The sequence below is a fragment of the Chiroxiphia lanceolata genome, chromosome 19 (genome assembly GCF_009829145.1).
Source record: "Chiroxiphia lanceolata isolate bChiLan1 chromosome 19, bChiLan1.pri, whole genome shotgun sequence".
NCBI lineage: Eukaryota > Metazoa > Chordata > Aves > Passeriformes > Pipridae > Chiroxiphia > Chiroxiphia lanceolata.
This window is the reverse complement of record NC_045655.1, coordinates 7,912,596-7,975,575: the sequence shown is the minus strand read 5'-3', so window position 1 is coordinate 7,975,575 and position 62,980 is coordinate 7,912,596. Positions and strand designations below refer to the sequence as shown.

The following is a 62,980-nucleotide window of genomic DNA, read 5'->3' as shown; positions in this document are numbered from 1 at the left end:
TTCCAAAAGAGAGCCTCCAAAACACAGCAGTGCAGTGTCTGTGAGGGAGCATGAATTGAACATCTGGTAAAGGTTAGGGTCAAACCTATAAATGGGGGAAGCACAGCACATTTCATTAAAATACTCAATCTGTGACGTCAATTGAACTGATCAAGCCCTTCTGCGTTGCAGTTTAGGGAACCATTAACTTTATCCAGTGGAGAGTGTTTATATGGAAAATATGAGGCCAGGAAGTCTCTCCTGATTGTGATGTCGAGGCTATCAAAGGAGCTCGCTCTTGCTCTCCCCTTTTTTTTGTCAATCTCTACGTGTTGCTTTTCCACCCTGTTATGGTAACACCTCTTCCCTGGCCCCTGTGGGGTGACACTTGCCACCTCCTTGCCAGCCAAGCTGCTGTTCCTGCCTTCTGCTTCTCCTGGATTGGATGCCACGGGAGCCTGTGGAGCCGCTCTCTGCTGTCCCGTCCTGCTCAGAGTTGTGTGAGGAGGCTTCCTACCACACGTGCACGGGTTGGCCACAGCCCAAAGTACACTTGGAAGTATTAAGATGAAGTTTAGGAGTATAATAAAAAAAAAAAAAAAATTAGCTTCCATGGGAACAAAATTTCTGCTCTTGCAGTTTGTTTAAAATGCAAGACAGTGTGTCTGCATGGACATAAAATATCAGGGATTGGTGGATGACACCCTACTGTGCTCACAGGGCACTTGGACTTGTGGGTCTTCTGCATGAAACATTTAAGGCTTGATATTTATCTCCAGTAATTCTGGTTCATTCAAAGCCTGTTCAGCTCCTGCCAGGCAGGTAGAGGTCTTGATTTCTGCACTCCAGGGTAACAAAAAAAAAAAGAAACTGTCATGGGAATTACTTGGTTACAGTGTCTGGTTCTTGGAAATCTGACCAGTGGTAAAACTGGAATCATTCATTATGTGCCCAGGGAAACTTCCCCCCTCAGCAGCTCCTCCCTGTTGCTCTGCAGCCCCACTGTGCTATGGACATGGCTGTCTCTGCTATGGAATTGCTATCCTGGGACCCTGCTATGGAACTGGCTGTCCTGGGACCCTGCTATGGAATTGCTATCCTGGGACCCTGCAGCCAGGCTGGGGTTTTATCCTCACCAGAAATTAGTGTTCGATCACACATGAAGTTCATGGCTGTGGTAGGAGCTGAGCTTCTATGTTCTGGATCCATCCATTTGAGTTTTGATCTTTTTTTAGCCAGGCCCTTATGTCCTCCTTAGTTTTTCTCATGTCTGTCTATTGGGGGAAGTTTTTATCCCTTGTCTTAAATCCTGGGTATTTATTTCTGTTGCTGAAGTATTTTCCTGAAATACTCTTACCTTATAGAGATAGTCAAATCTCACCCAACTCACACACCTTGGCAATGTTAGTTGTGGGCCAAGTCAGCCTTGGATTTCTTGCAGAAAAGCCTTCAAATCAAACTCTTCCAATATTGGAGAAGGGGTCTCCCTGGAAGTGGCCTTTTTTTTTTTTTTGTTCTTTGTAAGCTTGAAAGAGCTTTTGTTTAACTTCTGAGCAAGCCCTTTGCTTTCTGTGACCTGATCTCAGGCACACAAACCAGCTGGGAAAACAAAAGAGCTGTAAAAGCAGCAGAACAGCAAAAGCATGGAGAAAACCATGAGAAACATGGGGTTTTTGGCCATGCAGCTGGGTGGTCCACATGGAACATGGGTGTTGTGCTTGTGGAACATAACACACCTCTGAGCACAAAGATCTTCTCTGCAGGATCAGGCACTGAAGGACAAGTGCTTGGGGGTGGATAGTGGTGTCCACCTGAGCTGTGAGGAGGGGTGGCTTCTTAGGAGGTTCTCTTAGGATCTGAGAAACACACTTTGGTGTGAATCCAGCCCAAAAGGATGGCTTTGTTCTGTCAGTCCCCAAGGGCAGCCACAGAAGACTCAGGGATGTAACACCCCCAGGGGTCACTGAGCACAAGCCCTTCTGGTGGCCTGAGCTTGCCATGGCCTCAGCACAGCTGATCTGGCTCTCTGCCCTTACAGCCTGGGTCAAGTCACCCAGAGAAACCCTCCACCTGGAGCAGCACACCCCTCCCTTGCTGTCCTGTGGTCACCTTTTCTCCAAGAGTTCCCACTGCAGACACATCCCAGCACATGGTGGCTCCGCTGTCCTTCCCTGCTTCTCCAGCACCAGGGGTAAGGCAGCTTTGGGCCCTTGGAACAACCATCTCAAATGTTTATGTGACAGAAAGAAAGGAGGATCTCTTGGAAGTGGTGAGGTGTATGGAAAGCTGTGAGGTAAAATTGCTGCATCTGTGAAAAAGACAAATCTTCCACAATTTTTCCACACGAATCCAACCTTTAAATCCTTGCACTTACAGACACACACTCTCACACAAGTGAGCCATTCACTTCCTCACTGAAGAACTCTCTGTGTCTCCCTTGAAACAGCACCAAGGGGCAGATGGGCAGCTCCTCTCCCCTTCCTGCAGCTCTGAAGCTTGAGCATCCATTTGATGAGGCAAGGAACAAGCCTTAGTTTTGAAAACATGTATGTGAAGCTCTTGAGGTTGTAATCCAGGATGGGTCAGCCAATGTGCTGTTTAAAAAGAATTGCAGTATTCAGAAAGAAATAATTTTTCTCCTTTGAATCACGGCAGTCAACTGAAGTGCTCCCAGACCAGAACCAACTGTTTGTAATTGGATATTTAATTTGTTTTGTGTAGTTTAGCACCGAGTCTCCATGTCGTCTGAGCAAAAAAACAAAATAAATTAAAAAATCCTTCAAAGTCAAAAGGATTTATGAAGCTTGAGGGTATTATTTTGTACTCTAATTAGCTCATTTGTCAGAATAAGAATGAAAACAACACTTGGCTGTGCTTGGTTTATTGAGGTGCTGCCCAAACCAGGACAATGCTCATGGTGGGGTTCACACTTCTCGCTGTCAGGAGGTTCAGCCATCACTGCAGTGAAGGGACACCAGAGAGGAGGTTGGCATGTGCCAGTCTCATATGGCACAAAGTTTTCCTTTGGTTTTGTCTCTGCTCTGACTGGGTCTGTGTGGGCTGCAGCTGCTGCATGTCATTGACTCATGGGCAAAGGTGGCACATCGCTGACAGTTGGACTGGAACACCTCTGTTCCCAGGGATTATTGATTGTCTGAGCATAGCTGTGACCAAGAACTGCTGAACATCAGACAAAAGACAGGTTTGTTATATTAAGCTGAAAATAGATGTCTCTATACAGTGTGGCACTCAGCCCAAGAGCAGAAATTGTTGTGTCACCTTCCCTTTACACAGGGTGACCTCCCTCTGACACAAATGGTGGATTTAATGCTTAAGCTCTCAAAATTTCCTCTTTGGCCACCTTTGCTGCATGAAAGGTTGTGTGCTGCTAATCAAAAGAAGTTGCTGAGCAACTTCTGAAAGTGTGGGAACCATTCTCAGAATATCATGTATTTGTGTCAATTTTCCTTGTGATTTGCCTCCACTGAATGACCCAATATACAGAGAAGTGCTACCAGGTTGTTAATAACTTACCTGAAAGCATTAAGTAATTTTATTCCCATGTGCATGGAGTTGACCATCTGCTTGGAGATCTGGCAAACCAGAACTTCTGCAGTCACTTGGAGACAGAAAACTCATGATTTTTCAGCAAATCATGTAAAACTGTAAGCAGTGCCTGATTTCAGAACAGAACCATATTTTGGCAGGAGTTCACACAGATGGGTCTGTGGAACATCAGGGCTCATTTCACATTGTACTTGGGAACACTTTCATGGTCACCTTCACACCACCTGGCCTTCCCCCCCAGCTCAGGGCTTTTTCGGTCAGTTGGGGGATACATTTGATTTGAGTTCCACTGAGATTTCACTCAGACAGGTGGAAATACATCAAATGCATTGACAAGAACAGAGAGAAACCAGAATGCTGTGACAAATGGTAATAAGATGTCCAATGAATGACATCAAAACCTGACTGAAGATAAGCCCACAGTGATACACACAGAGCCAGAAGACAGATAGGAACTGCAGAGGAAGCCAAGAGGGAACAATGCAGTGATGATAAGACAGCAGCCGGGAGAGAACAATGGAGAAACGATTTGGGCTAAATTTGCAGCAGAAAACCATGTCTGGTGCCAAGAAAGAAACCTGGGGAACGTGGCGGGACTGACTGCAGTACAACTGATGGGGAGAGGGAGAGCCCAGGTGTCAGAAGGAGAAGATCAGAGGCCATGGTTCCTTCCTTGTCAGAGAGGAAAATCTCCCAGGAAAAGTCCCTTACTACAGACTGGAGTCCCACCTTTGTCTGGGGGAATACAAAATTCAAAGGTGGGTGTGGAAGAATCAGAGACAGAACAAAAACTCCTGATGCTGAACAGGGTGGAAGTGGGTGAGGCAGGGGAACAGGATTCAGCCGGGACTGACGCATCAGCTCTTTATCACTGTTTGTATCCCCATATCTTCTATCTCAAAAGGAAGGCAAAGGTTTTGTCCTCAGGGCTGGTTTATCTGTGCCCGAGGGCAGCTGGCACCAGTGGGGCTCCCGTGATGAGGGACCATGTCCCTGTGACAGAGGTGGCTCCAGGCTGACCTTGTGAGAGGTGTAGACAGGCATGGGAGCTCTGGGTGCTGGGATGGTGACAGGCTGCTGTCACATTCAGCCTTCCCCTGTGGGCGCATGAACTAACTCACAGAAATGTGTGTGGCTGTGAAGGAGGGAAAAGAGAGGTGACAACGTGGATTAGGTTTGAGCACAGTGGGGATGGAAGTTCAAGGAGTCCATCTCAGCAAAACACTGGGATGTGCCCAGCTGTAAACATCAAACAAGTCCTGCAGCCTTGACTGAGGATTAGGAATAAGCCTTTTCTGTTTTTCTGAATGAAACCAAAGCTTTAAAAACTTCATGAACTTGAAACCAGGGACAGCAAAGCCAGTCTTGCTCTATTTTTCATATTTGTTCCCAGAGGCTTCTTGGCAAAATTGTACTCTGTGTGCTTTTTCAAAAGAAATCTGGGACAGAATTACTTGAATAGGGAGCTATAAGTGATAAAAATCTGTTTATACCACAACATCTCCAGCCAAATGATTGACGTATACATTTCTGTCCTTTCATTGATGTAACTTTTCAATTTCCTGTTGATGTCTAAGCTTGATTTATTTTTCCATTTATTTGGGTTTTACAAAGAGCAACTACAGAGCTTGGCACTTGGGGCTCCTTTTTTTGTCAGTTCAGTCCTCTCAGTCCTCGATCACTTCATTGTTTCTGCAAACAATGAAAAAGAGAGATGGAAAGAACAGCTGTGAACAGCTGGTTTGCTCCCCAGGTGTCTGAATGGTATTCAAGTATCCTCTTTTGAGGGAGGCCTGTATTCCCTGAAAAAAACCCCAAAAAATCTAAATTCAGAGTTCGCTTTATTTGCTTCCTTCGCACACGATGTCACACAGATTTGCAGATCTGAAAGAAGCCTGAAAAAGCAAAACAAACAAGAAAAGCTGCTCCAAGAAACCTCAGAGGTTTTCCCTCAAGTTGCACCCCACCCCAGCTGAATCGAGCAGAGAGCTCTGCAGAACCTTCTTAGGCAGATTGTGTATTTTTAGAGATTCCTTTTTCTTCTCATCATACAATTGCCCTCTGCCTCCTTCACCCAACATCATACTCATCAAAGCAGTGGTCAGGAACCAGACCTGGAGACCTCTGGTTTTGGAGACACTTCAGCAGTGGCTGCTCATGACCACAGTGACTCCTGTGATTTATTCTGCCTGCAAACCTGCACACTTGGGCAAAGAGTCTCCACCTATTCCCAGCTCACAGAACTCCCCTGGTTCCTTGAAAAGTAGCTCTGTGTGGCCAGTTGGCCCAAGGTAGCAGAGTCTTGAATGCAAATCAAGAAAAAGCAGATTGAATTCAGAAGCAAAACTGATTTATTGGAGTAACATGATCACATCAGCACTTGAACATGCCCCAGGAATAGGGAGGTATTCCTTACATCCTGCCCCATGGAGCTTTATTCAAGGCAAATAGAAAGAGGCAAACACACATATGTCAGCCTGAGGGAGGACACACAGATTTAGTGACAAACAGAACCAGGAACTGCTTAGCAGCTCTGAAAAGGATTCTGTGTGACTGTCACACCTTGTGATCCCCCGGTGTGGGTCAAGCTCTCTAACCTCTCCTCCCTCTGTCATGCAGCATCCTGGACTTGTACACACTCTCTTACAAAAATCGATTTTTTTTTTTTTTGGCCTGTAAAATCCCTATCCAAAGCAAAAATGTCACAGCACAGAATCAGATCCTTCTGGGTTTTTCTCCTTGCAGCATCAAGCAGAGCCAGTTCTGATGCCAGCAGAGCCCTCCAGCAGGGAGCTGGGGTAGGAGTAAACACCAGCACCCCATTTCTGCTTGATACATCTCAGCTGGGCCAGAGGTTTGAGGGACACCTCTCACCTGCACCTCGAGACAAAGGAAAAGCAATCAGGAGAAAAGCTGATCAGCATCTGCCACCTCATGGTAACTGCTTTAATTTTCCTGAGGACCAGACCCTCTCCAGCTGAGTCTTTTCTAGTAAGTTGATTTGCAGATAAGGGAAATTGGATTTAAGTCAGTGTGTTTGGCTGCTGGGTATAAAGGGCTGTAAGTGTAGAGTGTTTTCGTGGCTGTGGTAGCAATGGTGTCTGAGCTTTTGGGGAGAGGAGCTGAGACATGCAGGCAACGTTCGTGAGCTTAATCTGGTAAGGCTTCGGTCTTTGTTTTGAGCTCCTGACTTTTTTTCAACTCAGGATATGTTTAACCTCAGTTGCCAGCTGTCTCCCTCACCTCTGTAGAACTGTTCATAGCCTCAAAGTCTGTTGTTTCAGTGACTGGTGTGGGTGGGTTTAGGGTCCCAGGAGAGCACTGCAGTACAAATAACTGAGCAAACCGGTTCTGTATCCTAATGGCTATTTTCTATTTCACCTTTTCATCTTCCTGCTTGAATTTCTATTCCTTTCTCAAAAGCAGCATTTTCATAGCTGTTTTCTGATGCTGTAGAGATAAATAACAACTTCACCTGTAAAGTAGAAAAGGGTTTAGCCACTGTTCCAATGCTTCCCGAGAGCGAGCATCGTGTGAGCCCTGAGCAGTGACAGCGGGAGCTCCTCTCCCCCTTCATATGCTGAAGAAGGATTGATGCCATTGACCAAAAGAGCTTTAAAAGTAGAGGTGTCCATCCTGATAAGCGGTGCTGCGTGTGGCAGAGAGGAGTCTGCTGTCGGCGGGGTCCGCCCGCGGTCCCCCGGTGCCACCTGCCGGGCCCCGCGCGCTCCGGGATGCTCCATATGGAAAGCAACAGCACCTACGTGTGGCCAGCCGGGATCAGGCACGGGGAACGCTGGGGTGATCTTAGAAAACCCGAGCTGAAAGAGGCCACCAGGGGGGAAAAAAAACCGCAACAAACCCAAAAACAACACCCCCCCTCCCCCCCCCCCCAAAACACCAGATGTAAAATCACGCTGTTATCTCGCACAATTTGCTTGGGTTCTGGGAATTCAGGTCTCCGGTGCCATGGAGATGCTTCAGCTCCTGTTATTTTTAGTGGCACTGGTCAATTCCAGCCTCTTTTCACCAGAGTTCTCCAATATATTACTTCTTGCATTAGGGGAATATGTAGGTAATAGGAGATGTGGGTGAGTGTATCCTTGTAGCACAGCAGGAATATGGGAGGGGGTCAGGTCCAGAGTCTGTGCTAGAGGAAAGCGTGACCCCCAAAACCTCAGGCTAAGGACAGGACACACCCATGTGTGGCCCCTCACAAACACCATACACTGTTTAAACAGGCATTTGGGCATCCCAGAGACACCCCCAAGGAGCTCAGTGGTTCTACCATTGGTGTTTGCACCCGAGTGTGTAACATATCTGCTTTTGCTGGATTTGCTCTGGGCACTCCAGATTTGGTCTGTAGGTATTGGAGTAACTGTGATTTGGCTCCTGATAACATCGAGTTTCTCCCTGCTGCCCCAAAATCTCTGCAGCTTCTCAGTCTTAAGTTATGACTTGTTTGAGGAAGGTGATGGCCTTGGGTAGCTCCCTCCAGCTGTCCTGAGCTGCAGACACAAGGCATTATCCAGCAGGTAGGCCTGTCCTTTCTGATTTCCTGCCTCAGTCCAGTTGTTATTCTGCTTGGAATACACTGGTGTTCTGTCATCCATATTCCCCTCTTTCACACTGCCCCAGGATTGAAAAGGTTTATTTCTGAGGGGCTATTTTCAGCAGTGACACCATGGCTAAGCCAATCCAGCCCAGCAGTGATGGCTCTCACTGGGTTGCAGCTCCGAGGTGCAGGTGGCTGGAATTGGGTCAGCCCTGCCAGGCAATTCCTGCAGCACACAAGGCTCTGGTGCCTATTGGGCTCCAGCTGGGAAGCACCAGGACTGGGAACTGCTCTTTGTTTCCTGAGTCCAGCAGAGCCTGGTCGCACCTGGATGTTCTGCTGTGTGCATCCATCTCGATGCCTCGTGTGCTGGATCACCCTCCTGAGCTGCTGCTTTGGATCTACCAGCCAAAATGCTCCTGTGACCAGCCCTAACCTGCTGTGGTCAAAAAGAGATGGCACAGCAAGGACCTGGTATTGAACTCCTGCACTGGATGAGAAGGTGCTATGGTTTCTCACAGACTGATTTATTTTTTTCTGGCCATTGCCTGCAATTCCTTTGTAGTTCCTCTCAAAACAGCTCTTGTAGCTCTCTCCCACCAGAACCTCTTCCCAAGACTTTCTTTTTAGATTCTTTTTTTTTTTTTTCCTCTGATTGTAGAGAGGTCCTTTGCTGTTTTAGAAACATCTGAACTTTTGTACTCTGAAACTCACTGTGCAATGGCTTCAAGCAAAAATTACAGAAAATATATAGTTCTCAATTACATACATCTTTTACCCTCATCTCTCCTCCCAGCTGAGCTGGTGTTTGCTGAAGAAGAGGTGCTTTCTGTCCAGAAATATCTATAAATTGAGGTGGAAAAAATAAGAGAAAAAAAACCTGAGGGAAAGACTGAGTATGGAGTCGCATTGGTGGCAGCTGGTGGCCTTGGGTCTTGAGCCAGGAGCTCTGACCCTCAAGTAGGCTTTTTGTCAAGCATTAAATAATGGAATAGTGGAATAAATAAATAGTGGACTCCAGCTAATTCACTTTGAGAGGCTACAGCAGAGGTTTTGTGGAGCCCACCATCCCTGCACTCTGGCACAGGTGGTGACAGAGCTGGTCTGGCCTTTGAAGCAATTGTAGCACAGATGATTTGTGAAGATATGAGGAAAGCGTGTTCTCCAGGTGCTGTCTGACCAGTCTCTGCTAGACCCAGCCTGCACAAGGCAGTGCTTTTCCCTGACCACCAGCCTGGCTCCTGCCTGCCTGGGGAAGCACAAACACAACCTGCTAAGTTTGGTTTTTTTTCCCAACCCAGCAAAGCTCCTGCCGCTCTCAGTTGCTCAGGGGAAATGTGTTCCTGCTCAGTGCAGAGCTGGGGCACTGTCAGTGCTCCATCAGTGTGGGTGCAAACAGGAATTTGAATGACTTTTCTATAGAAAAGGGTGCAGGCATAAACAGCAGGAGGAGGGTGAGATGCCAAAGGCTGGTGAGGGATGGTCAGCTGCAGGGCTGAGGCCGCAGGATGGGCAGGAGGGAGCAGTGTTGGGCAGGGGAGGACCCTGGGACACTGATCCTGGGAGCAGTGCCAGTTTGTTGGAGTGAGGCTCCACTATAAAAAGCCCCAGTGTGTGTGTGTGCAGATAAGGTTCCCAAGGTGGTTTGATGCTCCTTCTCCTGGGACAGGGCTCTTGGCAGATGGTATTAGATCCTGGCAACCCTTGGGCACAGGAATATCAAATGGTGAACACCTATAGTTTGCCCTGGATTTGGGCTGGGGTGAGGGAATAAATCCTGGTATTAAAGCCAAATCCTCTCCTAGACTTCAGTTTTCAGCACACTGACTTGGACAGAGGCTGCTGGGAGCAGCTCCAGCTTAAGGACAGAAATCCTGGGAATACAACAAAGGCATAAATGTGAGATCTCCTTGCTGCAAGCCAGGCCCTAGGTACAACCTGCAGGAGGTGTCTTGAAAGTATCATCTATTTTCACTCTAAGAGAGTGTTTCAAGAAGCTGCAGAGATGGAGAAACCAGAAAGCTTTTGTCTCTTCAAGAGATCGTGTCTGCAGTAATGTAGTACCAGATTTTACATTTTGCAAAGGCCCCTAAAAGCTGGCCTGATGCCTATCTAAATCAAACACTTTGTGACATATATCTCCCTGCTGCAGTGTTAGACAGAAATCTGAAACCAAGCTGTTAGCGTGGAGGACCTTAGAGGAGACAATTCAGGTTTGGCAAACTTGCTGGTACTGAATACGTGCAAGGCAGAAAAGTCCCATAAACTTTGTTTTGTGAGCGCAGTGCTGAGTTTTCGGAACCCAGGCTGCCATTTGAGGACCAGTTTAAAAGACTTAATGGAAAATCCCACCTCTCAGCACGAGAACCATATATTTCCTACTCTAGTACTGATCTTTTGTAGCACAACATGAATGAAATTTAAGATCATGAACCCTTTTGCCCTTCAAAGGCCTGGATGTTCCTGAACACTTTGGAGGGATTTTCAAATTACTTTGGGTTTTCCAGTGAGCACTGAAACCAAGCCATGGCTGCCATGGCTTTGGAAGGGAAGTGCATCATTAAGAGCCTGTCTTGAAAAAAAATCTCAGCCTCATCTAACCCACGTCTGAGAGCCAAGTGCCTGCCCTCCTTCAGACACAGCTCGTGACGTGTGACAGACACACAACAGCAGGGTCACATGAACGTGCATCCTGGGTGCTCTTGGGTTCCCTCTGCCCACCAAGCATGCCCTGGCAGTGCCAGCCTTGGGATTACTCCTCGATACCAACTTCTTCTCAGCTAAAGAGCCGTGAGGGCAGATGGTGGGGGACGCAGCTGGTGTTGACCTTAAAACGAGCGGCATGTGCTGAGGTCGGCGGCAGCAGGGTGGCCCCATGACATATTTCTTACAGCTTAGACGCGCCAGATTGGATTCCCGCTGACACATAAAGCCCTTTTCCACAGCTCTGGCAGTGCTAAGACCTGGGACAGCCTAATCCCTTCCTAAAGCCCTGCTGTGCTGTAACCAAAACCTTGGAGTTTTGGGTGGAGCAGCGAGCGTGCTGACGTAGGGTCTGTGGTGCTCCTTGACACCACCTCCAGTCTGCCTTCCTGGTGTCATACCCTGGGACATCTCTGTTCTGGAGGAAGAGGGGTGGTGTCTCTAAGCACTCACTGTGTGGGTGATGTGTGGCAGCTGTGTGTGTCCCTCCTTACTCAGCAGCTTCAGACATACAAACCTGGAAGGTGCAATAGGTCCTTGGAGGTTTTGTGGTTGGGAGCCTGGCCCTGCTGCCACATTGCAAACTTCCCCTTCTTTTCAGAAAGCAGAGGGTCTGTGTAGGAATAATAAATTAGCAGTGCCCAGGCTAAAGAAACTCTGCAGTCGTGTTGTACCTTCTCACACGTGGGAGACTCCAAGGGGATGGAGCAGCCTGTGGGAAGCAGGATCCTGCAGTGGAGATTGTGCAAGGACTGGCTGGGCCATGTGTGACACAGCAGTGTGACGTGTCCCTGTAATCCTGATAGGGACTTGGGTAATAAACATCTTTAATTCACTTTAAAACCCTACTGTAGCACTAGCCCAGAAAGGTCTTAGTTGAAAGCAGAAGCAGGCTCATGGGATTTTGAGAAAAGTTACTTTGCAATGACTTCCTAATTATTTCTGAATTAATTTATTAATTGCACAGGTCAGTTTTTTACAGCTCAAAAGCCCAAACCCACCTGAGGAAGGAAGGGTCTGCAAAATGCCCGTAGGAGAAACACATTTTGGTACCTGCCTGTCAAGGATAGAGATGGTCCCTGAGCAAGGGGGCTGTTTTCCTGTCAATATAGCAATCAAATTTAGCTTCTGCCACTGTAGGCAACGTGGCATTAAAAGAAGGAGCTTAAGTTATTAAACTGAGCTGCTTTAATCGTCCGGTTCAGGGAAATCCATTGCTACAGGAGACCTGAGGATTAGTGTATTTTTACCACAAAGCCAATACATCTATTCTGATCGGTCACCGGCCGCTCACTCGTGCATATGAAACTTCATTCTCCGGGTTTGCACTCGAGAGTATGGGACCAAATGGAGTTTTATCTGGAGATTGACCCCGTTACCTTGAATCTCATCATTCTGGTGTCTAGTTATGTTATTTTACTCCTGGTCTTCCTGATCTCCTGCGTGCTCTATGACTGCAGGGGGAAGGATCCCAGCAAGGAATACGCTCCTGAGGTCCCCGCAGACACCCAGCCCCCGATCCGGCTGGTGGTGATGCAGCAGGGCTCCCCCGGCACCCGCTGGGCGAAGGGGCTCATCTCCGCCTACGAAAACCCCGCCGACCTGCAGGGGAAAAGGACTACTGCTGTGTAAGGGGACCGAAAACCCCGCCGACCCGCAGGAGGAAAGGACTACTGCTGTGTAAGGGGACCTGCCCCGGAGCGCCGGTCCTGCCGCTCCGCCCGCCTCGCCTGCTATGTTTACTGCCCGCTTGCAAAAGGATAACGCGCTCACAAGGTAAGTTGAGACGCCGCTTTATTTGATACGGTGCCATTGCTGAGGGAGTCATTTTATGTCGAGCTGTGCTCTGCATCGATATGAGCCTGCAGTTCTGCCTGCCAGCCATAAAGAGACTAATTCCCATCGGCGCTGCCGCTGCCTCGCAGCCCACTGGCAGTGGGAAGCAGTGACGCTGTTCATCCACTCAGGCACTGATGAGGGGCCTTGGTTCAATCTCGAGTTGTGCCTGGCACGGTTATTTTTGCAGGAACACGGTGCTGTTCAAGGCATCCCACCCGGACGGGCTGAGCTGTGCTGCAGCCTCGGCACATCTTCCTCGGCCAGCAGAGCGCAGATGACCTTGGTAGGCTGTTCCCATCTTCCCAGGGAGAAAAGAAACACTCAGGATTTTAAAAGGATACAGATAGTGCCTTTCTGATAGGAGCCAGCTGCTGCTCCCATCAGGATTTAATACTTTCCATGTTGTCTGTGAGCTCCCCTGAGGGTACTACCTATACCTACCTACCAAATACCTGCCTGTTTTCTGTAGGTAGAACGTGAGCTCTGCTCTTATGGGGCGCTCTTACCCCTTGACCACACAAATCCCCTCATGGGATACAATATGCTTCCTGGAAAAGCTGGGTATGATGTCTCCTGCCCAAGAGAAAGTGTGAAATGGGATAAATTTACCAGTAATGTGATATGTGAGTCATGGCTGCCATGTGTCCCACTGGAACAGGAATTTCTGAGCCTCCATCCTGGCTTCCAGTGAGCATCTCCACATGTCTGACCCTGCCTCTCCCCCCCTGAACCTTCCTTCAGCTGTATCACGTTCCAGCTGAGCCACATGAAGGCTGTCATTGCATCTCCAGTAAGTCTAATGTTATCTGCATCAGCTCCTGTTATTCTTCTCACAATTTGGGAGTTACAAGCTCAAGTCCTTTTTAGTTCATAAGGCTCTTCTTCATCTTGCTGGGTTTCTCCCTCTCAGTGCTTAATGGGATGTTTAACAGCAGATTACTGTGTCCCTCTAGATAGTGCTCAAGTTCCTGTGTGTGGTGCTCTTTATCTGGTGGATTTAACTGGTTACTAAAGGAAAATTAGCCCTAGACCCCAGACAGTTGTAGGTGTCTGTCCCTTGGGCTGTTTTACATCATCTTAATGTGAAGCACCCACAGACTCCTACAGAAAGCTTTAGCAAACACAGTGAGATTTATTACCTGTCTGTGTCAGGTGGATGACTCACTGGGTTGCAGTGGTCCTAATGCCTTCAGGACAGGCATTTTAAATACTTCCAGAAATAAACTGCAGTGAATTTGAGCCACAACTGAACAAAGCTGTTGGCTGGATTGCATGTTTTGTACTCCAGCTGGGTAGGAACTGTCAGCCTGTGCTGCATCCCCAGACGTGCTGGTTTATGAATCAGCTGCAGAACATCCTGGCAGTGGCAAAGAGACCTAGAGAGTATCTTTTCATTTAACTGTATTTTAAGAAAAGGAGCCAGAATCATTAGTGGTTTTTCTTTTGGTTTCTTAATTCTTGTGTGTGAACCCAGGTTTTGTTTTCAAGCTGTCCTTTGCACCCTGGTGAGTTATGGGTATGCCTGGTTTTGGAAGGAAGGGTCCTGAGAGCTGGGAGCTGGAGTTAAACCCTTGATGTGACGAAAGTGGTAATAAATCTGAAGTTGGTGGCATGGTCCTCTTCCACGTATCAAACTGAAATAATTATGTTGAGTGTTGTTTTGGTTATTTAGCAGTGAAAAAGTGCAATTATTCAACTGCAAGTCGTAGCTGCTTTGGCAAAACCTGGCAGTGACTAAGCTGCTCATATGTCATGGCCACTGTCACCCAGGCAGGCCAGAGTTGTCTTTCCTTGGGCTCTCCCATCTGCCTTCTATTCAGCCTGTAAGCTCTTAGAAGCTTTTTGTGTGTTCATGTATCATCTCACATGCTAGGAGCCTTCTCTGTGATAAGAGATCCCCGGCATTAGGGAACAGAAATAATAATCTTTGCTAAGAAGACCTTGGGGGGACTAATAAGAGCTCAAAAATATCCCAAAGAGCTGTTTTCTTTGATGGTGAGGTGTCATAATGCCAACAGAAAAGCTCTGTGGTTCTTTGATGAAGGTCATGCAGATAATGTAGTGATTCCATGCCACGTGTGCCATATCATTGCCACGTGTTTGGTTCTGTAATACTGACTGGCATGGCTGGGTTAATAAATACTTTTAGATAGCTGAAATCCTCCTGATAGTTTCCTCTAATGGCAAACCTCTTGTGTACATCCACCACAGACCCCTGGCTCCTTGAAACTCAGTGGGAAGTTGCTGATTTTGGAAGCTGGGCTGTGGAGCTGCCAGTGGTGCCCAGGGAGGTTGTGGGCAGGGAAGCAGTTTCCTGGAGCACAGTGTTCACTCATAAGGAAATTTATCAGTTGTGATAGAGTTGGTGGACTCTGCCCTGAAATGTGGAAGCAAAAGCAGCAAATGACACTTTTCTCCTGATAGCAGGAAGGCAAACAGAGGATAAATCCCCTTCTGGAAAATGAGAAACTAAAGTGCATCAGGACTTTGCCTTCCCAATGGGGATAAAATGGCTTTCTTAGTTTTGTCTGTACTAGAACAATACTGGAGTATTAAAGCAGTGAGAGAGCCCTGGAGTATGTACCAAGAATTCCAAGTAATCGAGTCACTGCCAGTGAAATTACTGCTTTGGGGAGGTCTCAGCTACCACGTTTTTTTAATGACTGTGGCAGGATTAATGCATGCAAATGGGCTTTTATCAGGCCAAGTTTACCAGAAATCACCCTTGAAGCTGCATTCCCTCGAGTGCTTTCAGTCCTCTGCCACGTCCTTTGCACCACTGTGAGAAAATGGGGGTAAATGTTCTCAGAGCAGTTTTGCTATTTTCCCTAAATCGCGCTGTGTAAAATGTGTGTTCCTTGCTGGAGTTCACATGGTTTGAAAAGCATCCTGTGCAGCTCTTTGCACATACTCTGTGCCTGGCTCTTCCAACACCGTTCAGTCGATCCTGGGTTTGTGCCTTGCTTAATCCTGCCCGTGCCTATCTGTGTGTGCTTTGCCCAGAGGATTAGGCAGTGCTTAGGGCCGGGATATCCAGCACAGAAATACTGTTCTGGAGCAGGTGCTATTTGCAAAGGAGCAAGGTGTTGGTAAAATTGTGTTAGCGTTTATTCAGGAGCAATATGAGTTGGAGAACATTGGATGGACAGGTAAGGATTTAGAAAATATGCTCCATTTCCAGTTTTGCCCTTGTCTTATGGGGCTCCTGTTCCTGCTGCTCTTTGCTCCATGTGTCTGCTCTGCATTTATTTTCTCTTGCTTTTCTGCCCTCTGCACTGAGATTTCTCTCTTCTTAGTCATTTATGCAGTTCATAAGGGGGTTACTATACAGCTTGGCATGCAGGGGATGCACCTGAGTTCCACTCTATGAACTAACCCTGGTAGGTTCAAAGAGAATGAAATAAAATATAGTCCCACAAAAAATGCCCAGAGCAGGTGGAACAGAGGAGTTGATGAACAAGCCACATTAAATCTGGGCAAAGCCTGGACACAGAGCCTTACAACACCTGCTTTGAGTGACCTGTGGTCACCATGGCACTGATCTCTAGCTCTGTGATATGGAGGGAACTGAGGGGTGCTGGGAGGATTTATTGCTGTTCTGCAGGAAACAGGAATTCAGTGTGCACTGGCTCACTTTCAGTTGGCTTTAGTGCCCTTCTAAAGTCACATATTACTGCTTCTGTAAAGCCTTCATTAAAGGGTTTCACAGAAACAACACGGGAAAAAAAGGATTTCTAGATTTCTCCAACATTAGTTCAAGTCAAACATGTCATTAAATTCCCTGAAAATACATCTTTCATGTGAGCCTGTTCCACTGTAAACATACTATCTGAGCCCTCAGATTTCTTTTTAAAATCCTTAATAAGCCACTACATATCAGTAGAGGATTAGTCCAGACAGACTAACCCATATTCACAAGAGAGAATTACTTCCCATGCTGTGATTGTTTTGAATTTGGAAAGGGATAAGTCTTGTCTCATTTTGCACATTGTTTCATGGTGCACTCATCCTCTGATAGTGCTGAGTACAGAAGCACAGTAACATGCCCAAGTCAAACCCCTTGGCTGTAAGAAGAACTTTAGAATAGTTTTTACTGCCTAGAACTGCATCACCTTAAGTTATCAGTGATTCAGCTTGTGTGATGTTGGTGCTTTGGTGGGGATGCCAAGAGGCAGGAATTGATGTTGGGAGTTTGATTGGAAATACTGTTCTTCCAGCCATGAGCCAATACTGCTTCGTGCTTAGGGGAGCCCTACAGCCCACTTGCCATCTTTTAGATGGATTAAAACCCAAGTATCTTGAGCTACTTGTGTCCTTTTTATAAGGCAAAGCATCAGGCTGGGTCTCCTGGCCCTGCTCCAGCCCAAATGATTCCGTGACTCCCCCAAGCACTTGACTCCCTGTGCAGAATCTGTCCTGTCAGGTGGGGTCTGGGGCTTGAAAGCAAATCCACGTGTCCTGCTGGTGTCCCTGAGGGGCTCCTGCAGCCTGACCTGGAATAGCTGCTCTCAGTGGTGGATGGAATGGCAGCTGGAGCTGCAGCGAGGCTGTCACGTGGGGAAGGTGTGAGGGATTGGGGGGATGTGTGCTGGAGTCTGCTGGTGGCTGCTGCTGCCCAGGAGGGAAGCAGGAGGGCTCCCGGGGCAGCTGTCAGGGCTCTGAGGTAGAGCTCTGGTTCTTCACGCTTGGATGACGGAAAGCTAAATTAATTGTTTATAAATAAGCTGCCCTGACATTCACAGCAGAAAGGTATCTGACTTTTTATCAAGAGAAAATCATAGCAGAAATATAAAAAAATGGGAAAAGCAGAACAGCTGCCAACTCTAGCTCCTGTTCTACTCCTGGTTTAGTCTCCTCAATCCCTCCTCCTCACGTGTGCTGGTTTCCTTGGAGACGCTGCTCCTTAGTTTCCCTCTCTAATACTGACGCTGTTTGACATTAACATTTCAAAAAGGCATTTCCACCCTAATGTGACAAACGGGGAGCAGCTTTTGGAGGCAGATCCTTGTCACAAGGCATCCGAATCCAGCATCTGATGGTTCAGCCCAGGCTGTGGATGGGTCAGTCTCATCCCAGATCTGCAGCAGATGCTCTGTGTGGGCAATGAAGCTGTGCCCTAGTTTCTCCATCTGTTAATGGCAGCAATAATTGTTACACAAGTGGAGTATTGGGTTGATTTAATTAATATTTATGAAAGAACACGAGATCCTTTCATGGGTGGTGCTATAGAGAAATTGTTAATTATGAATGATTATATATTTGTGTCTCTTCCTGAATGCATAGAAGACCTGGACATGTTGTTTAAGCACCCACATTTCACACTCCTTCAGTATTGAAGATGATTGGGCACATGGCATAGCTCTTCATTATCTAAAAATACACTGAATTTAATTGCTATTGACTTCAGATGAGCAAAGAATACAGGCTTAGCATCCAGCTCTATTTTTAGTAATTGTACTTCCTAAATCATCAATAATTTTTTGTAACTTCATTAGGCAATATTTTTTACATTCTATTTTTAGCTCAACCACTTCTTATATATAAAATAAATGTGCCAGTTCCAGGGCTAAACCTTTCAAGAAAGGGGAGAGGAGGCAAGGATTGGGCACATCCACCTTTGCCTTCTTCAAAGGACAAAACAGAGCCCCAAAGTACTGAGGGATTAATGGGAGTTGCCTCAAGTTTACTGCTGGAAACTGGGCATGCATGAAACAAATGTAATAAGCATAAAAGGTGTATTGAAAAAATTCATGAGTGGCAGCAGTTGATTTAATGTCTGCACATGCCCTGTGCATTAGGTATGACCACTGTACCTCTTACCCTCCCCAACAACCAAAAATGCAGTTCTTGATGGACTGAATAAGTACTTTTAACAGGTAATTTCTTTCCCATTCTCTCAGGAGCATGTTAAGCATAAACTTGACATAAGTCACACACTCGTTTCCTCAAAAAGAAGAAACCCACTTGTTTTCCTTCCAAGAGCAGAGGGCAGCAGCCTTGGCTTGCTGGAGGACACACCTTTCACCCGTCCTGAGCAGAGAGAAAGGTTCTGTCCAAACTTCAGCTGTACCCCACAGGGAGCAGTGCAGGGCTGTGCTTTGCTCTCTGCAGGGCTCAGGGCAACACCTCCTTTGAATCATTTCTCATCAGCCACCAGCAGCTCTGCAATTTCCAGCCCTCCAGGCAAAGCACACAGGTCACCACGGCAGAGGAGGTGTGAACTCAGAGACGCTGGAGGGGAAGAAAAGCGTTTTACCGAGATGGGAATAGTGTTTTATCACTTTTCAGGGCATTAGTTTTAGACCAGGTTTACACTGGAACCGGGGTGGTTTGATAATGGGTGGGTGGTTTTATTACTAGCAAAATCTCTGCTGCTGACATGACTGCACCAGCAAAAAGCAATTTGACAATAAGCCTTATTTTTCTTGCTGAAACAATGTGTACTAACTTGGCAGATAATCTCATTAATTAATTGAAGCTCTGTTTACAGTTTATGGAGAGAGACAGCTTGTAGGGACACGCCATCAAGTCTTTTCTAGAGCAGACAAGGCTCTGTAAAGCTGCATTTTTATTTATATACATAGGCTGAAATGAAAATCGGGGCATTGCTTGTAAAGCCAAGAGTTCTATCCCTGGGGAACTGAATAGAAGGCAAATCTTTGGCATCAGGAGGCTCCGTGTTTGTTTTGGGAAGGAGAGCTGGCAGGGATCCCAATGCTAACTCTGAACATCTGAGGAAAAGGCTGGCTGGAAAGAATTATGTCCTGACGCAGACAGGGGAAAGCCAGGAAATTTGAAGCCAGGACAGAGACTCCAGTGTTAACTCATTCTGGCAGGGAAAAAAATAATTGTGAAGTATTAACACCACGTCCTTGGGACATGTATTTACAAAACATGGTGGTGTGTGAGTTCCTTGGGAGGATGGAGGTTTTCACCAATCCACAGTGGCAGAGGATGGAGAACTGCTTGGACACGTGGGAGGGCTAAGCCATGACTGGAGGAGAAGATATGGCTCATCACTGTCAAATCTGTGTGCTTTTGCAACTGTGTTGGCAGGGTTATTTGGCTTGGGAAGGGACATGCTGCTCCCCTGTTATTGCCTCAAGAGAGCTGAAGGGACAGCTCTCCCTTTCTTTCCCTCCAACCAATTCTGTCCTGCCAGCAGACCCCAGGGCTTCCCTCCTCTTGTGATTTTGTGTTCTCAGTGTTACAAAAGTCTATCTGCTTCTTGGGGTGACAGTTAAACTGCCATTAGGGCCATGTAAGATATTATCATGGGCTGGTTAATGGGAAACTGTTTTGGAGATGGACTGGTTGCTCTTCCCCTTTTGCAGACAGAAAACACTGCCTTCTTCAGCTGCTGAGGGTGAATGTGTGGGTTTATTTCTTTGCCTGTTATTTCTGTTTTCTCCTGGTGTGCAGTGAAAGACAGGATGCCCCAGCCTGGGGTACAGCTCCTCAGAGGAGAAGGCAGTTGTGTTTGAGGCAAGAAGGAAAAGCAAGGTTCCAGCTCTGGCAGGGGGAGGAGGGTGAATGGTGCTTGCTAAAGCTTTCCCACAGGTGACCCAAGCCTGGCCCTCAGGGCAGAGCTTCAAAGCAGGTCATGCTGTAGGGCTGCCTTTTCCTGTTTTGTTTAACAGCTGCTTGGGAGGACATGGGTTGTGGCCATGATTTTTTTGTGCCCTGTCTGCTGGGAAGCACTCAGGGTAACCTGCAGTCACAGATGTTACAGAAGCCCATTTCCATTTTTTTTTAGAGCAGAAGTCAAGGCAACTTACTGGATAAAAAGGATGAAGGCAAATGGCTTAAGCTCAGGCTGTGCTCTCATCACACAAGGGTGAAGCACCTCTCTTTGTTTCTACATGTAGCAAAGGCTTACCTGGACTGGACCAGGGCCAGCCTTTTCCTATTCCTTGTTTCCAGGCAGGTGTACAGCAGCGCTCTCACCTGTCTGTACCCTTGGATCTCTGGGTACTTCCCATCCTGTGCAGACAGAGGGAGTGAAAGCTGGATCTTAGCTGTCTATCTTCAGAGGCCAGTTCCCACAGGATGAGCACCAGGACCTTGTGAATGGCACCGTGGCACGTCCTGAGCAGGGCCAGGCGAGACACGTGCTCTGAGCTGGAGCAGTGCGTGCAGTGCTGGGAGCGTGGGCAGCTTCCTCTCACTGCACCCTGTTAGCACAGGGCTCCAGAGCATCCTCCTGGGTCAGCAGCATTTTGCTGCTCTCATTTGATTTAAGTGCTACCCCAGATTAGCTCTGCTCCCACAGGGCACTCCAGATTAGCTCTGCTGCTACAGGCATCTGTCTTAGCAGATAAACCTCTGTCGGCCAGATCCGTCGTCTCAAACTCGCGGAATAACCTGCCAGAAGGCAACAAGGGCTCAGATAAGCCCTGAGTTCAAAGGGGCACTTTGGGCTTAGAATTTACAGTGTGTCTGATCATGACTTTAACCTGGGATGGGGACAGCAAGTGCCTGAGATGACCGGAGCAGGACAAGGCTTCGGAGAGAGAACTGGGTTTGTAGGTGCAGCCCTGGCATGGCACAGGCTCCTGCACGTGGTGAGGCCAGAAAGTGCTTTAATATTTTGCCATGGATTTAAAAAACTGAAACCATCATAGTGCATATCTCCTAATAAAAGGATAATATGGAATGAGAAGCAACTATATCAGCTTCTTTGGCTGTTATACCCATATTAATGTATAATGCATACACCTACACAGGCAGAGACATGTCTCTGTGCACATAATTACAGGCTGTTGCATAAAGATTGCAAATGCTTCCATTTTAACTCTGTATTACAGTATCTAATATTTGCAGAAGTCACCCCAGCTTGATTTTCATTCTTTACCTCACCTTGGATCACCCTGTTCTCTTCTCCAGAAGCTCAAGGGACGGGGCAGATGATTTGACAGTCAACTGCATAAAGCAACTACTGGCCCAAGCATCAGCTTTCTAAAAAGCACGTTCTGAGATGCAGGTACAGCACATCATGTGCAGTTGGTGTCTCCCCACAAATCATTGGTCTTTCCATGCTGCACTTTTGGGATTTCCAGGGGCCAGATTCTGTTGCTCCAGACTCAGGCGTGACCCTGGACCAGGTCTGTGCTCTGCTCTCCCTTTCCCTGCTGCAGGCAGGAGTTTACTCGAGGTAATTCAACAGGATTTCAGTGGAAATACCCAGAGGTGACCTAAGTGCAAGTGCAATGCAGCAGAGGGGCCCAAATTTGCATGGATACAACCACAATTACCATTTGGCTGCCACACTTCAGAGCCTGTGTCTGGTCCTGGATGTGCTGCCCGAGTTTTCTGCCATCCCTCCCTGCTTTCGCCGCTCTCTGACTGTTGGTTTTCACACTCCGTTTGTTGCTCTTTGTACAACAACACGGCCACTAATTGCTCCAGCTAATTAACTGTTAAAAGACAGGGGCTTGGTCCTCAGATCCAACCCATGGATTTGAGGGAAGCTTTCCTGGGAGACAAAGGCAGTTACAGCTGTGAACACCCTAAACCCCTGGCATCAGAGCTGCACCCGGGACAGGCAGCACCTCACTTTGTTCCCCCTTTGAGGCCTCGAGCAGTGTTTTTTCTTAGTCGAAAGTCAGGATGCCTTGTAGTGGACAGATGGCGTTTTTCAAGTGGAGATGGGATGAACGAAATCAAAGACCTGTTTCAATTTGAACTAAAATAATTTGTCTAATCAGACTGTCTTCCCCTGGCATCTATCCATGGAAACACAAACCACAAAGTGGCAAGCAGCAGCTCTGGATTTTACACTCGAGTCCCTCCCTAAAGACTGAGTGTCCTGTCCAGCACAGATCTCACTGGGTTCCCAGAGCTGTCTTGCTTTGTTTGATGTTTGGTGCAACAGCAAAAATTGCTTCTGCGTTTCTTTTTCATTTTAGTATCTGCCTAAAGCATCTCATTCTCTGAGTAACTTTGCACCTTCAGAACTGGAGTCCTGATGTACCCCCACAGAACCTCCATGCAGAGGGGATGTGTAATGCTGCTGATACAGCAGCTCTGGCTGCCCCATACCCAGCCAGGAGCAGCTGCTGGTAACCAGACCCTTGTTTTTGTCAACCCAAGATCCAGTTTCAGGTAGACCTGTACACAAACTATAAATCATCAAGTCTTTTCTTTCACTACCCTTTGCATATAAGGTAATAGCAGTCCTACTTTCCTTTGACAGTGCAGTAATTTATCATTTGACAGTGTTTTAATGAAAACCCTGCCGTTCTTCTCCCTGGAATTGGAGAATCAACATTACAAAGAAGTCCTTCCTTGACCTTTCCCTGTTGGCCACTCCTGGAAATTAGAGTGTCTTCATTTTAATGAGCTCAGAGGATTGGGGAGTTGCAAGAAAAGGAAAATTGACTTCAGAAATACCTAACCTTCTCCTGTGAATATGTCAGGACACGTTTTTAGATACAGAGCTCTTAACCTGAACAGGCTTGTTCTCTCCTTATTCTGTGGCTCCTCGAGCAGAGCTGTTTCTTGGCTCCTATGGTTTATGATGCAAGGACATGTTTACTTTGCATGAGGTTTGTTGCAAAATATAGCCCAGATCTTCATCAGGTGTAAATCACCCCTTTGCTCCCCTGTCCATGGGTCCTGCAGTCAAGCCTAGGTGGCAAACCCTGGCTGCCCTGACTGTGTGTGTGTGGATATACACACACAGAGATCTGTGTGATATGTGAACACCTTTGTAAGGCTTCCAGGTTAGCTTCCAGTCTAACCTGGCAATGCTGTTGTACAAGTGAAATGAAGGAGTTTGTAAACAAAACCAAGATATTTGTCAGTGGTTGATAACACTCAGATTAATTTTGGGAGTTTTTTTACCAAGAAGTTTCAAAACTGGCCAGGCATCTTGCTGCCTTTCAGGTGTTGAATAATTTCCTTATTTTACACTTTTTGTTGGGTGATTTCTTCCAGAACTAGTGTTATGGGGTCAATCAGATCTCAAGCCCAAGCTCCTGGCTGTGGAAACACTCCTTCTCTGTTTTACCAACCTGAGTGCCTGACTAGAAATCCAGTCTGCTCTCACAGCCAAGGGAGAGGGATGGGTACCTCCAGAGGGAATGCAGATCTGAGGTGGATTTAGTTTCCTCTGAGGTGACAAGGCACTTCATTTGGGTTCAGTTGAGGATAACACAGGTTTGGTCTCTGCTGTATGTTTTGGGTTTCTGGTCCTTGATGTGGTGTGAGCACAGGTGTGTGGAAAATCCACTGCAGCTCCGTGTCTTAGAACACGCTTTGTGTGTGAAATATACATTAGAATTTGTATAGGTTTGGAAGTTGTGTAAATAATAATCTTCTGTAGTACTACACAGGTGCTATCTTGCACACATATTTATTTAATAGTACAACCGAAAGCTTGGAAGAGAACTATGTTTGCACAGGGCTGTAATGGCAGAGGTTTCCTTCTCATGTCAGTGCTCAGCACATAATGGAAGTTGATATATAGTGGAAAACCTTGAGGAAAGGTAATTTATTCTATCAGTATAATGGAAAATCTGTAGGAAAGGTAATTTTTTCTGTCAGTGTCAAATACCCCTACAAACCAGTATGGCTCTATATTCATATTTGCAGAGTTTATTTGCACAAATAGTGGTGAAGTGAACAAAAAAAAAAAAAACAAACTGTGGTGAACATAAAATAAACCACACTGGAATATGGGAGGAATGTCAGCAAAGCTGTCCTTGCTGCTGCTTTAGTGCATTTATCCAGCGCTGAGTATTCCCAAACTGGGACTGAATGGTTTGGTTAAAGGAAAGCCAAGGAGGAAAAGACAGTGACTACTGGTTGTGAAACTGGGGCAAACTCTGGAGCAGCCATGTGTGAATGTGGACATTGCCATATGAAGGGATGAATGTGCATATACATAATTCCCTCAGGCCTTAAATCACAAAAGTCTGGCTGCACCAGGCAGGGATTGCTCTGCAGAGCAGAACCTTCCAGCAGCCAAGGGCTTCTTTGATTAAGGATGGCTTTAAGTTTGCTGGTTTTAGCCCATTTTTAATAACTCCCTGTGCAGGGCAGCAGAAGACAGGGCTCGCTCCTCCAGTGCTGCCTCAAGTCCCACTGTATATTGCAAGTGATTGCAATATTTCCTTGATCACACCAAAAAAAGTTTGCCATAGCTGATGGTTTCTCACTGTGTCCTGTCCAGGGAGCTGGGTGGCGTTTTTCCAAGTGGAATGGTTAGTGGAGACCAGCTTTGCCGTTCTAAAACGGGGAAAAGAGCTGTAGTTTTTGCAGCCAGGTAGCTGAGCGTGGTCACCCCCGAGCAGGGAGGTGGTGTTCCGCTCACCTGGCTGTGGCACGGTACCAACCAGGCATGCCTGGTCTCCCCAGGGGTTTTACAGCCGTGGAGCTGAGGCACGTTAATTACCCTGCCGTCAAAACAAACCTTCCTCCTGCGCTGAGGACAAAGCCGCTGCTCGGAGCTGGACTCGGGAGCTGGAATAACAGGGCTGTGTGAGGTCAGGGTGGAGGTGAGCTGGCAGAGCTCCCCGGGGCAGGCACAGAGTGGCTGCTGCATTCCCATGTGCTTAGCTCAGGCTGCATCCCCTGCTCTCATGTCCATTTTTGACAGCGAAAAAGAGCAGCTTTGCCACCTCCTGTTTGACAGAAGGATGGGCATCGTCCCAGTCACCTCTGAGCTGGGAACTCTCAAAAACTACCAGTGGGCACAGACACACCACGGCCCGTGCTGTGACCAGCCCTTTCTCAGTAGCATGGTATGGGGGGGTTAGGGTGGGAACCCCTGCAGGGGCTCGTCCTCACGGAGCTCCAAACCCAGTGCAAGATGACTGGGATGCAGTCCCTCATCCCTCATGGGCTGATCTGTCCTTCACGGGGGGCTGGGACTGAAATGGGCATGAGCAGAACTCATGTCTTCATGCTGCTGTTCTCCATCCTTCCTCCATCAAACCCTCTTTGCAGAGAGTAAATTGTGACCAAAACAGATACTCTGAGCTGCTTGAGTTGTGTTTTTACATTTCAGTATTAAAAATAGGACTTGGGACATAAAGCTGTGCAGCCAAACAGCTGGAATAAAGGTCCAGAGAGCAGACCTGGCTCCCACCATCTGCACTGGAGTCACAGCTCCCAAGACAGGCTGAGGATGTGCCCTCCAAGCTGAGTAGAATGGCTGGTTCATTCCTGCCTTGCCATGTTTAGTGTAGGACTGCAAAGGTTAATGCAAAGCCAACCTTTTTGGCAGCTTTTTATTGCAGGGACAGGAGAGGGTTTATGTGAACTGGATTTGTGAAGGCAGTTGTGCAAATATTTGTTCTCTGCTCCTTAGCAGCAGAGGGATGAGTACAAACAACATCTCCATTTAAGGTCCCACTCACTTGTTGCAAAAGACTTGATCCAATTTTGGTCTTGTTCGAGACCTCCAGCTCGGTTTGCAGGTTGTGTAACGTGCAACTCAGGCCCTACTCCACAGCCCTGAGCAGAGGCAGGAGTTGTGACAGAGTTGTGACAGATGGAAACCCTCCTGCACAGGGAAGAGCTTTGATCTGGGCAGTGGCCATGAAAAGGGCATGTTTAGGATCCCCAGTCACCAGTACAATTCCATCTACAGCTCAGGTTATCACAAGCATCCATCTGCTCCCCACGAACACGGGATCTAGCCGGGAACATCCGAGCCACGGGCAGGGAGTTATTCACTGGCTGCTCCAGGCACTTCTCTCCTGTGGGCACTGCATCAGGAGATGCTGTTCTTACTGTAGGGGATGAAAATTCTAAAGATGAAAAAATTCCCAGCAAAACTTTAGCAAGCGGATTGGGCGCCCAAGTTAGATTAGGGCTGCTCTGTAAATGACCCAGGATCAGATCAGATTATCGAGACTGCAGTTCATAAGACCTCTCCCTCCCAGCTGGGATTAAGCCCTAGGCCACATATTGAAAAATGAAATATTGAATAGCTGCTCCCAAAGTGGACATAGACTATCCAGTAATTTTTCCACAGGAAAAATGCTGTTTGATTATGGCACTAAATACTGTGCAATATTAGACATATACAGAAAGGCTCCCTAATGTTAAGGCCTTTGATTTTGCAACTTCAGTACTAGCCTTTTATGCTGTAGGTGGAGAGATTTTGTGCTTAAAAGTGTTTATTTTTAAACCACCCCCTGTGCAGTGGAGAACAGGTCTCTGCTGTGCCCATAGGGAAACTGTAAGAAAAATATCAGTTTGAACAAACTATCTCGGATGATTCCAAAATGATTTAGTCTTAAATTTCCTTTCATAATTTCATATTGGACTTTTATCATCACTGTAATTCAATATTAATATTTTTAAATTGAAGTGCAGGAAAATTTCTGGCAGTTGTTTTTGGTAGGTTCCCTATTAATGTCTACTTAACTGGAGACAGAAGGAGCCAAGCACACATTTAATTATGGAGATGTCTGCATGACAGCATAAAATCTCAAATGAAAAAGAAACACTCTTTTAATATGAATAATCAGGAGACTTAAAAGTACCAGTCTTCTTTAAATAGCAATATATTGATGACTAAAAGCAGCACTTATGTCTAGTGCACTAGACAGCCTGGAGTTTAACGACCATTTATTTTAACCTTCTATGCTGCAGGAATGCAAGGGGAGCATCCTTCAGTTTGTGTGGGATTGATGTCACTGTCCAGAGGTTGGACCCCTGCCCCCCAAAATTCCAGAACAAAAGGAGAGAGAGATGAGCTCCTCCAGAGTGTCACCTCTCCTCTGTTGAGGGACATCTTTCTTCAAAGGAGATGCCCTCCTTTTTGTCTGGAAGGGCGGGCACTAAAGAGCTTTTAAATGGTTAATGTTAGTGAAAATTTACCCAGTATAGCTCTACTGCCAAAATATGAGAATTTGGATTTCCACTGAAAAGCTGGAAGTGCCTTTATAAATTTCTGATCAAAAGTTTGTCATTTTGACTGAAACCTCCGCAGAGGTTTCCCCAGTGCCAGGTTGCTGACAGCTTTGGGGTTCTTTTTTTTCAATTTAAGCAGACCGCTATTACAAGCCTCCAGTAAAGTTCTGAGGAGCTGGAAGCGGTTCAGAAACCACCGTTCCTATTTACACCAGATGTGAGGCTGCTTGAAATGGGCAGCCGATAAGAGCAGTGCAGGGCACAGCTGCCGGCGGGGTGAGCCCAGGGCAGGGCAGATGCCACCGCGGTGCTTTGCTGGGGCACACGCCGGGTGAGCACCACTGTGCCTTCCCCACCCTCACCCTCACCCCGGGGCCGCACCTCGCCCTGTAATTTGTAAAATTGGTCCTGCTAAAACCAAGCAGAAAGGGGCAGAGTGCTGTGACCTCAGCCAGGAGGAATGGTCCGAGAGCAGCGCAGGAATTCCTGGGCTTTGATCCGCTGCCAGCGCCGCGTCCCCGCCACGGGGGAAGCTACTGAGGAAACAGATTTTGAAAGCGCGGCCTCTCTCCAAGGCTCTGCGTTCCGTTCCCAAAAATGTGGCCTTGCAATTTTGCACACGAGCTACAGATAAGAAGGTTATAATGTCCAGGGCTGCAGAACAAGGTTAAGTCCCGGTGAGGGTTCCTGCTCCCCCCTGGATAACCAGAAGCAGCTCAGAAGTGACAGGGAAGGAGCAGTTTCTGGAAAGCCACGCTCTGTACACACAAACACCTCTATTTCAGCTCTTCCTCAGGGGCATTGCCTGTTTATTGATTTTGTTCCACCTAATTCTACCTTTAAATATTGCTGCTGAGCCTCAAAACCCAGGAACTGGGAGGATGGGAATTTGCTGTCTGAGGTTCCAATCTTGAAAAACAGGTTGAGGGACTCCTCTGCCCCTCTGGATTGTTGTTTGTCCACTCGGTGTGCAACTGGCTCCCAAAAACCTATTAGGGGCTTTTTGTTCCCTTTAGGCCTTCCATCAATTATGTGACGGGTCAGAGTCTTATTTGTGTGAGTCCAATCACACAGTTCCATCACTGGAATGCTGTACACTTTTATCCACCACAGCAGGAAGAGGTCTGGGTCGGGGTCTGTCTGAAAACTTATCCCTTCCATCAAAGATAACACAGTTTATAACTCTAACTCAAGGACAGACTGAGAATTCAGTGGATGGTGGATGCAAGGCCTCCACCTGTGGCTACAAAGGTAGCCAATAGCAGTAACATTGGTTTTGCAATCACTCTGTTTGGAGCAGAGTAGACAAATTTGCACTGGAATCAAACCTCTTGATGCCCTTGTCTCTCTTGCAAGTCCTCTGACCTCTCAGCAACTTGGCCTGGCCACCAGTGATTAAATGTTACATCCCAAGAATTTCCTGTCAGCCAGAAGGGACGTGGTGAAACAGAACTCCCTTTACTCTTTGTAACATACCCCAACCAAGAGAAAGAATGTTTGGAGTTTTGTCCTTGAATACCAGAAGTTATTTCTGCAGAAACAGTGAAAAAAACCAGTCTCTAAACATATCAGGGGAATTGCAAGTTAGATGATCACTTGGATCTTCCTGTCCCTGCCAGTCCCTCCACTCCCTCCTCTCAAGGCTAACAAGCATTATTCAGATTGGGAAACATGGTAGGGACAGTGCATCTGATGTTTGTTGGGCTCTAGTAAAGAACATGTTTATTTTGCTTCCAAATGATATTTGTAAATATTTATGAACCAGAGAAAAAAATGGATTCATATTTTATTAAGTCTGTTTACAAAACCTAGAAGAGCTGAGACAATGCTGTGCATTACAGATGCTTTCTCCCTTTCCAAATGTATTTAAGGAACCTATAAAAAATAAAACTAGCAGGCTGTCAGCAAGCTGCTTTGGGAGGAGGCTGGCAGGAAGGGCAAAGGGAGTTCACAGGCTGCTGGGCTCCTCACAGCCCCTGCCAGCGAGACAGAGCTCTCGTGCACCCGGTACTTCATGACCCTCACGGGGCATTCAGGCACCTCTTCAGTGTCACTGCCTTACATTCATCTTGATCTTCCTCTCCTGTACTTGTTTTTTTTTTTTCCAAACTATTGAGAAAACTAAGTACCATTTTAAGCTAGACACAATCACAAAAAATAATACAATTCGAGCAAACCTACCTCAAAAATCTCAGAATGAGACACCATCCCATCAGAGTAAAATTTCAACTATTTAACCACTGACAAGAAATCGGTTTGTTTTCTTTTGCTAAATATGTTTAAAATCTCTAAGCAGTTCCAAGTGGGATGTAGAAATCATTTCCTCTCAGATGACAAATGACAGGCTAAATTCCACCCCCTCTGTTCACTTTGGCCTGACCTGGAGCTGATAGGAAACAATGAGCGTCTTTCCGTTAACTTAAATGGATTTTGTGTCAGCCCCATTAAGTAACAGCTTATTTCCCTTCATTGATTGTGATGTCAAAGATGAGGTATTAAGAGTGATTATGGATGGCAGACACGTTCACAGAGAGAAAAAAAAAACCCAATGGTGGGAAGAAGAAAGGAGAGTAAAGGTTTGTGCATGTCAACCTTATAAACAATGATTAAAGATGGTCCACTGTGGAAAGGGGTTTAAACATGGAACTGCTTCACTCTGGCTTTGATATAATATTTTTAATTTACTGTTTGATATAATATTTTTAATTTACTGTTTAAAAGGCAGAAATTTGGGGGTATATAAAATACTGGGGCCAAAGAGAAATAATTCAGTTCTGCATGGGTAACAGGTTGCTAAAAAGATCTTCAAAAGCCTCCACTTCTGGATGCCAAAATCCAACATCTGCGAGAGGGCAATAATGGCCTTTTTTTACCCCAAGACTGGGGTAAAAAGCTGGTGATGGTTTTCTTTGCAGGCCACAGTGATGAGACCCCATCAGTGCAACTGGAGGATGGGGTGGGAGACTTGGTCCCTTAGGATCTACTCACACTGAGAGTATCTACTGTTATAGTACAGAGTAATTCTTTATTCCCTGTTGTAGACTTCCTAAAGGCAGCAACAACACAGAGTCTCATGACTCTCATCCTTTTGGTTTGAGAATGTAAACTGTGATTTTTTAGGTGCTCTTCACGGTACGGTCCAAACTGAACCTGAAGGCAATGACAGCTGCTTAGTTCCTGAGTCAGGTTGTCCTGATTTGGCCTTTTGTATAAAATTCTCTTTATGAGTGAATTTTACCTTTGCATTGCCCTTTAATAACCCCCTCCTTGCCTCTTGGCCAAAATTACATACTGATTTCTGCTGGAGGAACTGATTCATGTTCCAGGGGCTATGGGCCTCCATCTTTTTATGGTGCAATTACTGAAAGCCAAACTCCCCTGACATTTTTTTATTTCTAAAGAAGCCTTGAAATCTGGCACCTCTATGACTAAAGCTTCCCAAAGGAAAAGCTACATAATCAATATCTGAAAGCAAGATACTTCTGTATTTTTTGAAGTAAAAGTTCTCTTCAGTCATCAACAGACTTGATTCATCTGATGACTCAGAGTTTGTGCAGCTGGTCCAAGGCCATTTCAGAGACTGAAAAGTGCTGCTTTTCTCTCCTTCTCCAAAGACATGATCTTTTCTCAGCTACATGAAGCACCTCCTGCCCTTGTGTCAGCTTCTTCATCAAGGAGAAGGTTATATTCAGAACATGCCACCAGGAGGAATTTGATTGAAAAGATGGATTAATATCAAATTTGATCTTCTTTGGGTTTTCCAATATGCATTTTGAAATCTATGTTCTTTTGTTTACTACTGAAAATGCAGTACATGGCAGGACTATTGTTTGATTCACAGACCAAATGACTGGAAAATAACATTTCTCCATTACTTTCCTGCAATTAAACTTCAATATTCACGTAGATAATCACAGTATAATTTCATGTCTGTCTCTTGTTTAGGAGCTTAAAGCTCATTGATTTGCAGTCCCTAAGTCAGATACATTCTCTCTACGTTTCGCTTTAAGTTTTCTAAAAATCAGAGCTTACATTTTCTGCACACACTTAGGTTTTATTTTTATTATAAAATTCCAGCCTCCCACCAAATTTTAAAATTCAGCCATTGCTCTCAAAGCAGTTCAATGGCTCAGTTCCCAGGTAATTTAAATAGTCAATTTTAAAATATCACTCTTTTCTGAGTTTAGAGCTTTCCCATTAATTGCTGTCATATAAATGATTCCTGTTGACTTGAAGTACTTTGGTGTTATTCCCCAAGGTAAGTGTTTATTATCCCCACAAAATCTTGTGGGTTTGTGGCCATGGAAAATACACTTTCCTCAGAAATACTGACAAAAGAGAAACCTTCAGCAGAATTTGACATTTCATTATCTAGCCTAATGTAATCTAATACAAGGCCCATTCCTCTAAACCCCCTTGTTCTACTGCAGGAGGTCTTTCTATTATATTAGTAGCAATGCTATAATCCCATTTCAGGTCAGTGCTGGCACAAGAGCTGGGACACCAGGTAAATATTTATGTTTCAACATTTCTACTGTGAGTGGCTGTTCTGTGCCAAGGAGCCAGCCCTTCTTAGATACCTGTGTCACCCTGGAAAAGTTGTCCAGGCCAGAACTAATTCCATTAGTGTTTGGAAAGCTATTTATAAGCCTGCCTTCAGTGGGATGACCTTATTAATTAGACCGGGAGAAGGCTGAGGGAGGGAGAGGAGCTTGTTTCACAAGACCATTGACATGAATTTCAGTAAGTGATGCTTCTCCTTCACAGTCTGCTCAAAATGATTGTCAAATAAAGCAGAAATCTGGGTCAGTCTGCAGCAAGAAAAAAAAAAAAAGCCAACAGGTTCCTCATCCTGGTTCAGACCCAGAGTGTAACTTTTCTCAGGGTAGTTCTGCTGCCACGTGTCCTCAGATGTGCTAACAAAACCCAAACCATTGGGAACCATTGTTCTCTAATTCCAAGGAAAGGAAAGAGCTTTACCACTAAAGCTTCTAAATCAAACCTTAACCAAACCATCCTCTCCCTCCTTTATCATGTACACTGCTAAGACAGGAAGGCTGGATCCTCATATTGCGTTTATTATGAAGTCAAAAGAAGGCAGAAGGGTATTTCTCTCCGCCCTTATTTACCAGAAATGCTTGATTTACTCCCCGGTGTAGAGTGGGAGTGGAGAGGAGTTTCACCTGTCAGACTCGTTTCCTTTGCCTCATTAAGGCTCTGTGCTCAGCTTCCTTCACCTCCCCACTGCACTACATTGGCCAAGAGCTCCCCGTGTGCTGTCCTGCTGCCTCCAGAGCCAGCCTGTCACCACTGGCAACTCCAAAAAGTAAGTACCTGGGAATGTTAGCAATGTCTTGTCACTAATACATCCGTTTTGGCAGCTGGGGAGCTGCTTCTCTGTTATCTGTTTAACAAATCAGGGGACTTGTTATTGTGCAGGCTCGTAATAAGAACTCGTCTGTGCCAAAGGGCCAGAAGAAACTCAGCTTTTGTGTGAGGTGTTTACTTTTATTAAGATAACCTCCTGAGAGGATTTCATTCACCACTTGACATCTCATGTGGCAATTAAATTTTCATCTTGGGTGGGGAAAAGGAAGCTTTTGGCAAGTCCTTGATATTAGTTCGATAGATTTGTGCAATGCAAGACAATTTTGCAATGCAGTGAAAACTACAGACCCCACTTCTGTGTCTCTCTTTGCATAATGTTCTAAAGGCATTTGATGTGACTCAGAAATTATGGCTATGTGTGACAATGTAATGCTCATAAATAGTCCAGGAGTACAAATTTCTCCATCCCTAGACAAGCAGACAGTGCTTGTTGAAGGGCCAGCAGGAGATTCTGCATGGGTAAAATTTGACCTAGAAATAATAAGGGCAAACCACACAGCTCCTGTGCTCCTGACTGTTAAGAATTGCAATTAGTAACAGATTGGGTACGTGAACACCTCTTATTAGGTGCCAAGTGGGAGCCTGTTGGGTATCGAACTGAGATTGCCTGGTTCACTTTGGACAACCCATTTTACAAATACCTCACAGCCCTGATCAGAACTAAATTCTCTTTCCCAGTGTAAAAATAATAGGTTAAATGTCTTATTAACGAGCCCTGGGCTGTTCATTTTCAATACATTGCTCCTTCCAAGCACACTACCTGATTGTGCCCCACAGCAGGGATGCACTCAAGTAAGAAAAGTTCTCCCATCTTTTTGTAACTCTGACTCATCTATTAAAATGCTGGCTGAGTGCACCAGGACATATTTCTAGTGTTATGAACATTTTTAATCAAATGGACTTTGGGTATTCAAAGGCTCTTTTCTTTTATACTTTCTGAGTAATCAAACTAATAAGGTTTTTCTTCCTTAATTTTGTATGCTTAATGCCAATTTTTAGGATTTAGATTTAATGGTTCCATGGTCCATAATAAGGGGTTTCTTTTGTCGTGATTTTTTTTTAAAGGCATTCTGATTAAATAGATCATCAAAAGCAATTACAGAGATGAGTTCAACAAGAGTCACTGGTACTAAAAATATGTTCTTGGTCAGGACTGCTCTAACAATATGTGTGCTGAGTAATTTAGTGCTCTCCTTAAGATACACAGACATCCAGTTAAAAATCTTCCAGTTTCATCACCACTGTCAAGATGGTTGGGGATCTTCTTAAGCTGGTTCCACTCAGTCAGGCTTCATGATAAGAGTGTTCTTATTTTCATTCAAAGTAAACAAGTTTGAAACAGTGATTATTTTTATTAACTGTATCTTGAATCTGTACATCTTTGATGGAACAGGAAGTTAAACCCGTTTGAGATCTGTGACCACAGAACAAAGGTGGAAAAACAGGCTTTGAAAACTGTGAGGAGAAAAACTCTCTGTGATGCATTTGCTGGTAGAGTCCAGATCAAATGTCCAAGGCAACATGGAAGGAAATGAAAATGGGAGTGGCTCGGGAAGAGACAGAAGAAAGAGTCAAAGAGGAGCAGGGGGAATGAGAGAAGATGGAGACAAGATCCAGTGACTCCGTGTGCCCCTTTGAAGGTGTTGGCACGTTCATTTTACAGGAGTCAGTCCAGGTTTTTATCAGAATCCTAAAGCAGCGGCTTTCCAGTCACGGTGTCCACAATGTCACATGATCCCAAATGTTTTTACAGCCTGAGAGTGCAAATTACTGGGGCAGTGGCCGAGGAATGCAAGGATGAGTGTGTGGTACTGAGCAGGAAGGGAACTGCGCCACCACAGGTTCTACCTCAAAATAAAACCAGGATTTTGGGATACTGCTGACTCTTCAGCTGTTGAAATGTAGCTGTGTGTGCAGGTCTGGGCTCTTCAGTCGCGTCCCCAAACTTGGCTCCTTTTGGACTAACAGGTAACATAAGCAATATGAAACCTTACTACCGGTGACACGGTTAAATCAGATGACAGATTGTACCAATTTATTAGCAGCGATACCTCAGAGATTAATAGATGTGTTTCTCAGGGAACCAGCTCAGCTTTGCATTTCAAGGGCTCTCCTTTCCAGCAACAAGCTCTACCTTCCCCCTTGAGCAAAGCTGAGCCAAGTGCCTGCCTTCTGGCCCAGCCCCAGCTGTCCTTGCAGCAAGCCCCTGTTGGAGACAACCAAAATCTGCAATTTGTACCTGAAGAGCTTATTCCATCCTGAAACTACACAATCTGAGGGGCAATTCTTGCCGTGGCAGTTTACAAAACTGTTACCACCGAATCCTTTGCTCACTTCTGGCACAGAGGAAGAGTTGGTAAATGGGACTGAGGGCCGTGAAGGCCATAAAAAGTCAGATTTAGCCTGACATCCAGCCAAGTCACGATGCTCGCACTTCCCTCTGCTGCCTGTGGTGGAGGTGGTTACCTGGCAGAGGTGACATGCTTGGCTGGGGAGATGACTTACAAACCATGGCAGCAGCGGCCAGCAGATCCCATCTGTCTCAGTCCTGCCATAAAAGATGTTAACACCGGGTTTGGTTTATTTGTCTAAACCCGTGGTTTGCTTCAGTGTTCCTCTACTAATCACTTTTGTTGAGGGCTGGAACCATTCAAAATTCCACTGTAAACAAGATCTTAGATTCCACAACAGGAGCATGAATAGAACGTAATATTCTCCTAATTCATACCCTGATTTGTACAATACGAGGCAACACCACATTCATCTTACGGAAACAGGCTTGACGTGGTCCCTTCACGTAGTGGAATAACCCTTACTTGGAAGTTTGTTTGGAGTAGATAAGATTACGGTGTACAGGCAGGGGAACTAAGGCAGCTAGTCAGGTTATCACAGGCAGGCTCAACACTGGAACCTCGAATCGGAGTAAATTACCCCACATGCAGGTTGATGTGACAGCAAAGCAGGAGTGTTTTGCTGGGCACCTCCACAGCGGGAGGGACCCCACGGGCAGGGGGGGTGAGGACACCCGGCTCAGCCGGTGCCGCATCCCTTGTGGAAGGGCTCCTTCAGCTTCCAGGCTTCGAGGACGAGGCGCGTTGCCACCGCCAAGCCCTCCTCTCCCCGCTCGCGTGGGCGAACGAGCCAAGACAATGCAATTCCACCGCCATCCCCCGGCGCCGTTCCACCCCCCTGCGAGGCTGCGGGAGGAGCGGCCGCCTGGAACCCTCAGCGCCGACACGGCGGCCGTTGTTCCCCGGAACCCTCAGCCCCGCAGCCAGGCCGCGGCCCCCGGCGCTCCCCCAGCCCGGTCCCCGCGGCGGCGGTGCCGGGGGGCGGTGCCGCCCGCCATGGCCGGGGCGGGCCGTGGCGCGGTGGGCGGGCCGGGGCCGGGGCGGGGGCGGCGCGGGCTGAGGGAGCCCTGGGGCCGGTTAAAGCGGCCGCCGCCCGCCCGGCTCCGCGCTCAGCCCGCCCGGCGCCCGCCGTCCTGCGCGCCGCGGCCGCTCGCTCGCCAATGCGGGCCCGGAGCCCGGCCCGAGCCGCCCCCGGAGCCGCCCGCAGCCCCCCGGCCCGACCCCCCGACCCGGACCCATGCGGCGGCTCCGGGAGCGGTTCCGGAGGTGAGCTCGTCCCGCCGTCCCCCGGCGGGGCTCCCCCTTCCTCCCCGTGCTCTCCCCGAGGGATGGGTGGGGGAGCCGGGATTGCCGCGGCATCGCTGGTGGCGGGCGGGGAGGGCAGGGCCGTCCCGAGCGGTGCGAGGGGATGGGGGGTGTGTGTATGGGGGGTCTGGATGGGGTTTGTTTCTTTATTTGTTTATTTGCTGCCCCCGTTAAGCGGGTGAAGGGTCGCGCATCCGGCCGTGGGTCGGATCGCGCGGGGCCCGACCTGTGGCTCCCGGGCCGGGCTGGGTCCGGCACCCGCAGAGCGCTGGAGATCCTCGTCCAGCTGCCTCTCCGGGCGGATTGGTTATAGAATCATAGAATCCAGAATGGTTTGGGTTGGAAAGACCTTAAAGCTCAGCCTTAAAGCTCATCTCGTTCCACCTTCCATCCCCCTGCCATGGGCAGGGACACCTTCCTCTATCCCAGGCTGCTCCAAGCCCTGTCCAACCTGGCCTTGGACACTTCCAGGGATGGGGCAGCCACAGCTTCTCTGGGCAACCTGTGCCGGGGCCTCACCACCCTCACAGGGAAGAATTTCTTCCTGATGCCCAATCTAAATCTACGCTCTTTCAGCTTAAAAATCAGCCCTTTTTCAGCTTAAAAAGATTCTGCTTGTGTTCATGGCAGGATTGATTGGGTAACTGCGGTCACGGTTTCTAGATAAACATGTACATCTATGGGCTTTAGGTTCTTCTTTGCCCAAAGTTGGGATGCAAGGCTGATAACTATTGATGGACAGTCCATCTCTGGGGCAAGGACAGTTTCTCTGGTGCCTTTCCTCAGCAGGTACCCACCATAGGGCTGCCCTGCTCTCCTTTCACCAACTTGCTCAAGAAACTAAAACCTAAGTACTAAAAGGGAAATAAAATTGAAAGAGAACCGAGAGAGAAAAATGCAAATGCAGTCGGATGTGGTTTTTCTGTGCTAGCCCACACCTTGGCTGCTAAGCTGGCTGGTGCCTTGCCCCTGAGCTCAGATGTGCCGCAGCACCCAGGGTTGACTTTGCTGCCCCTTCTTCACTTGAAATGTTGCCTTTTGTACTTGCTGGAAGGCTGAGGACCTTTGGGGAGGTCAGTGGGGGATGCACAGGCATTTTTTTCCGTGACCTAATCTATGCATGGTACCAGAGTTGTTTATGGATTCTCTGAGTATTGCAGATTTCCTTTCATCTTTAGTATCGTGCTGTAAGTACATGAACCTTTGCACAGTGTGTGATTTCACTGATATTTCCAAATAAGGGAACTGCTTCTGTGCTGATCTGAATTATTTCTGTGCCTCAGATGTTCGGTGATAGTAAAGATTGTGTGAGCAGTTACAAACCACAACTAGATACTGTCAAATCCAGGAAGGAAGGCGCCTAGTGAAGAGGAGTATGGCTCTATTTTTAACTGAATGAATTTGTAAAGAGGAAATATCAGCCAATTTGGCAGGCTTTTTATGAACCTTTTAGAATCTCTTCAAAATCTTACCTAAATGTTCATCATGAAAATGTAGTGCTGATCTGTTTTGACCTGCTGGTGATTTTTTTTTTTTTGTCTTTCCTCTTGAAAACAAAGAACCTAGATAACGTGTTAGATACTGAAGCATATATTTAGATACTGAAGCAATTTTGAACCCCATTTAATGTGTGCTAATGCTGGTTTTGTGGAGTTACGCCCACCCTGTTGGAGTTTCTCATATGCTGTTATTTGTGGTTTGTTGGGTCTAAATGGCTTCTGCTGCTGGAAAGCACAAAGAAAGAAAGACACAGAAAGGGATAATGTGCTTTTATGTTGATAAAAGGAAGTATGAGGTCTCTTGAGCTGAATAAAGGAAATATACTTCCTGAAAGGACTAAAAAAAAAAATCCAGATCTTCAAGGCCGTTATCACTGCTTGCTGTTTTTCCTGACATTTTACTTCATGCTTAAAAGAATAATTCATTCAGCAGATGGGAATCATGAATAAGGCAAGATTTATTTCCCTTCTGCAGTCTGGGGTCTAATCTTGCTGTGCTGCCAGACAAGTGCCATACAGAGATGTGCAGTAGATTTTGGGATTTTGTAATTTATTTTTCTAAGCTGGATTTGCATGCAAAGATAAAGCATTAAGAACCCTCAGATTTTCCTCCTGCTTTGTCTCCCAAATACTATCCTCTCCTAATTCTGGAATCGCTGTGAAACAGGCAGCATCTGCTCCTCGGGAATCAATAGGAGCTTGAGACTGGGGTCTCTCACAAAGGATGGATCAGTCCCTGTGTTTAGCATTTAAAATATTCAAAGTATTTCAGGATCAGAGCTCAAGCAGTGTAAAGGGACAGGTCTGAGTTTCTTCCCTCTTGTTTTAAATTGTTGTATGTCTTTCTCAATACCCCTTTTCCACTTCTATTGGGAATGTGCTCATCAAAGAAGGTTGTTTGCGTGCTGTGGAATTCTGGAGCTTGGACTTCCTTGGCCTCAAGCAGACGTTGAGCATTGAGAATGCATTTAAATTGTGAAAAGGAACTCATAGCTCAGCTCAGTGTGAAAGCATCTTGCTCTCCTGCCTGGCTGCAAGCAGTTCTTAGTCTCTTAATTTCAGTAATTTCATATTCTGGTATTGAAGGCATTAATATTTTATATTGGAGATCTTGGATTGTCAGTATCTGAAATGGAGAAGTATTTCTGTTTTCTTGTGAGATGTGCTACAATATCCCCTGATTAAATGGCTCCAGTTTCACTGGAGCCCTGCAATTAAAGAAGGCATCAGAGATTTGCTAGAAAATCAAAAGGCTTCACTTAGAAGCTTTATAATTCTGTAAATTATAGTCCAGTTCAGTGGGACTTTATCAGACTGTTCTGCATTTGATAATAACCTTAATGGTTGTGTTATAGAGAGCCTTTGTTTGGGAGTAAACAGCATCTGAATGCTGTAAATTGAGCTTCCACTTTTAGGAAGGTGAGATTATAATTCCCACAATGATCTTTTCCAGAAGAGGCAAACGTGACCTGTAGACAGGAGGAAGAACAATGTCCCTGTGTTTCAGTATTCATGTGGCAGAAAACAAGAAGCATCTGTTGTTGGTGGAGTGGGGTTTATTTATTTATTTATTTATCTCTAAGAAAGAACAGAGCAGTTTCTGCCTCTAGAATGTGGATAAGTCTATAACCACATTGTTCTGCCTTTATGTTGCCATGTCCTACATACCTATAACTGCAGGAGTACATGGCTGACTTCAACTCTATGTGTCAAAATAATTTCTCCTGGTTTTGATGTGTACTTCAATAATATCACAGAGCAGCTATTTTCAAACTTCAGGTCTGTTTCTGAAGACCTTAAGCCTGAACTGTCAAACTGGAAATGAGAGAAACACAAGAGAAGCTGCAATTATTGCCCTGTGCAACCACCTCTTTAGTGATCCTCCCTCTGAAGTTGTTTCTGATAACATTTATAAATAATTAATTGTCAAAAGGAAGGGGGAAAGAACTGAACCTTTGCTCTACTAAGAGCACTGCCTGTGAGAAGTGACCTGAGCAAATGTGCTCGTGTTTGATGCCTGGATCTTGCAGTTGGTGCCCTTCAGAAGGGAGAGGTGCAGGAACGTCACAGCAAAGGTGCTACTGGGGTGTTGTGAGACCCATTTTTTAAGGCAGAGGTAAAGCTGAACTCTGCCCCTCCTGTCAAAACACACCAGTGGTGGTGTGTTACTGGTGTAAACCTGTGGGTGAAGGGGATGAGTGAAGTGTTGCTGGCCTTGGGGTTCTGCTGGAACCCTCTCTGGTGGAGAAAGAACGAGTTTGGGATGTCGAGGACGTCCAGTAAATCTTTCAACAGCTGTGTTCCTGACCATTTTTGTTGTTACTGTATGTAAAATAAGAAGAAATGTTTGAAATGTTTTGTAAGTGCAAAGTTCTCTGGTGCTTGTCTGTTTTGCCAGCCTGAATTTACCACAGGTGAATGGATATTTGCATTGTTCCTGTGATGCCACAAAGGGGAAAAAACCCCAACCCTTTGTGTAGATAACAGAGCAAGGATGGCTTTGTTACTGTTTTTGTGTTCTATTCTGCTGCTAATAACTGTCTTCAAATTACTGAGAGCAAGGGGTTCTAATTTCTGAAGTGTTCGTTCATAATTCTGTCTAAAATCTAACATTGCCCCGAGCTCTGTTGTGGCTGCTTTAGAAAGATGGAGTATATTTTCTACTAAATAAAAGGAAAAAGAATTACAAGTAGTCCTCTGCTGGATAATAGAACATCCCATTAGCAGGCTATCTTCAATTATTTATAGATTTTTATATGATAGTAATAATATCTTACATAGAAATTAGGAACAGTGGGAGTTACAAAGCTCCTACTGAGTATAAGCTTATTCCCTTTGATTCTTCAGCTTTGGGTTTCTTTTTCTTTTTTTTCTTTTTTGCTTCTTGTGGAACTTCTAAGTACCATCACAGAGAAATGCAATAATATTCTAGATGTGATCAGTGAAAAGTTTCCCATGACTTTGAATTTATGGAGTCGGGCAAGGGCAGTCTGAGCCTGGTCACTCGCTGAGCCAACAGATGCTTTTATTTTTAAATGTTTTCCTAATTTGGAAGCAGAACTGAGTGAACTGAATGTTCCAGCTTTAGAGGATGCAGAGATGGTCTTCAGCAGCTGTTGAAGACCTGTAAGCACTGGACAACAAATGTTTTGTGAGTGTGTATATGATGATGGTGTCATTGTCCTCTTGGAGAGGAGAGCAAGGTGCCACTTGTCACTGACAAAGGAATTGCCATTTTTTAACCATATATTAACTCCTGTGGAGTTATTAATTTGCTGACAACCATTTATACTCAGTGTCTGTGAATTAAATTCACATTTGTCTTATCCTTTGTATTAGTAACAACTGAAACTGTTTCTTGAAGTTGCCACAATTTGGGGAGAGATCACGACACTTTTGTTTTTTCATTGCTGCTACATTTTCATAGAGGAGCTTAGAAAAAAATGGTTCACAAATCGCTTAGTAAATCAGCCAAGAAAACCAAATGAAGTATCCCACAGATTTGGAACTGCTTACTCAAGCTGTAAGATTTGGGTTGGATTTTTTTGGTTGGTTGTTTGTTTTTCCCTGGGTTGAGGTCAGCCAATATTTTATGGATGTCATAAGAAGAGGACTCGTTTTGACTTAAGCCAGGAGGGACACGGGGAAGTACCAACGTTTGTCTAACAAGCTTTTTATATAAATCTTGCTAAAAAAGCTGCTCTCAGTTGTGAACATACAGACATATTCTGTATTTGTTGTGAAGCTGTTCCTGGTTTGTTGGATATGTGACTAATTGTCAGTGCATGGCTTTATAATAAACCATTCCTGGAGTAAACAGGAATTATTAGTGAAGGAGAATCCCTTTCATGGGACAGTCAGCTGTGCTGGGATAACACACAGTACTGGAGCTGGAGCAGTTTATAGCTCTGATTTAACTGCTTGCATATAGATGTTTGCTGGCTTTTACAGGTGTTTCTACACAGGTCTAAATTGTGTAGTTTCACAGAAACAACTCAAGTGTTTGGGTATTTTACTACAGTGAAATGAAACGTTTGCATTGGCAAGTTCTTCTAAAGATTTCTCAAGTTTCATCATATTCTGTTTGGCTTGCACAGACTGTGTTTGGTGTGATTGTTTGTTTGTTAGGTAATGTTTGAAAATTCCTAGAGAAAAAGGTGGAATGTCTATGGTAAACCTCTTGAAATTTTTCCTCTTCAAAGCTGACCATGAGAGTCTCCTTTCATCCCTGTGTATCTTGAATCTTAGTTATAGACACAAGATAGGATTGGCCTTAAAGAAAAAATGAGCCATCCAATACTCCAAACACAAATATTGCTTGCTATAGGAATCAAAGAGTCAGTGTTCAGGTTGGTTTATTCCAAGGTGTTGAAGAACTGGACTGTTGCTGTAGTTTCAAGAACTTCTTAAAAGAAGAGTAACCCTTGGCGGCTATGGAGTCCAGATTTCAAGAGTAATTCAAGTCCATATTATCTAATTTAAATAGGAAATAGTTCATTCTTCATCTGACCAAGCTGTCAGAAAAGAGGGAGTCTTGATGTGTGGGAAACCTTGATGGAAGATAACCAAGCACTGTGACAGGCAGGCACAGAAATTGCTTTAACGTGTGCTGCTGGTGGGGAGGACCTGGGAGAGCTCAGGTTAAATAACACTTACTCTGAACGTGTCTGTACTTATAATTCTTAACGCTGCTAGGTTGGAGATATTCCTTCAGGACACTCCAAGAGATGGTTTATTAACTTGCCTAAAAGTACCTCTTAATTATTCAACAGGTTCATGAACCACCCAGCTCCAGCCAACAGCCGCTACAAACCCACTTGCTATGAGCATGCTGCTAACTGTTACACACATGCAGTAAGTACAGTTCTTTTTTTTTTTTTCCTCTTTTTCTCTTTCTTTTTTTTTTTTTAAAAAACCCAGATAATTTCAGTAAATTTTTGTGGGTTTGGATTGCTAAATGCTCACCTTTGCCCGAGTGTATTCATATTTACAACCTCACTGGTTTTGTGTGTATAAGCTTTAGCTCTGGCAGTCCAGAAAAATCAGATGTTTGGTGATGGCTGGCGCCTGTTCTGAATCTCCAGGAGCTCCAGATGCTTCATAAGGTTACTTTTTAGCAAAGTTATAAGTCTTTAACTAGACATTTTTCCTCTATCCCAGTCAAAGGATGCCTGTGAGAAAGGGAATATAGGCCAATAATAGTTAACCCTGCAAGGTGGATTTCCCAGTTCTGTGCTGACATACTGTTGTGTAATTGTGTACTGCAAGTACAAGAAAGCTTTATCCATGTTCAGGTAAAGGCTTTATCAGACTCATGGGGGTATGAGCTAGAAAAGCTGGACTGGCTCAGGTCTGATACTTGATATCTGTGAATCAATTCTTCAAGAAATCTACTGTTTTGCAAAGAGGCACCAATAGTGCTGACAGCCTTGTGAAAATTCCCACTCTGTCCTTATTTTCATAACGTGAAAGACTCATTCTACATTTGAATATACAATATAGACATGCAGAATAAGGAAAGCAGTCCCCTTTGCTGGTTGATTTTTTTTTTTTTTTTTAGTAATTAGGAAGTTTAATTTGCTGTCTGGCACTTTGAAAAGGACTTAAAAATGTGTTTGTTTGTTTTTTAAGATAGCATTTGCCCTTTTATAAAAGCAGCTTGTGCTTCTCCTCAATCCCTTGTTTAACTCCAAACATTTGAAGTATGTTTGTCTTTGTCCTCAGTCCCTTATCTCCAGAGTGTCTGAGTGAGCTGCAGAGCTCAAGGTAGTGCCCAGGACTCTTCAGCTCTAGAAGGAGCTCTGTTCTTAAGGATGCTTTGTGAATATTTTATAAATAACCAACATACAGCTCCATGGTGCTGGTGAAAACAGAATCACTTGTTTTTTACACATAGAAAAGTTAACTGAAGCTTCTGTGTTCCTAAGCCAAGGGTCTCATGTACAGCATTATGTAAATATATGCTTACTTGCCTAGGGAATGAAGCAACATTCTGTTAGTTAGCACAAATATGTAGTTTATCTCATAATCCTTGTGCAAATCTTGTTTACTCTGGCCAAAAAGTTAGATTTCAAAATATCTGGCAGAGGTTGCTGTGCTCCTTTGCAATTTTAGCTTTCACCTAGTTGAAAAACAGGCATGTCTTATTTCTGCCTGTTAGCAGGAGGTTACAGCCAAGATGCATCAGTATTTTTTGGAATGCTGCAGTCTGTGCTGTCTAATTACCTCCTGAACAGTCAAAATATGTGGTAAAACCTACCATGAACTGTTAAAATAAAGATGGATGCAATAACTAACTTTTGATCAATAATTAAAGGCTTGAAATGGAATCTAAGCTGGGAAAACAGTGGATTATACAGAAAAAGCTTCTTTGTGTCACAGACTAATGTCAGATGGTCAAATGGGTGAGTCTTTGCCACTGGGTTATAGTGTGAGTTTTCAATTAGACATTGCTAATTCTAAACAGAATTTAGCAATGGCTCTCCATAAAGGTTTGGAATAAAGAGATATATTCATAATTCAGGAAGCAGTCCACTTGTAATTTATGAGTGGGGCTGTACTCCTCAGCTGGTATCCCATCTGGTTTTCGACTTAAAATTACACAGGAGTCAGTTTAGGCAGTTGCTTAATAAAAAAATCCCCAATGATAAATGAGGGTACAGAGTCCCAGGCATAGCTTTTTTTGCTACAATGCTTAAAAGGTAACTTTTTGTGGCAGAGTAAGGCATCTTCAAATTTCCAGCTAGTAAGGCTATTTAAAATGCCTTGATCTTTTTTTTTTTTTTTAGCTTTAAATGAAGCACTGCCTTGCCTTCAGACAGTAAGAGACAGGAAGGGCAGCTCAGTAGTTGAAAACAGAGACAGAAAAGACTGTTCTCTGTGTTTAGAAGAACAGGAAGGAAGCAGTGCATGAGAGAAGCAGGGGTTGTAAGAATTGGAGTTGTAAGGTAAGCTAAGTCTGAGGGGAGGGATGGCTCTTTCATCATGAAACTTTCTAGTGTGCATAAGGTTTATCAGACAAAAGATGTGCCCTGTTGTGTTAAAACCTCAGAATTTAGGCATGGCTTGCTTTAATACTGCTCAAAAAGTTTCTTCCAGCTGCCTTAAAAGGAGGAACTATTCTTTAAATTAAGCTATGGCCTCTTTTCCAGACTGGATTTGTGCAGTGCTTGGGAAAATAGAAGTAATGTAAATATTTAAACGATGAGACTTGGAGCATTTAGCAGGACATGTGAGCACAGGAGAAGGGGGTCATCAAAATCTGAGAAGGGCTCCTGTGATGAAAATGCCTCCATTGCACCTGACTGTAGGAAGAGTTTCTCTGCACTGTGTGTGGCACAGCCCAAGTTGCCCATGGGCTTCCCACTCCATGGCACTGGTCTCCTTATTTGAGGGGAAAACTGATGAGTAGGGAGAGATGGTACTTGGCCTGGACCAGCAGCTGGACATGGACACAGCCCTTCATGGCTCCCTCTACGTGTCACACGTGATTTTTGGCAGCTTTGTGGATCTTTCAGTTGTCATCCTTTCCCAAGAGGAAGAGTATGGACCATCTTTATGCCCTTAGTGCACAGAAAATAACTTAATTTGCCATGACTGTTATGTGCAAAAGCAAAATTTCCAACAGATTTTTAAACCTCACTGTGGGAGAAGTTGTGTACAGAAACAAAGAACACAGATAAAACACTGGCCAATGGAGCAGAATCATGAGCAGAATCCCAGACAGAGGGAAGATACTTTGCTGCAAGTTGGTAACCAGAGAGTGTAATTTCCCTGAAGTGGGTCTGCTCAGGTTCACAGGTTACTGTTTCAGCCTCTTTCTTTGTGCCTTAAGGCTTTTTGCTCATCCTGACAGTTTGTGGTAGTTGGTTTCCCAAAATAGGTAACATGTGGGGAGGTTGTGCCCAAGTCTCTTCTTAAAGATTCCTGCCTATAGCTGTAAATAAAAATATTTTATTCCTTTGTCTTCCTCCTTATTTCAAAGGGGTTTTTACTTTCATGCTCTCATTTTACTCTGGCACTTGTCTAGAAAACTTAGGGAACTGTTGCCTTCTCTTTTGTTCTGCACCTCTCTCTTCCAGTCCCACTTGAGATGTAGCCAGGATTAATCAGGGTGCTAAAATTAGTAAATTGGAGTATCACAGTTCTGGGTTTGTTCTCAATACATTAAGTTACTGGGTCTGATGATAATCATTTGGAAGAGTTGCACTCCTTGATGAAAATAAGCAAAGGTTTTGTGACTTGTAGCTGTTTTTTTCCTGGGAATATTGGCAACTTAGAAATGCTGTGTCATCACCCTAAAATGACACGGCACAATCACACTCATTCTCTTAGATCTGATTCTCTGGCTACTTTTTTTGGTAAGTGTCCCTCCTTTTAAAGGACTGATAATTGCTTCTCCCTTCTGAAGGCTGGAGATTAAAATGTAGTTCTTGTGCTGGGGACTTTTCAAATGAACATGGGAAAATCTGCCTTGTTTTGTCAATTGAAGTGTTGTGTTTCTTTTGTAAGATGGATGAAGCCCATTGTACCATATGTTCTCTGTCATGGCATTGCTATCTAAAGGACTTTTATCCAGTTGGCTGGAGCAGCAGGGTATCATTTCTGGATTTTGAATTTAATCTAGCTATTTTGGGTCCAAAAAGCAGAGTAATAAAACATCTCTTGTTTAGTCTGACTGTTCCCATGGTGCCTATCAGGCACAGAGGGGAAAGTGTTTCCAGATAGAATACTTAAAATAAAACAGTCAGTCCTTCTCCCGGGTATAGAGCTGTTCCCTGGGAGAAGGGGAATTGTTCTGCAGAGCCAGGACAAGGCAGAAAAGGGACTAAGTCAGGTCTTCATTCATGTGCTCATTTGAACTCTTCATTCTGAAGGTGCAGAGTAGGAAGTGATAAGAAAATTGCTTATTTGTTTTAACCCCATTACTTTAGATAAAATAATTACTGGGAAAAGCTGATTGACGCTGAACTTTGTTATGGCCTATTTGAGCATCACACATCAAAGCTTAACTTGTGAAATATTTATTTGAGCATATCAGTAAAGAGCTGGGGTATCTGTGTAAGAAAGGCAAATTATTCTGTGTAGTATCTAAATCTTGTTTCCCAAGAGGGCTCCCTTCCTCTGAAATGGTCTCGAGCAGAGCCTCTGAGCAGCTCATGGCTCGGCTGTTAGTAGGGAATTAGGAGGGGTTTCCTATTTTGCCTTGTACTTGTGGGTACATAATGTCCCTGAAACCTTTTAGTTGTCTCTCAAGTTTAGTCAAAACTGAAATTTGCACTAGAAATTGGGAAGGAAACTGATAAATGTGGATACAGTGGGACTGCACAGCTTAAAGAAACATGGTTACAGCACTATTTTTGGGGCTGAGTATCCTCCTGTGTCCTGCAGAACCCAACTGAAGCAACTGTCACATCTCATCCCTTCTTGGCTGCCTCAAGGGCTTCAGCCACACTTCAAACTGTGTGTCATATGTGGAAAACAGGAGTGACTGATCTCCTTCAACCTTCCCTGAATTTGGGGGCTGTCCAGGATATATGTGTATGGAAACTTATGGTTGGTGATAAAGGAGGAGCCAGACTGGCAGACTATGTTTGGCCTGAAAGTGCACAAAGTCAACTTCCAGAGTCATTACAGAGCTCAGGAAGTGTTTTCACCTCTGGTCCCAGTGCTGTGGATAAAGCAATGCCATACTTTTCATTTCCATGGCTCTGCAGCTTTGGTGTAAATGTAATAAATTTTGCAAAACATAGGAAAATACAACAGTAACGAAACTACTTGAAAGCCAGAAGGAAAAGCTGCTTCTTTTGTGTTGTTAACTCCCTGGATCAACCAGTTGCTTCTTAGATCCATTTGCTTTGCTCTGCATCCTCTGCACTGATCAGAGCCTCGATGTCTCCTGGTCTGTCAGTAGATAAAGGACAGACCAGACCTTTGATCTCTGAGCTATCCAACCTGTAATGCAAAGTGGCCAGATTTGTTTAAACATTGCTTGTTCCTGGCTTTATTGTTTAGCATATGAGACTTGGGTTAAATTATGAAGAATTTAATCTAAGAAGCTTATTTGCAATTCAAGTGAACCAATTAGCATCTTAAGACACACTGTAGGGCCTGGAAGGGAACTTGTGCAGCATTTTTAACTAGAAGGCTGACAAGGATGTGCCTTGATAGTGGAAGCAGAGGGGTAGAAATATCTGAGCCAGTTGCTTCTCTTCTTTAAATACTTATTGGACATGTTTTTATTTTGTTTGGGTTATTTCTCCCCCCCCTCTTTTTTTTCCTTTTTTTCTGAGGGATACAAAGGTGCATCATGTATTTTATTCTGGAAAGGAGGATAGTTTTAAATGTATGTGAAGCCTGCAGCCCATTTCTTGGATGCTTCATCCAAACATGCTAATTCTAGTTCCATCACGGTGTTCAAACAGTGCTTATTTGGGAAGATGTGAATTAAAAATGCTTGAGAGGGAGGTGGGAAGGAAAACAGACTTGGATACACTGCATTAAAAGAACATCTTTGTGCATTGAGAATCTGCTCATGAGAGAAGTTTGCAGCTAATTTATTTATGATATCTAAAACCCAAGTTCTGCAAAACTATTGCTTAATTCTCTCAACTGCCCACTGCTAAATGCTTTGTTCTTTTCATTTGGGATTCAGGTTTATTTTGGTTTGTCCTGTGCTCTGCCTCTGTGCACTAGAGGTGGCTTGAATCCAATCTGGAGTAATATCGACATGGTTTTAAAGAAACAAAGCAGAATATGAAAATAAAACCACTGCTAAGACTTGGCAATGCTTTTTGTCTGATTTTGTGTCGTGGCTGGAGGAGCTGGTAACCTTCCCTGCTACCACGGGAGGAGAGATTTAGCACAAACAGCTACAACTGTTGCCTGAGCCGTGTTCCAAGACGCTGCTGTGTCTTAAAACTCAATGACAAACTTTCTCTGGGTGGGGACAGGCCATATGGCCTGGCTGCAGCTCTCCCTGCCTGCTGGTGCTGCTCTGTGGGTGGTACTGCGGGGAGGGCTTAACAGTGTCCCTTTGTTTTCCCAGTTCCTCATTGTCCCCGCGATTGTGGGCAGTGCCCTCCTGCACCGGCTGTCTGACGATCGCTGGGAGAAGATCACGGCGTGGATGTACGGGGTGGGGCTCTGCGCCCTCTTCATCGTCTCCACGGTGTTTCACATCGTGTCTTGGAAAAAGAGTCACTTAAGGTATGGGGAGAAGACGTTTCACTTTGTTCTGTGATGTTTTTCCGTTGTGTCTCTCAGTCAGAGCTGGTTTTACAGAAGGCTGGAGTGGTGCTTTTTACTGAATCATGAAAAAAACCACCCTCGATTCTGTCGGAAGAAATAGTGAGCCAAGCTCGTGTATAAATGAGCTTCAGTGTCTGCTGCTTTTTCACAAAGAAAACATGTGTTTTTGTAGGCCCTAGTGGCTCTTAATCCAGAAGCAGAATGGGAAAAACATAGTCTAAGTGGATGATGAATAATACCCCACTGCAGAAATGAGAACACTGTGTGGGACTATGGCATGCTCAAGTGCTTTGAGGAACACAGAGTTTGCCAAGAGAATTATAACACAATAGCCAGCTAACCAGCAGAAAGCCTCCCTGGGAGCAAGGCAGCAAAACTGACATGTGATTTATTATTTATTTTTTATTTTATTTTGGATTTTTTGGTCCCATTATGACCCCTGTGTAATTCTGGGCCGTAAATTGGATCTAGCCAGTAGTCACTAAATAGTTTCTGGATCAGGCAGAGTTGATGTGACAGCTCTGCCTCCCTGGCAGGGAGCAGGATGCACAGTGGGGTGGAGAAGGAGTGCTCAGCTCTTACATGTCTCGCTCCTTCCACGTGGCTTTAAGAGGTCGTGGAGCTGGTGGGATTTTCCCCAAAGTAATTCCAAAGTGCATCAGGAGAATGAGATGACACAAAAATCTTTGCAAAATCTGCCCTGGTGACTTGCTCTCTCTCTGCCAGGACAATGGAGCATTGCTTCCACATGTGTGACAGGATGATGATCTACGTCTTCATCGCAGCCTCATATGCACCATGGTAAGGAGCTGCCTTCCAAAATCTGTAGGTACCTTCTTAGGTGCAACTGCCCACATTCTGTACTGTGACAGGCAATGTAATGTAACCTCCTGGGACTTGCTGAACAGAAAGTAATGTTAGAAAACATTAGAAAGTAGTTTATTTATATTCCACATACCCCAGTTCGTGCTTCCCTCCCATCAGTGCAAACCCCTTCTACCTCTCTGTGGGTGGAATGTCCCAGTGCCTGCTCCCCCATCACGCTGAAGTTAAAGCCCTGAATCTTTATTTACTTTTGTCAAGCCCCACTACCAGGGTGTCAGTGTGTTCATTCATCACTTCTGTCTCTTGAAACCTCTGTGCCTCCAGGTTAAACCTCCGTGAGCTGGGACCTCTGGCATCTCACATGAGATGGTTTATCTGGCTGATGGCTGCTGGAGGAACCCTTTATGTATTTCTCTACCATGAAAAGTAAGAATTATTCTTTGCATTTGACTTCAAACTGAAAATCATCCTCAGAGAACAAGACCAGACTTTTTTTTTTTGTTTGTTTGTTTGGGAGATGAGTTACTGAGGTTCTCATCCAGTAAGAAAATTTAAGTTGTCTCAGTGTTTTATTCTCACTAGTACATGATGCAAGTGAAGGCATCTAGGCAGTATTTAGGAAGGTATTGCCTGCAACTGTACAGTGCAGATAAATACTAGTTTTAATTTTGTCATAAAACATTGGTGATGTCTCTGCATGGAAAGCTTTTTGAATAATTTAATGGACCCATGCTAACATAAAACTTTTTTTTACTGTTGAAGGAAGTGTTCATCCTCTTGTACCTCCTTAAATGACTCAAATCCTTCCTTTTTAGGTATAAGATCGTTGAACTCTTTTTCTATTTAGCGATGGGATTTTCTCCTGCTCTGGTAGTGACTTCCATGGTAAGGAATGTGACTATTACAAACCAACAAACTTGCCTTTTATAACTAGATTAGGTTCAGTGCAGCTCTATTTTTTTGGGAAAAATGTTTATTTTAGTCCACCATAATTGCAAATATTCTCTGCAGAAGAACCAAATACAGCTGGTTATATTTTGGATCTACCTTTCAGTGAAGTGCTGCCTTGTTTTGTTGAATCTGGGCTGCACTGGGGAGATAAACAGAGCTTGGGTTTCTTGATGCATCTGAAAAGTATCCTGCTGGCTCTTGTCCACTTCAAAACTTTGACTATCATTTATAGTTAAGGCTGATGCCTTAACTGCTCCACTGAATGCTGTACCTAAACCTTGTTGAATGTTTCATCCAACCAGTAGGAGTTGCTTTAAACTCAAGTTTGCACACAGTAACGTGGTTTTCTTTGTCTCTGCTGATGAGCACGAAGCCAACCATCAGACCTGTGTTGGTTCTTGAGTTATGCTTCTTAAGAAGCATACAACTTCCACAGTGCTGTTGGGACACAGTATATAAATACATCACTGTGCATTTCACAAAGTGTGATATAAATACACTGCGTTTCTCCTTGTCCAAGATGTTCTGAGCTGTGACACCCACCTTCCTTTGCTCAGGGGGAGGAAACCACGTTGCATTTTACACATGAAAAACTCTTTACCCCCTTGCCATCCCACGCTGACCTGTCCCTGTTTGTTGACAGACCAACACGGAGGGGCTGCAGGAGGTTGCCTGGGGAGGTTTGATCTACTGCCTGGGCGTGGTGTTCTTCAAGAGTGATGGAGTGATCCCCTTTGCCCACGCCATCTGGCACGTCTTCGTGGCCACAGCAGCTGCTGTCCATTACTATGCCATCTGGAAGTACCTTTACAGAAGTCCTGCAGACAAAATTCGTCACTTATGAGAGATAGATATCTATAGGTATAAAAATAACCTGCGCTCGGCCTCTGTAAACAGTATTATTTGACTTAAGGAATTCGGGGGAATTGGAAAAAATTGCACAGCAAAACTGCACTGACTTTGGTAGTTCTGTGAACACAATTACTGTGAACTGATGTTTGTGTCCTGCCATTGCCCATCACATGGCAAGTGCTGTAAATAACCAGGATACTGTACTGCAGTACCAAGAGTCCATTCCACGTTAGCAGAACTGGCTACCTGATGTTTACAAACAAATTTTGTATCCTAGTTTAATTTTACAATTTTTAACTACGTGAATTTTTCTAAATTAGTGATTGAAATGGGGAAGTCAGTGCAATAGTGCAAACGTTAATGCTCTTGATTTGAAATTGGTTTCTATCACCTTTCCACTAAGTCATTTCTTAAACATGAATCACAGACAACTAATCTACTTTTACCACTCATTATCTTGGTATAATGTGAAACTTTTATAGAGACTTTTTTGTGTTTTTTGTAAACTTTAAAAGTACATTTATTGAACTGAAGACACACAACTGTCATCTATGCAGCTACTCATGTTGCAAACTCTTGCAAGAAATGGTTACATTCCACACCCTGTCCTGACAAGCAAACCTTGTACCTCTTCCAAAGGTTGTGTTAAAGGTGTAAGTGTAGTAACCACTTTGACAAACAAAAATCTAAATGTGATTCTGCTGAGTTCTAACGTGACAGCACTCTGCTGGTCTGTAGTACCACTGAAATGGACCTTAACTTGGTTTTATTTGTGATGAAGTGCTTCAAAGGGAATGGCTGAGGTGATTGTCTCCTCGAGGTTCCCAGTCCTGCCCAGCCTGGCAGTGGTTGGGGTGAAGGCTGGGAGATGTGAAGCGAGGGGGGCAACTGATGCTCCCTGTCCAAACCAGGAATTTTTCCAGGGCTGTAACATTAAGGCTTGGATTTCCAGAGGGATTTAAACCCACCAACAGAACTTGGTCCCACCAGCTTTTGCCGGGGTGGTTCTGCTGGGAAATCCTGGTCAGAGCAGGTTCAGGGCATCGCTGCCCACCTGGAGCTCGTGGTTCTCCACAAGCACAGCCTTCCAGGGAGCAGAGCTTGGGGAACTCGATGTGGTGTCATGCTGGGGCTTCTCACAGTAAAACTGGTCCTTGTTGCTGTCTGTCTGTACAGGAAATCCAGCTGTGGTAGCGAGTCATGACTGTAGAACACGTGCTGTAATGACCAGTGTAGAAGAGTCATTGTAATACTGTTTGCCCAATAATTGTATCCTGTCCCACTATGTAATGAATGTCTTATATTAAGATTGACTTTATCCTTTTTCTAATTTACTCAGTTTTTCATGTCAGTATTTAAAAACAAAACCAAAATGCGTTGCCTTTCTCAGATTTTGTTCTGGATATTGCCTGTCTGCAAGCAATGAGTAGCAAGATAGGGATGTTTTAAAGATCCCGTTCCACTTAGATTTGCCAGAGGGCAGCAGATTTTAGAATATTTACATTTGTACAGGGAATTTACAAGAGGGACAAACTTTAAATTCAAAGTATTGAAGAACTGCTGTGTGGTGTTTAGCAGGTGATCAGAGAAGTGGCACCACCACAGAAGAATAATGAACTGCCCCAAAAGAGAGCAAAGAGAAGAGCTGGGCAGGTAATTCCTGCTGCAACAGTCTCACACATCTGGATGCCTCAGTTTTTTAACATTGTGTCTATTTTAATATTTTCCACTTTTTGTGAGTTCATGTATTTTGTTGAAATGCAGTACTGTTAAAACCACTAAAATACGTGTAAAGGTTTTCTGTAGTCAAAAGTGAAACTATTTGCTTGAGTATGTTTTAATTTTAAGTTAATTTTTCATGGCATTGCTTTTTGGAGTGTTTGAAATGGTTTTTAAAAAATTTCAATTCGCCAAAAATATTTTGAATTACTGTATTCTAGTCAATATGATACTGAATGTACTAGACTAACAATAAACATTTGGTGCAATTTGGAAACTCTTGTAGTCTTGGTGGTTATTCTTTTTCCCCTCCAGTGCTTACCCAGGGAACTCAGGGATGGACACTGCTGCCACTCCTGGCACAAGGGATCCCAAGCTGAAGCTGATAACCCTCATGCTTGCTCAGTCAATGCTTTAAAGGTAGTAGGAAAGACTGCAATCCAAATTATTTAATTTGTGGCATGGAAAAAAGTGTATTTCTGTCTCCATTTGGTCAATATTTGGAACTTGCTGGTTTCCCTTTTGCTGTTCTGGATCAATTTTCTTATACCATTATATATTGGGCTTCTTTTTTTCAACTTAGAACACTGAAATACATCATTTTGCTTCCATCCCTAGAGGAGGATCATTGCATAAAATATAGACAAGCTGAACTAAAAAATATGTTTCTTTCTGGAAAACAAGCATATCAATTAGTCTTTTCTTTTTTTCCCCTCCATCTAACTACAGCTCTCCAGGCTCTTTCCTCCCAGGAGTAGAGACAGTGCTTTTCCCAGTAATGTTTGCTGCTGTACAGAGATGTGATTTCTTTGTCTTCCTGAGGCAAATGTTTTTAAAAGCACTTGCTTCTGTATTTTCTGTGCCTTTAGGTTTTAGAAGTGCAACAAGTCTAAATGAAGCAGTGATAACACACATTTCAGCTTTGCAGATGGACCTTTCCAGAAGATGTCTGGGATGCTGCAGGTACTTGGAATACTGGATACCCTTAGGTCGTGATTTTATAACACAGTATCATGTGAATAGAAAAATAATTCTATGAAGTGAAGGATTTTTTTTTTTAATTGCATTGGGGATTTTAAGTCAACAGCAAAAAAAAAGGCAAAAAGGCATTTTTCCTTCTGTACCAAAAGCAGGTGTAAAAGCAGGGCTGCTTTGCCAATTCTGTCTTGCCCACATCCCTTTGATTACTTGTGATTGTGATGAGAAATTGTGTTACTGTCTCCCAGTTCTAGGTAAGTAAGTGAGGCTTGAGTGGCTGAATGTGGTTTTTGCAGCCTTTGCTGCTATCAGTTGAATTCTGGTGTAAAAATGGGATACTGGGAGACACCCTGGGAACAGCAGGTTTGGACAGTGCTCTCAGGCACATGGGGTCACCCTTGGGGTGTCCTGTGCAGGGCCAGGAGTTGGACTCAGTGATCCTTATGAGTCCCTTCCAACTCAGCATATTCTGTGATTCTACAAAATCATCTTGCAGGGACCAGAATGAGCATGACAAAGGCAAGATGCTAAAGTTTTTCACAGAGTTTGTTTTTTGCTTAAATGCCCCTCCTGGTCAGGACCTCTGCACAGCCCTTTACTTGGGTCTGGTGTGTGTACCCACGAGATGTCCCTGGAGGCCAAGGCTGTCATGTTCACATCATGTGCTTGACTAAATCTTTTCTCCATGCTTTGCTATTTTTAAAAGAAGGCAGGATGCTGGGTTCTGCTGCTGATTGCTTTCACCATCAATAGAGGTGTCATGAGGTTAAAGCTAAAAATAGTGAACAGAAGAGTGGCCAGGATGGCAGGCAGAGCTGCCTCCAGGGTGTGGGTGCTTTCTGCCTTCCCTGGATTTCTCAGCTTGTGCCAGGGACCATTGTGCTCTGACAGACAGAGGCTGTTTTTTGCCATTCTACTTCTTGAAAGTGTTTCACTCATCATTTTTTGGGATAAATTCACCAACCACTGTCATAGGCTGGGAAGGGAATGGTCATAAGACACCTAAGATGTTCTCTAGTGGCTATTTGAAAGCGTTGGGGTGCTCTTAATTTGATGTCCCAGCAGTGCTGGGAGGACCAGCACTGCCCAAGTGGCACAAGCAGCAGAACTTGGATGAGCTTTGCAGCCTGTCTTGAGAATTCAGCACAGAGAGGCCTGAGGTGCAGCACCCTCAGAGCACCTGAACCACGTGTGGACACATGGAGCACTTCAGCCTCACAGGGAAAGCACTGCTCTCTTGGAAAAAGAGTTGTTTAATTCCTGTCTGGGTAGCATTTTGTGGGTGATGTTTTGTTACAGAGCTGGGGGTCTGTCTGCTGGATTGTTTCCACCCCAGGCATCCTCCTCCTGTCTGTGGTGAGCAGAGAGGGCAGCAAGACTTGTTCCCTTCATAGAACCAGGGGGCTGATTCCTAAGGATAAGCTGGGCAACCAAAATCCTCTTGCAAAAGCCTGGCAGAGAGGCCAGCCTGGGTTTTATAACAGAAGTTACATCACTGACTAATGAGGCTCCTGTGCTCTCACAGGCTCCTGTTGCTTAGCAGCACGAGCCCTGCTGGCGTGGATTTGGGTGCCCAAATCCTTTGGGTGCCTTTGCAAATCTCCCTTAGATTTTCTCACAGGTGAAAAGCTGTTGAGTGAGTGAGTGAGTGGGTGTAGCTCCAGCAGACATCTCCTGAGGTGTGGTAGGTGGGATTGGCTTCCAGGGGTGACACAGAGGTGTGACCAGACGTGGCTTCTGTGACAGGGTCAGCCAGAGACTGAGCCTTGTCCCTGACAGGACATCCAGAGCAAACCACAGGATGTTTGGATGGAGAGCTGTAGTTATTTTGGATGTTCAAACTCTGAAACCCAACCCACAACACCTACTGAACTTGGGGAACCTGTGGTACCTTTGTCTTCAAACAGCAGTGGTTTAGGAGCATCATTAATGCTCCTAAATTGATTCAACGTTGTTGCTGTGGGAACTCAACCAGCTCCTCAAATCAGAACCCATGCACTTGGCAAGCTGAGGATTTGGTTAGGAAGGGAACAGGGATTGGATTTTTTTTTTTAATATGTGTCTTCATATATGTACATATTTGAATGGGAATGGCCTTTATCTTGCAGCTGATGGTGGTGGTGGGCACGTTAGTCAGCCTTCTGCTAAATGAGTGAAAATAAAGCTTGGAGGGACTCTGAGGTATTTTTAGCCCCTCCTCTGCCTGCAGGGAAGAGGGACTCTGCCTGTTATTCCTGACAGAGCTCCTTCTGAAAGGCCTCTAACAACGGGGATTTCACAATCCTCCCAGGCAGTTTATTTCAATGTTTCACCCTCTGCCCTCCTGACTCTTTTCTGCTGCTCAAGCAGTATTTTCTTTGCTGTACTTGAAGCCTGTTACTCCTTGTCCTGTCTGCAGCTGCTCAGAGAGGAGCCCTTACAGGCAGCTTTTCTGTAGCTGGAGGCTGTCACCTCTTTCCCTTGCTTTTTTCTCCCCTAGATAACAAACTGAAGCCCTTGAATGTTGCTTCATGGCCACCTCGTTTGACAGAGCCAGCAGAGTGTTCCAGAGTGACTTCAGACACTTTTCCCAGCTGATGATGTGACACAGGGACATGAGAAATTAGTGACAGTGCAGAGGGAGAGAGGTGGAAGCAGGAGCTGTAATCCCGTGTTTCAGGAGAGGGACATCGACCAGGAAAAGGAATTCTACCCCAGCCAAAGCCAGCACACACAGCATCCCAGGAGAGTGACTTCTTAGCATTCCTTGTTCTAGTTATTGGTTTGTTTTATTGTTGTTGTGAGTGGGGGTTTTTTATTGGATAGTGGTGGGTTTTCTGGTGTTTGTTTCGGTTTGGTTTTTTTTTTGGTTGGGTTTTTTTAATTAATTCTGATTTTTTTAATTACTTTTTGGGCTTTTAAAAATTATTATTATTTTTTAGTATTTTAATGGGATCTCTCATCCATTTCCAGTGCTGCATTTGCTTCCCACAGAGCTCCCAGCAGCATCTCCAGGACAATCCCCTACATCCCAGCCAGGGTGTGCTGGGCATCCCACTGGACATATTTGCTTCCATCCAGCCCTAAAGTTCTCTGTTCATCATTTCTGCTCTGGGGGAGCAGATCTGACCCTTCACCACGGAACTGTACTGGGAACAAGGAGGAGCCCTGGGGGACTTTTCCTCCCTAACCTTCCAGTCCCCAGCAGCATCCCCTGGCTCTGCCCCTGGTGACACTGCTGTTTGTTTGCAGCTGAGGTGGCTGCAGCTCCTGGGGGGCTTTGCCTTTGGAATCCCATTTTGCAAACCCATTTTGCAAACCCATTTTGCAACCCTGGCTGCTGACTCCTCCAGCCACAGCCCGATGGGCAGGGCAGGGGGGCAAACGGCAGGGGAGGAGTCCCGAGGGGCCGCAAAGCCTGGGCAGGGCAATAATTCCCTTCCCTGCAGGGGCATTGCTGGTCCTCCTGCCCGTGCCATGCTGGGACATCCCATCCCACCTCCTCCAGGGCCACTGGCACCTCACAGCCTCAGCCCTGGGGTCCACCTCATCTGCAACGTGGGCACAGGGGCCAGGGCTGAGCAGGGGGACGTGTCCTTTCCCAGAGGTGATTTCTGGCTGAAAGCTGCAGAGGTGGAGAGGGAAAACAGGGAGTGAAACACAGGTGAGAGGAATGAGGCTGCTGGGCCAAAGTCGCGGTTCGAAGGAATTACCCCTGGCTGGTTTCATCAGTCCCAGGTGGAACCTGGCTGCTGTTTGCTGTCTGAAGGTGGGGTTAGTGCTCACATTTCAATTAAAATCGGGTCTACTGATATGCAAAACGATTGAGCGTCATCCTTTTAAGCCTGTGTTTGACACTTCCAGAGGGCGGCTGAAGCATCTCGGGCACCCCCGGCACCCACAGCCCCCCCGATGTCTCACACTGGGGGCTCCGGCAGAGCTTTGCTGCCCTCGGGGTCAGCACCAGGTGGTGCTGATGGGGTGACTGGGTGTTTGCCCCCCTCCCAGGGAGGGAGGATATACCAGATATGGAGGAGGAAAAGCTGACAGCTCGGAGCAGATCCCAGCGCTCGGGAGCCGCTCGCGGCTCTTGTGTGACCCCTTGTGTCGGCACCGCCTGAGGCTGGACCTGGTTCCCAGCATTCCCACCCCTGGATATCTCCCACTGCCCTCGCATTTAAGGGACGATTACATGTAAAAATGAAACACTAATACGTGGTGGAAATGCACCGGTCGTAGGCACAGTGGCAAATCCTACTTATTACTCTTAAATACAACGTTAAGGATTCTTTTCCCACCAGCCAGACTTGCTGTCTCTTGCTGCCTCTTTATTTTGCTCCTGAATTATTTCTTGAGCAGCAGGGCAAGCTTAATGGAGGGTTTAAAGCATCTCACGGATTCTTGAATTCTCACAGGTTTCGTGAAAACTTGGGCTTGAGAAAAAGAAACTAAAAAGAGAAACCCCAAACCCGACCCTAAGGCGACCTCGGATGCCCCAGAGCAACCGGAGCCCGGGCTGTGCCTGGCGAAGGGAATTCCTCGGAATGGGACTTTTCCAGCCTTTTTTATTATTTTTATCGGGGATTTTCTGGGGTCGTTTCATCCATGAATGACCTCAGAAATGTTAAATCCACCAAATTTATCTGAAAAGCAAACCAGGTGGGTTATTAGGGGAGCGCCGGGACTCCGGAGCAGCAAAAGCTCCGGAAAACTGATCCTAAATGTGCTCTTGGCACCTCGGAAAGATGAGTTCGGGGGGTGTCTCCTGGGCTTGGGGAGGGGATGACCAGGAGGAGCTGGTTTATTTTATATACTTAGATATTAAAGTATATTTATGCTACTATACTAATACTTCTTGAATTTTCTCTCTGTGTGCGATGAAGATCTCATGTAAAAATCTTTTGTCATATATATTAGTGTATATAAAAAATACAGACATCTCCAAAAGCGTGTTTTATGTATTATCTGTTCCATATATAAAAATATAATAACAAAACACTGCTAAGTGCACATATAGAGGCAGTCAAAGGGTGTGTGTTTCTGCATTTTAACAAATATATTTATAATATATAATATATTTATAATATATGTAATATATATTTATAAATATATATAAATTTATAATGTAGGATATATTTTATATAATAGAAATAAGTAATATAAATATAAATATATTATATATATATTATATTATATAAAATATTTTATATATTATATAAAATAAATAGCAAAGCCAGATCTTTATAGCAATAAAATATGTGTGTATATAAAAAGCTCTAAAGCCATATAAATGAAGTAAATGCTGTAAAATAGGCCATATGAAAATGTAATTATTGAATGTCTATATCTAGCTCTGTGTGTGTACAATGCACATTCACAGATGGAGGTGAGTGTGTGCATTAGAAAAAACTTTGTGCCTCGAATAACATTTTATTAAATGTTAACTTGAAATCATCATCATAAATTCTAATTTATATATTTTTGAATAAATAATATATATATATATATATAAATCTAGCCTTTAAAAATAAATGCAGCTAAACATGGTATGTGAAAATACAATTTTTTTAACCTTTATTGTGCATTATTTTATACGTGTGTCTGTGCAAATAAAAACAGATCCATTTTTTTAAGCCTCTCTTTCTGTCCTGTGTACATGGAAATGTGTGTGACACAGACACACGTGTGTGCCCAGGGAAAGGGAGGGTTTCTGGGTCATTAAACCAGATATTTGGTGTGCAATAGGTGCTATATATTTAAACTGAGACCTTTATACGTCAGTGATGACTATTTTTAGATGCATCTTCGTATAAAATATGAATGAAAACCTTATTAATTCTGTTCCATATGCTCTAGGGAAATAAAATTATTAAATTTCTCTCTGATTAGACAGACACAGGCAGCGAGAGCAAGGGCAGTGCACGTGTGTGTGTGTGTGTGTGTGCTCATACATGTCTGTGTTACAGCAAATACACTTTGTGCATCATAATGTAAAAACAGACCTCTATAGCAATAGGTAATTATAGATATATAAATATTAACCTAGATTATCAAATTCTGCTAAATATGTCCTATGAAAATTTAATTGAATTTATATCAGTGTATACAACAGTATTGGGACACAGTATATACATATCTATATATTTTATTTTATATATATATATATATATATATATATATATATATATATATATATAATTTTTATATATATATATATATACACACACACACACTATATGTATCTCTATATATGTGCCTGAACACAGTGTAGTATATATAGTGTATATTTGTGTATATACAGTATAGTGTATATATATCTCAAATACATAGTGTATATATAAAATACATAGTATCTATACAAAATACATATTAAATAGAGTATATATACTATGTATAATACAGATTATACAGAGTATATATAATACATATTATAGTATAATACACATACATAGCATATATTTATATTATATATATACACTATGTACATGTATTACTTTATATTACTGTATATATGTATATATACACACATAAATATACAGTAATATTATAAAGTAATACATATACATAGTATACACAGATAATACATATTATAGTGTGCATATATTAAATATATAAATTATGCTATGTATATGCATTATATATATGTATATGTATTACTTTATAATATTATTACTCTAATATATTTTGTGTACATATATATACATATGTGTGTGTATATATATGTATATATACATATATATATGTATTTATATATGTGTATATATATATGTGTGTGTATATATATATATATATATATATATATATATATATATATGTATGTATATATATATATATATATACAGTACATAGACATCCAGATCTGCAGCTATTTAGGTACAGGGATGAGTGTGGGAATATTGATTTATATGGGTGTAGTAAATATTGATTTATATGGGTGTAGTAAATATTGATTTATATGGGTGTACTAAGACAACTCCTGTGCATAATAAGAGCATTATGTCCTATCACAAAAAGGTCACAGCATTACCACAACAAGACCTTGATAACAATATTTTTCATATGGATTATAAAGCTGTATCCAGGTAGTAAATTCTGAGAGACTTTAATAATTAAATTCTGAGAGAATTTAATAAATTCTGAATTTATTCTATATGAAATACAATTATTACATTTGTAACTATATAAGTCATACCTACATGGAGAGAGAGCTCCGAGGACTTGTGTGCCCACACTGACATCTGTGTTTGTGTATTACAGAAATTATATTTTGTGCATAGCATATATAGCAAACCCAGACCTTTACAGCAATAAAATGTATTTAAAAATGATTAAAAGATGTATTAATAAAGTAAATGCTGTTAATATGCTGTATGAAAGTCTAATTGCATAAAGTGTAGCCATATGGATGTAGAGATATATGTGCTTGTGCAGATGCACAGTGTGTGTGAATTAGACAAATACACTTTCTGTCTCATTAAAACCTTTGTATTAATAGTCTGGTTTATATATTTATAAATATGTATAAAAATATAAAGCTAAAAGCAATTATGATAAATATATGAAAATGCAATTTTAACTTTTTTCTATATACACACACACTTTTAATATGTGTATTTAAATATATCCCTTTATTTCTATGTATTATAGCCATATGTAAAACTAATGAGTGCATGCACACGGACAAAGGGGAGATTAAGCAAGAGACTGAATGCATCTGTGTTATTAAAACATGGATTTTATGCATAATATACACTATATATTAAAATGTAGACCTTTATAGATGTGTTTGTGTGTGATTTTGCACGTGCACACATATATGTGTGTAACAAATGTACTTTGAGCATAATATATATATATATATATATATATATATATAAAAACATACATATATATTCATTAAAACCAGACCTTTATATCAATGACCCCTATGCATATAGATAAATACACACCCCCCCATATACATACACATTTTAATAACTTGTAGAAAGAAGTGTTAGTGGTGAGTTACATTTTTCTCTCACTGGCTGTACTTTATCATATATAAACTAGATATCTAAAATCCTGCAGTATGTATTATCTGCCATGTGGTCTATACAAAATATCAGATATAATGGAGAATAAAATTAATGAGTTCTGTTGTATGCTCTAATAAAAAATACTCTTTAATGTGCAGCATTTTTGTGAATGTATTACAAAGGAATGATCACAACTCATGATATTTAAAGTGTATATAGTGTATATAGATATATATATAGTGTATATAGTGTGTGTATATATATATATAGATATATATAGATATATCTATATCTATATCTATATCTATATATATATGTATAGATATATCTATCTATCTATATAAAAATTATGAATAT

General features: G+C 44.1%; 1 protein-coding gene across 3 annotated transcripts; it reads left to right on the top strand.

Annotated features, from left to right (window-relative positions):
* Positions 1-12,524: 12,524 nt before the first annotated feature.
* On the top strand, positions 12,525-53,928 carry MMD (monocyte to macrophage differentiation associated). 3 transcript variants are annotated; one of them, XM_032706680.1, is made up of 7 exons: positions 12,525-12,580; positions 42,827-42,908; positions 49,102-49,262; positions 50,031-50,105; positions 50,454-50,555; positions 50,945-51,014; positions 51,724-53,928. In XM_032706680.1, exons 1-7 carry the CDS (start codon positions 12,540-12,542, stop codon positions 51,922-51,924), a joined length of 732 nt encoding a protein of 243 aa, XP_032562571.1. In that variant the 5' UTR covers positions 12,525-12,539; the 3' UTR covers positions 51,925-53,928. The 3 variants fall into 3 exon arrangements, with proteins under 3 accessions (XP_032562571.1, XP_032562572.1, XP_032562570.1); XM_032706681.1 differs by lacking the exon at positions 12,525-12,580 and adding an exon at positions 36,383-36,516; XM_032706679.1 differs by lacking the exon at positions 12,525-12,580 and adding an exon at positions 37,657-37,742.
* Positions 53,929-62,980: the final 9,052 nt, after the last annotated feature.

Bases quoted from the DNA above. Each gene is read 5' to 3' on its own strand.
- MMD (XM_032706679.1), top strand. From the start codon at position 37,672: ATGCATGGTACCAGAGTTGTTTATGGATTCTCTGAGTATTGCAGATTT. The intron at 49,263-50,030 runs GTATGGGGAGAA...TCTCTCTGCCAG, and splicing joins TGGAAAAAGAGTCACTTAAG to GACAATGGAGCATTGCTTCC. The intron at 51,015-51,723 runs GTAAGGAATGTG...GTTTGTTGACAG, and splicing joins CTCTGGTAGTGACTTCCATG to ACCAACACGGAGGGGCTGCA.